The following is a 72089-nucleotide window of genomic DNA, read 5'->3' on the forward strand; positions in this document are numbered from 1 at the left end:
TGTCAACTCGAAACAGCCTACCACCATTTGGGAAAAAAAATGTCTTAATTGATGGATTGTTGGCCTGGTGATCATATTTTTGGAAAAGTGTTTTGATTTTCATTTGATGTTGGACAGTCCAAACCACTAGGGACAACGCTATTCCTAGACTTGTATAAGAAAACTAGATGATTTGTGTATAAACCATCTTGAGAGCCAGGTACCAGGCCCTAGCCTCACAATCCCTCCCCTACTTTTTAGTTGTGAAGTAAATTCTTTGATCAGAGGTTATTTTGGGTGGAATAGAGAACAGACCTGTTCCTCTTTTTAGCTTTTGTCTAGAAATTGTGCAACAACTTGATGATGGACCATAACCTGTAAGCTGTACAGAGTAAACTCTTTACTCTTCCAAGTTGCTTTTATTCATGGTATTTGTCACAACCATAGAATGAAACTTACACAATTTCTCACACTGTTTTTACAACTTGTGAAACTGAAGGATTCTAAGATGTCTGAAAGATTCTTTCAACTAAATTAGTAACTCTCATGTTTAAAAAGTGCTCTGTTGAATTAGCTCCTTCACAGGTGTATAGTTCATAAAATGTTTTATGAAATGGACAATAAACAATGAAAATATATTTACAAGAAGTGTACTAGTCTATTCATGCTGATAGGAACACTCTGTTTTACTAAAATGCTAAGGACAAAGAGAATTTTACTGTAATGAAATCAACCAGGATGACTTTATTCCCAAAGTATACATGTGACGAAATAAAGTTAACTAGGTTTATCACATCGAATGACAGCAGCTGCTGGGCAGCAGTGAGGACGCCAGGATCCTGCCAAACTACAAAAGGCCAGACGTCTAATTGGGTAAAATAACAGGGCTCCTGAGGAGGAGGACATCCTGGGGACAGGGAGTCCTGACATAAGACATGAGTTATTTCTCAAGTCCAATATGTGTTAAATTCCTTAGTAACCAAAAGCAGAAACATCATATATCACAACACAACAAGCATCTAGGGACCGGAACATCACTGTAAAGAGAGGCTTCTTAGTTCAGAGACACTGAATTCTTTTTATTACTCATTTTTCCATGAAAAAAGACATTATTAATATCATACTGAATGTTTTACTGAATGATGTTTTAAAGTTCAACTCTACTGTGAGATCAACAACCCACAGGGATAAATTCCTAGATTCTCTAAATGTAATTTATTTTCACATCTATAATTAACAGTTTGCTAAAATCTTAGCACCATTATAGCAATAAGCAGCTCAACTACATGCTCATAAAATTGTGATTACTCCTTTAACCATGCCTTTAACCATATGGTAGCTGGGTCATAGCTACCTCTAAAAATCTTGTGGGAAATTTGTTCAATTTTTAGCTTTTTGTTGTTTTGTTGTTATTCTGATAATTTGTTACACTATTCATTTTCATGTTTGTTTATAATGATCAACTAGCTTATTTGTTAATATAGGGATTACTCTAAGCAGTACATATTGTAATTTAATTTTTAAGTTAGCATACAAAGTAATGGGCATTTTCATGTATTGTTCAGATTGGTTTTTCTCCTCCATTGTCCTTTCCCAACCACTACCACTTCTTATGCATTCCACCCCTCTCCTCAAGAGCACCCCTTGAAAAGCTTGCCAGTCACATGTATGCCATTCCTTTATCCCTCTCCCTCCCCTCTCTTTTAATATCTGTCTCATACTTTTACTAGATCCACAACTTACACATGCACATACACACAGACATTTAAATCTAATTTCTGAATATAGGAGAAAGTGTATAGTCTTTGTCTTTCTAAGTCTGGCTTATTTCACTTAATATAATGATTTCTAGTTCTACCCATTTTTTTGTAGATGTCATGATTTTATTTTTCTTTATTGTTGAACACAATACTAGCAATCATTATCTAATTTCTTCATCTGTTTGTGCCTGAATCTCAGCATTGTCCCATGATGCACTGAATACATCTTTCTTCATACTCTGTAGAAGAGCTTGAAGTCTATTATTGGTCTTTGATCTCACTGTACATGCTGTCTGATATTTTCTTCAGGGAAGAAGCACCTGGGTCCTGGATGTTCATATGACATTCATGCCATCAGAAGGGAGGACCAAAGAAACTGAGAAGTAAGTCTAATTGACTTATAGGGAAAATAAGGAAGTACTATGTTCTTGAAGATCAAGAATCTGAAATGGCTCACTGACCAGTGGCCATCTGGTCTTCTCACCAGGTAAATCAGAGGCAGCCTTATTGAGTTCAATGCAATTTTTAGTAAAATTCTTACTTATCATTTTCATAGGAAAATGTTCGTTTATTCACCTAGGCTGTTAACTAAATCAGAACATAACTGGTGTATTTTTCATTCAGGATGTGCTCAAAATGCAGAGTAAAGCTGTGAAGAAAAAGCAGATTTTGTAACTGAATTTACAGCTGTTATTTTAGTTATCACATTCTTTATCAATTACACTTTATTCACTTTGTATCCACACCCCTGCCCCCGTGGTTCCCTCTCTACTCCCTTACCAATCCCTCCCTTCCTCCACCCTCTGCATGCATGCCCCTCCCCAAGTCCACTGATAGGGGAGGTCTTTTCCTTCCTTCTGATCCTAGTCAGTTAGGTCTCATCAGGAGTGGCTGCACTGTCTTCTTCTGTGGCTGGAAATGCTGTTTCCCCCTCAGGGGGATGTAATTAAGGAGCAGGTCAATCAGTTCATGTCAGAGGCAGTCCCTGTTCCTATTACAAAGGAACCCACTTGGATACTGAACTGCCATGTATTTACAATACGTAAAACAATTGTTATGGTTCTACTTTAAAAAAATAGTAGAAAAAAATTTCATAAATATTTATATGTATTTGCACACGTGACTAAAAATATGTGTTTTATATCTTGGGAATACAAAAATACAATAATCATGCTTTGTACTCAATATGTAAAAGAAATAAAAATGTCAGTAATAAATCAGTATGTATGAACAATTGTCTACAAAACAATTTATGGCATATAAATTTTTAAAAATAATAAGAGAGAAAAATGAAGCATGGTATATACATATAATTATAAAATACAAAGTTAAGAACCTGCCACAGAGGGCCTCTAAAAGGCTCCTCTGAAGACTATCAAAGCAGATGCTGAGACTTATGGCCAACTGTTGGGCAGAGTGCATGGAATCTTAGGAAAGAAGTGGGAAATAATAAGATTTGGAGAGGACAGGGACTCCTCAAGGAGAGCAACAGAACCAGAAAACTTGAACACAGGGGTCTTTCCAGAGACTCATACTCCAACCAAGTACCATGCATGGAGATAACCTAGAACCCTTGCACAGATGGCAGTTCAGTGTCCAAGTGGGTTCCATAGTAATGGGAAGAGGGACTGCCTCTGACCTAAACTGATTGGCCTGCTCTTTGATCACCTCCCCCTGAGGGGAGAGCAGCCTTACCAGGCTACAGAAGATGACAATATAGCCACTCCTGATGAGATCTGATAGACTAAGATCAGAAGGAAGGAGAGGGGGACCTCCCCTATCAGTGAACTTGGGGAGGGGCATTCGTGAAGAAGGGGGAAGGAAGGTGGGATTGGGCGAGGAGGAGAGAGGGGTTTTTAGGGGGGATACAAAGTGAATAAAGTATAATTGATAAAAGTTTAAAAAAATCAGGAAACCATTAAGAATATACAGAAAAAAATACATTCATATGGTATGTGCAAATCTTGTTAAACAGATTCTATACTTCATAAGTTTAGTGTATTTACATACATATTTAATATGTATTATAGTTTCTTTTCTTAGGATCTTGTTCAAAGTTTAAAATAAAACAAAAATGTGTATTTACTTTAGTATGTAGATGTATATAAATAAGTGTGTATTTAAACTTATATACATACATATAACTGCGAGTCATGCTCAAAACTTTAGGTACTTTTTATTTCTTTTGCAAATCTGAACTTTGTTCTGATGTAAGTTTAGTTCAGCCAAAAGTAAATGTTTGTATTACCTTTCTGCTGAAAATGAATTCTGTGAACTCATCTGTTTATGTGCAATTTAGGTTCTGAGCAGAGAATTCCAGGCTGAATGCATTTAGTTTCATTGTGATAAGTTATTACTTTACCATCTTCTGGAATTGCTTCAGGCTGTAGTTAGCAATTATTTGTGTCATAGCTTCTTTGAACATATTTCTTTCAGTCTGTTTTTAAGATTCTTTTATTTTTCTGTACCTTTCAATTTTTAAAATTTTTTATGCCTAAATGTGACTCTCATTATGTTCATCCAGTTCGACAGGTACGGATGTTTATAGATTTGTAATTTTATTTTATTTTTTTAAATTAAGTGTGTAAAACCTTTACTTGGAGGAAGCTTGTGGTAGCTCAATAACCAATTGGTTTCCCGTAGTAAGGAGAACAGAGACTATCTCTGACAGGAACTCGATGGCAGGCTCTTTGACCACCCCACCCCCCAAGGGAGGACAAGTCCTGCTAGGCCACAGAGGAGGACTTCACAGCCAGCCCTGAAGATACCTGATGAAACAGGGCCAGACGAAATGGGAGGAGGTCCTCTCCAATCCGTGGACTTGAAAAGGGGCAGGGAGAAGCTGAGGGAGGGAGGGTGGGATTGGGAGGGAATAAGGAAGCAGGATACAGCCGGGATACAGAGTTAATAAAATGTAACTAATAATAATAAACAATAAAAGAGAAAACAAAAAACAAAAAAAGAGTGTGCTCTGGCAACTCTCTCTCTCCTTCTCCATCCTACTCCTCTCTCCATCTTTCCTTCCTCCTCCCTGCTTTCCCTTCTCTCTCTCTTTATAGGCTCTAATTTACCCAGTCATCAAATAATTTAGTATTTTCTTTCTAGTTTACAGAAAAAGTTGATTCTGGCACCCTGTTTCTTTCATTTTTCATCCCCATTTGTTTGTTTAAGATAACTGATAAAATATTTATTTTCATAGTATACTTTTCCTCTTGACTCTATTTAGTAAGTTTTGTTACTCTATCATTTTTTCATTTATATATTTTCCTCATTTATGTTTTTCTTTAAATCCTTGAGCCCATCTATAATGTCACTATCTTTTACCACTAATTCTTTCATCTGTATCACATCACCACTTGTCACCAATCTTATTTTCCCAATAAGGCTTCTTTGTAACTCTAATATTGTTAATACTATAATGAACATTAAATGGGACAATTTTTATAATTAATGTTCTGTTGTCTCATTTTGATTGGTGTTTGATAATATACTGGTGAAAAGTTAATGTCTCAGTGTGACATATTTATCCTTCAATATGCTTTTTATATATGCTACAGGATTGGGCTAATGTGGCTCCACTTTAAACTTTGTCTCTGTCAGTTCCTAATTGTGTGGCTATGGATTCCTTGCCAACACCCTCTCCCCAGTGATTTGAGGTTCTCTAGCCTCTCAGTTCCTTTCTTGACTTCCTGCTAGATTGCTAAGATAGGTCTTCTGTTACTTTTCTCAGAGTTCCTACAGTTTTGTTTTCAGCCATACAGTAAGAGATCAGACCTCTACTCTTGCCTGATGCATCTAAAACAAAAAGGGGGAACTGTAGAGAGCTGCGGAATGCTATGCCTTAAAGATGGAGCTGGTTTCCGCCTTCCACCTTCCCGATGGTGAGTGCTCTCTGTCACGAACAATTCCACATTTGGCTAAGGCTGAGGATCTGGCTTGCTTCCATGTATGTGGGCCTATCTGCATATCTGCATTGCCCTTGCCCACGTGGCACGCCTGGGTTGGCTACCCAGAGGCTATTTAAGCTGTGGGCTGGCTTTCCCCAGGGTCCGAGGATTGTTCAAGGTTCCTGAATAAACTGCATTGAAAAAAAAAAAAAAAAAGAAAGGGGAAGGAGGGTGGGATCGGGAGGGGAGGGGAGCCTTTGGGGGGATACAAAATGAATAAAGTGTAATTAATAAAAAATTAAAAAAACAAAACAAAAAAAAGAAACACTTGTAAACTTTTAGAGGCTTTTTTACCCATGCTCATAACTTTTCTGTTTTTCTTTACTAAGAATTTCAACTCTTCCATCTACTAACTTTCATCTACTAACCCCTTCCCACCCCTACTTTAGTGACTCTTCTGTGCTCTAATTGGGTTTTTCTCTCTGGAGAATACAAACACCAGTGAAAATATGGACCAGTGGGGCTTACTGTGTTTCTTTCTGGTGTGGCTCCTACATTTCCTGTGTTAATCATCTGTCAGTGTCCTTTAGTGTTGTACACAATGTTTCCATTGTTGATTAAGAAAGGGTTGGAATGGTTTCAGTTTATTATGGATACAGTTTTGATTGTATGATTTCTTCCTTCTTTCTATTTCCATTAGTAAATTGGTTTTCTAAAACAAACACTGATATATTCACACATTGGGGAAACAGTTAATTCCTCTTTTGGTATGCATTTTGAGAAGATTACACACTTTGGAGTTCACATAAAAAGTCCATAGTGCCAGGCTTGAGAAATGGCTCTGAGGTTGTGAGCACACACTGCTCTTTCAGGAAGCCTAATTGATACCCAGTAGGTACATGGGAGACCATACTGGCTGTAACTCTAGTTCAAAGAGTTCTGACATCCTCTCAGACTTCTGCAGGAATCAGGCACATGCTAGCACTCACAAACACATATAAAATAAATAAACCTTTAAAACATGATCCATAATATCCAAATAACTCAAGAAGATGTTAAGATGTTTGTTATAAATAAACTTAAGGCATCTGTACAAACTGGAACAAACAGTTCACACTATTTTCAGTTGAAGTTTTGCTGCAAATGGTACCAACAGAGAACAGTGGATGCAGATTATGTACTTTAAAGTTAGTGTTAAAATGCTTAATATGATGTATTTAGTAATTACTTATTCCAAGGTCCAACACTCAGGTGCAAAAATAGAATAACTGTGAGTTCAATTTCAACCTAGGCTATACATGATATCTTGTCTCAGGGTAAGCAAACAAGAAGGTTCAACCATCACATCACTAACTACTTGGAATTGCTACGGGATATCTGTTAATTTTAGAAGACATTTAAATCATAAAAAGAGCTGTGCCAAAAGTGTTAAAGAACTCTTGTTACACACAGAGAAAATTTATTCATAAGCTCTGTTTTTCTACCTTGAATCTCAAGAGGAACAAAATTAGTAGATCTATCCCTGTGAAAAGAATAAAACGGAGAGTTTCAATGGATAGCAATTCTACTCATGGCAAAATAATGCCTTTTTTCATAGCTTAAAATATGTAATCTAGCAAGTAAGACCCAGTCCCACCTCACTGAAGCCCTATTGATTTCTGTGGCCCATGACACCACTGCCTGAAGCCATACTGATGTCTAAAGGCTATGCTGCTACCAAGGGGCCATGTTGATGTCTGTGCACTGCCACCTGAAGCCATGAGTGTGTCTCTGTCCATGCTGCTGCCAAAGGCCATAACACTGTGTGGTCTCACTGCAACCAGGACCTGGGTTTGCAGTCTGTGTTGTCATAAGAAACCATATGGAGGCCCATGATCTGAGTTCCTGCTAACTAAAAAGCAAGGGAGCTACTTTGGCTGTGATGTCAATGATGGCAAGCACACAGTCAGGACGAAGGAGAATGGAATGCCTCTGTGACAACCCAACCCCTCCAACTCCCTCACACTCCTTCAGTCCCTACTCTCCCCAGACAATAACAGCCACTGAAGATAACTCTTTAAAAGTGTGATCGGGACTCTCCACAATTGATGGCTTCTGCCAGAATTGCAGGAAGGGAGGACTCAGTTCTATTTAGGTGGCAGAACACCAGAGTTTGACCAGGCTCCAGTGAGTATATAGATAACACAAAGTGGATTTGGTTTTTTCCTATTTTAATATTAATTTTTATTTTTACTTTTGTGGGAGGTCACATATCTCGGGGGCAGACATGGAAGGACTGAAAAGCGAGTGTCATCTGGGTACATGATGTGAAACTTACAGAGAATCAATAAAAAAAAGTTATGTTGAAAAAAATATGTAATCTAGTCTTATATGATGTTTCTTTACTTTAAAAATGATAAAACCATGGTACTTTGTCTGAAAATTATATATTTTTAGAATGCTGACTGTATTACTGGAAAAAATAGATAAATCATGGTGATCAAAGACTATCATCATAGAGTGCGCTAATCCATCATTTAAAATAGATCCCCTGTTAATCATCTACTAAATTAGAATGCTCAAGTGATCATAATTTATTACAATAACTCACACTAAAAATAAACAGCAGCAACATGCAGTATGTTTTTAGGATGGTGTATAACAGGGCTGCAAACTGCTGTTCACCTTCAGCAGTAATCCTGGTGTGTTCTGCTAACCACACTCAGTGCAGAACACACATCCGAAAACAAGTTATCATAAAACAGCAGCTGTGCTGTTTCTCGAAATAAACTGGCCAAGTGCTGAGCTAAAGTCAAATCTCCATGGCAACACAGATATAGCCCTAATCACAAAATATATGTGTACGTTTCAATTCACTATTATATAATTAAATTTCATAACTTGAATATTCTACAGTAAGATGATATGAACATTTCAGGCTACCAAGATTTTACATTTTTGACAAAAATATAAAGGTTAACTTACTGACGATTTCTAACTTTGTTTTCCAGAGTTCTGGTACCATATTTCCAAAGATAATATGTTGTGGGGAACAGGTGTTTCATAAAGAAGCTTTCTAGAACCTTTAATTAATAATAGTCTACTTTAAGTAGAATATTATTATTTTCTTTTGTATGTAATGATTTCATCTGATGTATATTTTTTTGTAAATGAAATTAATTATTTGCTACAAAACAAACGACATATTTAAAATAATTTCATTATAAGACAAATAAGCAAATGTAAATTAAATACATGTGCATGGTAAAGTCAATGATTAGGCAAGAGTTGTAGATTTCTGTTCTCTAAGTAACTACTTTATGCTTTCAAGGTTCAAGAGAAACCATTAAGCAATCTAAAATAAGATTAACAGAAGAATGCTTCTTGGCTAAGGTATTTAAGGTGCTACTGTAATTAAATGATAAACCGTTGGGCATAGAAGAATCAAGCCAAAGCAAAATTAGAAAACAAAATCATGGTTTTAGCAAGTGAACACTTTATGGGCATGCATGCAGAAAGGGGTGGAAGGGTGGGATCGGGAGGGGAGGAGGGAGGGGCTTATGGGGGGATACAAAATGAATAAAGTGTAATTAATAATAATAAAAAACTGAAAAAAATTAAAAATAAGGCAACAATAGAAATAGAGAATTAAGTCCAAAAGAAAATCTCTCATCCAATATCTTAGGAACATCAAAGCTGATAGGCACTGAGAAATAATGGAATTAAAAAATATTTTAGCTTACTAAAATATGAAAAAGTGAAAAATGGCTCTTTCTTCCTTAACACAGTTCTGTCAAATATAAACATAGATCTAATGATAGATTAAAATACACCACATATCAGTACATTCATTAAAATTTGGATTACAAAGAGCAATTGTTTCTGCTTAGGAAGAAGATGTTAGGGACTTCTAAATAATTATCCTAGGAATTGTCAGGCAATTTTCTGGAAGATTGAAACATTTCATACTGCATGAAAACTCTGTAAGCCAAAAATAAACAACTCAAAATAGCTTGAGGAAGTCCCTGAAACTGTTTCAAGACCAGACCCAGCTGTCTGAAGAAACAGAATCAAACTAGCTGCCTGGAAGAAGTTTAGACCAACTGAGACACCTACAAAGGTCTTTCTCACTTGTTAAACTGCCAGCAGGTTATGCAATGTGCTGCAGGGTCCCAGCTTTTGAGAGTTGGCACCCATGCTTGGTGATGCATATCTCTTTGAGTCATTCTGATGCTGTAAGTAACCCCTTACACATATGCCTGTAAGCAACCCCAACAAAACTCATTGGTTCACCTTGGGTTCCGTCTGTGTTTTGTTGTTTCTCCTCAGGAAAAGTATTGTCACATAATAACAGGGCACATGAATAAAAAGACAAGGAAAGAGATTTTGAATCAAGGGTATTCATCTACATGTGATCTGGATGGCCAGCACTCTGAAAATAATTCCTATATTTATATATTATATATTCATATATATTAGTCAGAGTTCTCTAAAGTAACAGAACTGATAGAATGAATGAAATACAAACATGTATACAAGTTAACAACAAACATAAAGTAATCAGATTGTAAATACACAATATATGTTCATAAGAAGAACATTGGTCAAGTTATAGCTGTATTCTTTTTTTTGTTTTTGTTTTGGTTTTTTTTTTTTGAATTTTAATTTTTTCTTATCAATTACATTTTATTAACTCTGTATCCCAGCCATGTCCCGCTCCCTCATTCCCTCACAGTCTCTCCCTCCCTTCCTCATCTCCACCGTGCCCCTTTCTAAGTCCACTGATGGGGGGGGACCTCCTCCCCTTTCATCTGATCCTGTTTTATCAGGTATCTTCAGGACTGGCTGCAAAGCCCTCCTCTGTGGCCTAACAGGACTGCTCCTCCCTTGGGGGGTGGGGAGGCCAAAGAGCCAGTCATTGAGTTCCTGTTAGAAATAGTCCTTGTTCCCCTCACTTTGGGAAACCAATTGGTTACTGAGCTACCACAGGCTACATCTGAGCAGAGGTTCTAGGTTATATCCATACAAGGTCCTTGGTTGAATGTCAGTCTCAGAAAAGACCCTGTGCCCAGATATATTTGGTCCTTGTCGAGCTCATATCCTTTCCCCATCAGACTAACTGATAAGAACTTCTTTCTTATGATTCTCTGTACTCTGCCAAAGCTTTGGTCATGAGTCTTTGCTTTGAAAACACTGTTAGAGTCTTTCAGATGAGCTCAGTAGACTCCTGTCATACGTTCAATGCACATCCCATCTGTCTATCTAAATGAGGATTGATCATCTTACCCCATGTCCGCTCTCTTGATTATCTTTTTTAGGCGTATAGATTTCATTCTGTTTATCATATCTTATAGGTCTTATAGTGAGTATATACTGTGTTTGTCTTTCTCCTTCTGGGATATTTCACTCAGAATAATCTTTTCTAGATCCCACTACTTGCCTGCAAATTTCATGATTTCTTCCTTTTTGATTGCTGAGTGGTATTCCATTGTGTAAAAATACCACAATTTCTGTACCCATTCCTCCGTTGATGGACATCTGAGTTGTTTCCAGGTTCTGGCTATTACAAATAAAGCTGCTATAAACATGGTTGAGCAAGTATCCCTTTTGTGTACTTGAGCATATTTTGGGTATATACCTAGAAGTGGTATAGCTGGGTCTTGAAGAAGCACTATTCCTAATTGTCTTAGAAAGTGCCAGATAGATTTCCAGAGTGGTTGTACCACTTTACATTCCCACCAGCAGTGGAGGAGGGTTCCCCTTTCTCCACAACCTCTCCAGCATGTGTTGTCGCTTGAGTTTTTCATCTTGGCCATTCTGATGGGTGTAAGGTGATACCTCAGGGTTTTGATTTGCATTTCCCTGATGGCTAATGAGGTTGAGCATTTCTTTAAGTGTTTCTCTGCCATTCGATATTCCTCTGTTGAGAATTCTCTGTTTAGCTCTGTTCCCCATTTTTTAATTAAGATTACTTGGTTTGCTGCTTTTACCTTTTTTAGTTCTTTGTATATACTGGATGTTATTCTAACTCTGTCAGATAAAGGGTTGGTGAAGATTCTTTCCCAATCTATAGGCAGTCGTTTTGTTTTGATGACGGTGTCCTTTGCTTTACAGAATATAGCTGTATTCTTAATAACCTAGTCAAAGTGTTGAGGTCAAGTAAGATTATTTGCAGTATGTAATGAGAAATACAAACAAGTTAAGTCTGGCACTTAAAAGATTACAGAAAAAAATGGGACTATGACAACACAAACAGCAAAATTACCCTCTAAAATAGTCTTTAAATTATTAACTAAAATTATGAATAGCTATTTGTTGGTGACAATAAAGGTTTTTAAATTTCCACATTAATACATTTATAAATGTATTAAAATTATACTTAAAATATAAATTATGCTTTAAATTAAAATTTAAATTATACTTTAAATGTATTAAAATTATACTTATATTTAAAATAATGATATAGATTTTGAAGTATGCTCCATACATTGATTATTTGAGAATATCATGCATCCGAACTGTATTCACTTATTTTCACCATTCCTGTCTCCTGTTAGCTCCTATGCTCTAGCTTTTATTTAAAATTCATCACCTCTTCTATAATTATTTTTATTATAACATCCTGAGGCCATTTGGATTTCTTTTATGTATATGTGTTTCTGACTGACTTTAACCTGTCAAGGCACCTGTGCCTGGTATTCTCCCTCTCTCAACGGTATTATCGCCTGTAGTTCTGCATCTGGGGATAAGGCCCTGTCATGCTTTTTAGAGATCTTCAGCTCACAATTCATTTCTCTTTACCCCAATGTCTTGAGAGTGTACTTAGAAATGCAAACTAGAGCAGTGACTCAGTGTGACTCCTGTAGCATGGGTTCAACTCTCTTACCATTGCTGGACTCCTTATATGAGTTTTCAGGCCTTTGGTAGTGAGCACAGTTAGGATCCTATTCATTTCTAACTCTACTGTATGTGACTCCAGGTGTCACTCACCTGCAGTGACACCTGAATACCAACCCCCAGTCTTCACTCAGGTGGTATTCAGGTGTCACTGCAGATCTGTGTAATCCAGGCAGAAGACTCAAACAATGAAAATTAAGCCTCTTTTATGAGCCTTTTTTTTTCAGTGACCATAACACTTAACAGGAAATGAAAATTTATTTAATGATTAAAAACTGAAGAAACATGTTATCTTATTGTTTTCAAGTGAGTTGTTTATAATCAATTCTATCTCTTATCTCATCATGGCTACAAATGTGAGTAAAGTTTTTTCTTTTCAAGAACTATTGTAGATGATTGGAGGGATAAAATATACAACATGTAAAACCTAAATAAATAGTCAAAAGTTTACTAAACTACTAATAAACACACTTCCTATTAATGAAAAATGGGGAAAATGGGTTATTTTGCATTATTAAGTTCTTTTTTAAATTTATTTATTTATTTAGTATGTATGTGTACATATATGCACATGCCATAGCATACATGTGGAGGACAGAGGATAACTTGTGGGAGTCCAATATTTTCTTTCTGCTTACGATGCAGGTCCCAGGGATCAAACTCAGATCAGCACATTTTGTGGCCCTAAGCCCTCTCACCCACCCTTAGATGGACTCCTCTATTTTTTTTTTCAAGACAGAGTTTCTCTGTGTAGCCCTGGCTGTCTTGGAACTCTCTCTAGAGCCTTAAATTCAAAGTGATCTGCCTGCCTCTGCCTCTATAGTGCTGGGATTAAAGACATGTCCCACCACTGCCTGGCTTAGCTGGACTCTTAAAAACTGACTGAGTTTAGAATTAGAAAGGCCATTTAAGCTGGACTGTAATTGCAGTCCTTGAGAGGCTGAACCAGGAAGATGGTCCTGAGTTAGAGATCCTTCCATAGTGAGTTCTTACCTCAAAACAACAATAACATTGTTTTGTTTGCTTTAGTATTTTGTCTTTCTGGTTTTTGAGGTCTTTTTTTTTAACTTTTATTAATTACACTTTAGTCACTTTATATCCCCCCATAATCCCCTCACTCCTCCCCTCCCAATCCCACCTTCCCTTCCCGTTCATCACACATGCCCCTCCCCAAGTCCACTGATGGGGGAGGTCCCCCTCTCCTTCCTTCTGATCTTAGTCTATCAGATCTCATCAGGAGTGGCTATATTGTCATCTTCTGTGGCCTGGTAAGGCTTCTCTCCCCTCAGGGGGAGGTGATCAAAGAGCAGGCCAATCAGTTTATGACAGAGGCAGTCCCTCTTCCCATTACTATGGAACCCACTTGGACACTGAACTGCCATGGGCTACATCTGTGCAGGGGTTCTAGGTTATCTCCATGCATGGTACTTGGTTGGAGTATGAGTCTCTGGGAAGTTCCCTGTGTTCAAATTTTCTGGTTCTGTTGCTCTACTTGTGGGGTTCCTGTCCTCTCCAGATCTTACTATTTCCCACTTCTTACTTAAGATTCCATGCACTCTGCCCAACAGTTGGCCATAAGTCTCAGCATCTACTTTGATAGTCTGCAGGGCAGAGCTTTTCAGAGGTCCTCTGTGGCAGGTTCCTAACTTGTTTCCTGTTTTCTTCTTCTTCTTCTTCTTCTAGTGTTCTTAACTAAAGTTCTTTACCTGGCTTTGTCATTAATATTTAATGAGATCTTCTGAAGACCCCTTATCAATAACATGTGTTATCCTTAAAATCTGAAAATATATTTATATTCATGGGAAATATCTATATTATGGAACACCTAAACAGACACAAATAATCTATGACATAAGTTGATAGTTAGTATTAATATAAGAATATTCCAGACTCCTTGTATCTTCTTTTAATTCATATTTTTTTACAATTTATTCATTATACATATCAATTGAAGCCACCTCCCTCAGTAATTCCCAGTCCCATTCTCCCATTCTCTTTCCATCAAGACCTTCCCAAGGACTATGCATGGAGAGGACCTAGACCCCTTATCCAGACTCCTTGTATTTTAAACATTTTTTTCTATATTTTTTTACTATTAGTTACATTTTATTAAGTCTGTATCCCAGCTGTATCCCGTTCCCTCATTCTCTCCCAATCCCTCCCTCCCTCATCTCCTCCCTGCCCCTTTCCAAGTCCACTGACTGGGGAAGACCTCCCCTCTTTCATCTGACCCCATTTTATCAGGTATCTTTAGAACTGGCTGCAAAGTCCTCCTCTGTGGCCTAACAGGACTGCTCCTCCCTTGGGGGGTGGGGAGATCAAGGAGCCTGCCATTGAGTTCCTGTCAGAAATAGTCCATGTTCCCCTTACTGTGGGAAACCAATTGGTAACTGAGCTACCACAGGCTACATCCAAGTAGAGGTTCTAGGTTATATCCATACATGGTCCTTGGTGGAGTGTCAGTCTCAGAAAAGACTCTGTGCCCAGATATATTTGGTCCTTGTGGAGCTCCTATCCTTTCCACGTCATACTAACTCCCCCTTCTTTCTTATGATTCCCTGCACTCTGTGGAAGGTTTGGTTATGAGTCTTAGTATCTGCTTTGATACATGGCTAGGCAGAGTCTTTCAGAGGCCCTCTGTGGTAGGCTCCTGTCTTATTATTTGTTTTCTCCTACATCCAAACATATTTTAACCTAGAAAACACATGCCAATGTTTTTGGACCTTAAGATTATCCATATTCAATTTTACAGGATTTTAGGGGGCATTCTTATTTATTAGATTTGTACAATGAGGTAGTATGAAATTTTAAACTTTTACAATACATATTTACCAGCTAATTTTGGATGTGAGAAGATGTGACTGAATAATTTAAATATTCATTCTATTAGTTCTGTTGCTTTATAGAACCCTGTTTTATACAGCCACGTAGAGATTTTCGCCCTCATCAGTGGCTCTCTGCACTAAACTCATCACGAGCCGCCCAGCTAGGGCCTCCGGACATTCGCTACAAAACCATGCGGCGCAGGGAAACCACTTCTTTCCATGGCCAGGAAATACGATTAAATGTTTTAAAAGTAATGTATAGGCGAAAACAAAGAGGAACACTCTTATTTAAGTCTTTGCTATGCTTGATTTTATTGTGTAGAATCCATCCTAATTTTGGATAGAGAAAAAGAAAGCTTGATTTATATATTGGCTAATGGCTTTGCCTAGGAGAAATTTGGCTTCTAAATTCTATGTGCATGATTTATAATGGTGAAAATATATCATTTCCTTTTTTAAAAGCAATTTTAAATTGTGCAAATAATAGGATAGGAATAATTTATATTGCATGTTTTGCTAAAGTTTTAAAGGAACAAATATCAGATGCTTATTTAACTCTTGACATGTAGGAATATCTTTAAGGTTAACATGGTTCACACTTTTCCAAGATAATTGTCGACTCATGAAACAGTTCAAGAATTGTGTTGGAGTGTGCTATCTGTATTTGAAAAACAAATGGCCCATGATTTCATAAACTAGGTGGAGGGACACTGAACTTAGGAAATAACTAGGAAGGACCCTTGAATATGTGGTACTATTATATTATGGCAGCCATGTTGGTGCTCACAATAGCCATGAATGTGTGCCTTTATGTTTATGAGTGATTTGCTCCTACCAGTATGTGGGCCAATCTATTTTGTGCTTACTGTAGCTTTATTTGTGTGCTGTATTAATGTTCAGATAAAGTGCATTATAATGATTAAGTCAAGATATGATAAATTTGTGTAGCATCGAGATCCATTTATCACTTTGACAGCAAGAATAATGTTATGGCTGGATGCAACTGGGCAGAAGTATAAAGTTATTGAAACAGGTTTGAAATTTGTCCGTTTTGATTAGGAGGCTCATATTGTTACTGTACTGACTGTCTTAAGGTACTATTGTCAATGAGTAGTGATGTTGGGGAAAGAAAATCTTTTGGAGCATCTTTGGAATTCATGCATCTTAGCATTTCCTCTCGTCAGAGAACAATAAAACATCTCTGTATTTCTAGATCTCATTCATTTATATTTTAAATCAAGTAATGAGATTATCATGAATTCTGATGTAGTTTAAACTGCTTACAGGAAAAAAGCAAGGAAGTGAGTATTCCAAGCATCTACATCTTTTGTACTGACTTCATGACACAAATGGAGCATTTCCTAAAGTAAACTTCTATCCTGCCACTGCCTACCACAGTGGTCGGCTGACAATTCATCCCCGGAATCAAGTCTAACTCTTTATGAAGTAATCAACAATATTGATTCTTGTGCAGTCATTCCTGAATTTTGTTTGCATTTTTGACGGTTTTAGCTCATCTTTGGTGGTATTAGGATAGTCTGTGATCTACTATCTGTACTGACTTTGGTTTGTTAATTTTTGCATATAAGGATATATTGTTGTGCATCTTTACATACCTCATCTCTACCATTTTGAAGAAATTCAAGCAGTTACTCCTGAAAGCTTTCCAGTTAGGTTCTCCATCAGACAGCACTTGTTTTTCATAGTTTTCCAAATGCTTTATTAATATGTCTTTCATGAAGCATCACTTCCTAACCTTCTCCAAGAACACAAGTCATGAGTCCTTACTGTATGCTCAACAACATTGTAGTCCAAACACAGTAGGCTAAAACGTGATGGAAGTTTGGGGGGCCACTTTTTAATCACAAATTGTAACTAAGGCAAACATATCAAAGTTTTTTTCGTTATTTCATACTCTTCATTTAGGTATAGAGTTTGGTACTGGTGCTGTGTTAGTTTCTGTTTAGGTTTTATTAAATTAATTTTTAATTAATTTTTTATTTTTATATTAATTACAGTTTATTCATTTTGTATCCCAGCTATAGCCCTTCCCTCATTCCCTCCCAATTCCACCCTCCATCCCTCATCTCCTCCCATGGCCCTCTCCAAGTCCACTGATAGGGGGATCCTCTTCCCCTTCCATCTGACCCTAGTCTATCAGCTCTCATCAGGATTGGTTGCATTGTCTTCCTCTGTGGCCTGGCAAGGCTGCTCCTTCTTGGGTGAGGGGTGATCAAAGAGCCCACCATGTAAAGACAGTCCCTGTACCCCTTACAAGGGGAATTACTTGGATACTGAGCTGCTATGGAGTATATTTGAGCAGAGGTTCTAAGTTATATCCATGCATGGTCCTTGGTTGGAGTATCACTCTCAGAAAAGACTCCTGTGCCCAGATATTTTGGTTTTGTTGCTCTTCTTGTGGAGATCCTGTCCCCTCCAGGTCTTTCTATATCCCCCTTCTTTCATAAGATTCCCTGCACTCTGCCCAAATTTGGTTATGAGTCTCAGCATCTGCTTTGATACCCTGCTGGGTAGAGTCTTTCAGAGGCCCTCTGTGGTAGGCTCCTGTTCTGTTTCCTCTTTTCTCTGTCTTCTAATGTCCATCCTGTTTGTCTTTCTGAGTGAGGATTGATTATCTTACCCAGGGTGCTCCTTCTTGATTAGCTTCTTTAGGCGTACATATTTTAGTATGTTTATCCTATATTAGATGTCTAATATCCACTTATAAGTGAATATATACCATGTGTGTCTTTCTGCTTCTGGGATACCTCACTCAGGATGATCATTTCTAGATCCTACCATTTGCCTGCAAATTTCATGATTTTCTTGTTTTTAATTGCTGAGTAGTGTTCCATTGTGTAAATGTTCCACAATTTTTATATCCATTCCTCAATTGAGGGACATCTGGGCTGTTTCTAGGTTCTGGCTATTCTGAATAAAGCTGCTACAAACATGGTTGAGCGAATGTCGTTGTGTACTTGAGCATATTTTGGATATATGCCTAAGGGTGGTATAGTTGGATCTTGAGGAAGCGCTATTCCTAATTGTCTGAGAAAGGGTCAGATTGATTTCCAACCATATAAACAAACTGAAGGAGAAAAACCACATGATCATCTCCTGAGATGCTGAAAAAGCATTTGACAAAATCCAACACCCATTCATGTTTAAAGTCTTAGAGAGGTCAGGGATACAAGGCACATACCTAAACATAGTAAAGACAATATGCAGCAAGCCTTTAGCCAACATCAAACCAAATGTAGAGAAACGTAAATCAATTCCACTGAAATCAGGGACAAGGCAGGGCTGCCCACTGTCTCCATATCTCTTCAACATAGTACTTATTAAACTAATTTATCTGAAAAGTTATTATTCACAGTGTTCATTAATACCTGCAACTATAATGCCTCAATAAATTTGGACTAAAAATCTTAGACATTGTTTTAGTCAGGAATTTATTGCTGTGAATAGACACCATGACTATACAACTGTTATAAAGCATAACTTTAATAGGTCCTGGCTTACAGTTTCAGAGGTTTAGTCTATTATTGACATGGCAAGATGCATAGCAGCATCCAGGCTGAGATAGTCCTGGAGAAGGATCTGAGACTTCTCCGTCTTGAACCACAATCAGCAGAAGGTAACTGCCAAACTAGGCCTAGCTTGAGCATATGAGACCTCAAAGCCTGCCCCATAGTGGCACACTTCCTCCAACAAGGCCACAGCTACTCTAACAAGGCCACACCTCATAATAATACCACTCCTTGTGGGCCAAGCACTCAAACACATGAGTCTATGTCGGCCATTCCTATTCAAACCACCACATAAATAAATTTCAATTTATTGAGTTCTTCCCAATCCATGTAAAGTTTACTCCAAAGAAACTTTGTGAAGTCTGTTCTCTCCTTCTGTAGACCTGGTTGTTCAAACTCGGCTGTTTGATAGAAAAGATAGAAAACCAAACTGAGTTCATTTCTCTAGACCTATGTGAAGCTGAAATGAGAAAACAGACTCCACAGAGTTTTGAATTGATATTCACACTGTGGCACATAAGCTTCCCCACCCACTAATAATAAATAAAAAAAATTTGTATTACATAAATAGTAATTTCCTTTAAATGGATACATTTATATAAACTGTAAATTTATCCTTTACAAGAGTCTGTAAAAATGGCATAACCCATTTTCCATTTGTGCTAGTCATAATGAAATATGCAAATGCTACAGCAATCCTGAAATTTAGTGAAATTAACAAACTGAATTATAATATAGTGAAATATAAAAAAATATTTGACACATTAAGCATTCTGAAAAATTGTTTAGCAATTTGATAACTTAAAGAACTCTAACCTAACTTTAACTAATTAGAATTAGCTAATTAGTTAAAAATAAAAGCTATTTTAAATACTTAAAAAGTGTTATGGTTTTCTCACAAAATTATGTATGTTGCTTAATGTATGGAAGAGTTTTTCTTTACCATATTTCAGAAGTAAAGGAATTGCATTCTGCCAGTCAGTGGCAATTAGTGAGTCTCTTGTTTGAGTGATAACATATTATGGAAAACACAGTCTACACAATAACAAGGTAAAAGGAAGACAAGGGGAATGTCTGTCTCTGTATGACATCACTTCTTTTTTCACATTCACATCCTACATTATCCAATGGCAAAATATATTGCTAAAATATTCACAACAACAAGAATTTAAAAATATAAGCACAACTGATGAAATAATAATTGGAGGTTATCTGAGATGTGTCAGGCATATTATAAAGGCAGCAACACTAAAATGTAAATGAATAATAAGCATAGCAAGTAAAAGATAGAATTCTAAAAGAAGTAAGAAATATACCAGGCATGACAGTAAAGGAACATAAAAGAATATAAGAAAAAATATAAAATAACAGCAGTATTCTAAAATTAAACATAAAACATATTGGGAAGAACATTAAGTTTAAAGCATTCTTTAGATAGCCATTCTGTCAGAAAAAATCAGCTATCAGAAAATCATTTGAATACAATGGTAGATATATGCCCACACTGTGATAATATAAGTTATACCCTGCAAATAACAATTAAAAGAAAACAGTAGTAACTTACAATAGTAAATAAAATGAATTTTAAATACAAAATATTAATAGGTTAATAGGATCATTATTATTATAAAAGTCAATTAGTCAGATGACAAGACAATTTTTATATATGTGAACAAAAAATGAGAAAACTTCAAAATGTATAAACCAAAATTAAAAGGGCTTGAAGGAGAAAAATCCATAGTGAATAAATTAAACATCTACCTTTGCATAATTTGAAAACCAAACACAGATAATCAATGCTAGCAGAGGTGACCTCAAAACACTAAAAATGAAATTATCACTAACTTCCTTTTAGTTTGTGGACAGTTTGTTCCAGGACATCAGTTACTTCTCTCATGATCAAATACCCAACAAAAGCAAACTCAAAGTAGTATGAATTTGTTTTGCTTTGGAAAATACAGTTTAGTCCATCGTGGCAGAGAAAATAAGAAGGTAGGACATTGATCACTGCAATTAGGAGGCAGAGAGGACAGGAAGGAGTGCGAGGCTATCAGACCTCAAATGTTGTCCCAAGTTACTCCTTTCCTTTAGTGAGATTCTGTTTCTGAAAGCTTTAACAACCTTCCAAGTAGTACCGCTAACTGGGAGGCAAGTGTTCAGACACATCAGTCTTTATCAGATATCTATATTTAGTCTTTCAGACACAGTATAATATTTCTTAGTAAAGTTAAAAGGATCAAAATTATATGAAATGTTATCTTAGTATACAGGATTAAAACATGTCTACAAATTGGGTGTGTGTTAAGCAAATAAAAATTTATCAAGAAATTAATTATAATGGAAGTTTTGATTTCTTTGAAAACTCAATTATGTTATGTAAACATGTTTTCATTTTAATCCCAGTGTGGGATATGGGGCTGATTCAGTTTGTGCATAGCAGTAGACTGTTTGCCTCTGGGCTCTGAGAGGGTCTCGTTGCCAGCTGAAGATAATTTACTTCTGAAGACTCTGAAAAGGAATAAAGGCCAGATCCCAGAGAACGTTGGCGTGCTCCAAAGTAGATGAAGCTGCTGCTGCCCATTGCTAGTCCTGGTTGCTGTTGTTTCAGTATGAAAACCTCAAGATATCCTGACTGTGAAGATTAAACTTGCCCCAAAGAACCTTAGGACCCCCAATCAGCAGGGGGTAGTATAAAGAGACCTATGTTTATACAGAGAGACCTATGTCCCCTTTCCACTATAACATTCTTTCTCCCTACCAAGTGAAAAACAACTGGGTCCAGCAGGTCATACTAAAAGAAAGAAAGAAAAAGAATAAGACATAAAAATGTAATGGAGTGGTGTTGCAGGGTAATGAAGAGTATGGGAATGGACTGAGGTCTGATATAATCAATATATGTTAAATACTGGTACAAATTGTTTTAATTTAATTTCATTTTATTAATTACACTTTATTCACTTTGTATTCTCCCATAAGCCCCTCAGTCCTCCCCTCCTGGTCCCACTCACCCTCCCCCTTCTTCACGCATGCCCTTCCCCAAGTCCACTGATAAGGGAGGTACTCCTCTCCTTCCTTCTGATCTTAGTCTATCAGATCACATCAGGAGTGGCTTCATTGTCAACTTCTGTGTCCTGGTAAGGCTGCTCTCCCCTCAGGGTGAGGTGATCAAAGAGCAGGCCAATCAGTTTATGTCAGGGGCAGTCCCTCTTCCCATTACTATGGAACCCACTTGGACACTGAACTGCCATGGGCTACATCTGTGCAGGGGTTCTAGGTTATCTCCATGCATGGTACTTTGTTGGAGTATGAGTCTCTGGGAAGACCCCTGTGTTCAAATTTTCTGGTTCTGTTGCTCTCCTTGTGGGGTTCCTGTCCTCTCCAGATCTTACTATTTCCCATTTCTTACATAAGATTCCATGCACTCTGCCCAACAGTTGGCCATAAGTCTCAGCATCTGCTTTGATGTTCTGCAGAGCAGAGCCTTTCAGAGGCCCTCTGTGGCAGGTTCCTAGGTTGTTTCCTGTTTTCTTCTTCTTCTGATGTGCATCCTTTTTGCCTTTCGGGATGGGGATTGAGCATTTTACTCAGGGTCCTCTCTCTTGATTAGTTTCTTTAGATGTACAGATTTTAGTAGGTTTATCCTATTTTATATGTCTACATGAGTGAGTGTGTGTCTTTCTGCTTCTGGGAAAGCTCACTCAGGATGATCCTTTCCAGCTCCCACCATTTACCTGCAAATTTCAGGATTTACTTATTTTTCATTGCAGAGTAATACTCCATTGTGTAGATGTACCACAGCTTCTGCATCCATTCTTCAGTTGAGGGGCATCTGGGCTGTTTCCAGCTTCTGGCTATTAAAAATACAGCTGCTACAAACATGATTGAGCAAATGTCCTTATTGTGTACTTGAGCCTCTTTTGGATTTATGCCTAGGAGTGGTATGGCTGGATCTTGAGGAAGCACTATTCCTAGTTGTCTGAGAAAGGGCCAGATTGCTTTCCAGAGTGGTTGTACAAGTTTACCTTCCCACCAGCAGTGGAGGAGGGTTCCCTTTCTCCAAGTCTCTGAAGAAAGAATTAGAAGATATCAGAAGATAGAAATATCTCCCATGTTCATGGCTTGGCGGGATTTACATAGTAAAAATGGCCATCTTACCAAAAGCAATCTACAGATTCAATGCAATTCCCATCAAATTACCAACACAATTCTTTACAGACCTGGAAAGAAAAATTCTCAACTTCATATGGAATAACAAGAAACCTAGAATTGCTAAAATAATCCTCTACAATAAAAGATCTTCTGGAGGTATTTCCGTACCTGATCTTAAGCTGTATTATAGAACAACAGTAATAAAACCTGCATGGTACTAGCAAAGAAACAGAGTGGTGGATCAATGGAACCGAACAGAAGACCCAGAAATAAACCCACACACTTATGGACACCTGATCTTTGACAAAGATGCCAAAACCATACAATGTAAAAAAGATAGCATCTTCAACAAATGGTGCTGGTCTAACTGGATATCTACATGTAGAAAAATGCAAATAGATCCATACTTATCACTGTGTGCAAAACTAAAGTCCAAGTGGATCATAGACCTCAACATAAAACCAGACACATTAAATCGGTTAGAAGAAAAAGTGGGGAAAACTCTAGAACTCATTGGTACAGGAGACAACTTCCTGAACAGAACACCAACAGCACAGGCTCTAAGAGCAACAATCAATAAATGGGACCTCATGAAACTGAAAAGCTTCTGTAAATCAAAGGACACCGTCATCAAAACAAAACGATTGCTTACAGATTGGGAAAGAATCTTCACTAACCCTTTATCTGAGAGAGGACTAATATCCAGTATATATAAAGAACTAAAGAAGCTGAAAAGCAACAAACCAAGTAATCCATTTAAAAAATGGGGAACAGAGCTAAACAGAGAACTCTCTGCAGAGGAATATCGAATGGCAGAGAAACACTTAAAGAAATGCTCAACCTCATTAGCCATTAGGGAAATGCAAATCAAAACGACCCTGAGATTTCACTTTACACCCATCAGAATGGCCAGGAGGGGAGGACTGAGGGACTTATGGGGGGATACAAAGTGAATAAAATATAATTAATAAAATAAATTTTAAAAAAAGGAACAAAAAAGAGAGACAATTTAGATTTCATCATGTACCCGGAAAACTGCATGCTGTCTTAGCCTTTCTGTTTACCCCTTAGGCAGCCTTGTCGGCTCCCTTCACGGCTCAGAGCCACCAGAGACCCTCTTCCCACCACTGCTGCTGCTGTTGTAGCCATCTGAGTCCTCTCAGTGCCAGCTAGTGCAGGCAGCACATCCCTCAGCCTACCCAAACAGGAAGTCGAGGAGCTGCTGGACTTGTCCCAAATGTCCCTGCTGCCACTGCCACTAGCTTTGCGCCAGCAGTGAGAGCTTCTGTGAAAGTCGAAAGAACTAGCTGTTTACTCGCATGCCTTGCTGGGTGCCTGTGCACGTTGATGGCCCTCACACTGTGACTCTCTTCAGACAGAAAAGGGATCTTGGAATTACAGATGCCATTATTACTGCCATCTCATTGGCGGCTGTTGGAGCTACCACCGCGGCATTAGCCAGGAGTCATACTGTGCAGACTGCTCAGACCCTAAATAACCTTTTAGCCAATGTAGCTCATGCCTTAGATGTACAAAAAGGAATTAATGCTCAACTAAAAGGAGGCTTGATGGTGTTCAATCAGAGGATTGACCTCGTGCAGGAGCAAATTGATACCCTATGGCAAATCGCTCAACTTGGCTGTCAATGAAAGTATGCTGGACTTTGAGTCACTAGCATACAACATGAGAATTTTCCCTGTGCTGAAAATCTGTCTAAACAATTGTCTAGCTATATTTTAGGTAATTGGACTGGAGAATTCGATACTACGATGGAGCAGCTGAGAGTGGCCATTGTCATCGTAAATTCTACCAGAGTGGACGCAGGACTAGCCACAGGATTATCATCATGGATTGCTGCAGCCATGAATCATCTGAAGGAATGGGCGGGCATGGGAGCGTTAGCAGGCCTTCTGGTGTTGGTCTCCTTGGTTTGCCTGTGGTATATATGCAAGATTAGAGTCTCACAACAGCATAATGCAGCCATGACCATTCAGGCCTTTACAGCCATTGAAGCAGGACAGTCTCCCCTAGCATGGTTGGCTACCATAAAAAGCTAAAATGTTATGCTCAGGATGAGAGGCTAAGCACAGCACTCAGGGTCAGCCGCTTTGGACCCAGAGAAGAGTATGTCTGATTGCATGCAGGTTGATGCCCCAGGTCCTGCCTCTGAGAAAAAGGTATCGGACGGGTCTGATGCTCTTTGGGTGGATGACACCTAAACGAACATCGGTACAAAGTCCCAATTTATTTCTAATATCAGAGATCAGACCTCTACTCTTGCCTGATGCATCTAAAAAAAAGGGGGGGAACTGTAGAGAGCTGCGTAATGCCGCGACTTAAAGATGGAGCTGGTTTCTGCCTTCCACCTTCCCTATGCTCTCTGTCACGAACAACTCCACATTTGGCTAAGGCCGAGGATCTGGCTTGCTTCCATGTATGTGGACCTATCTGCATTGCCCACGTGGCATGCTGGGGTTGGCTACCCATAGGCTATTTAAGCTGTGTGCTGGCTTTCCCCAGGGTCAGATGATTGTTCAAGGTTCCTGAATGAACTATATTGAAAAAAAAAAAGAAAGTCAAAAGAAGAAAAAGTGGGGAAGAGCCTTGATCTCATTGGTACAGGAGACTACTTCCTGAACAGAACACCAATAACACAGGCTCTAAGATCAGCAATCAATAAATGGGACCTCATGAAACTGAAAAACTTCTGTAAAGCAAAGGACATTGTCATCAGAACAAAACAACGGCCTACAGACTGGGAAAGGATCTTCACTAACTCTACATCTGAAAATGGCCTAATAACCAAAATAAAGAATTTAAGAATTTAAGAAGTTAAACACAAACCAAGCAATCCAATTTAAAAAATGGGGTACAGTGCTATACAGAGCATTCTCAATAGAGGAGTATAGAATTTCAGAGAAACACTTAAAGAAATGCTCAGCATCCTTAGTCATCAGGGAAATGGAAACGAAAACAACTCTGAAATTTCACTTTACACTCAACAGAATGTCTAAGATCAAAACCTCAAGTGACAACACATGCAGGAGAAGTTGTGGAAAAAGGGGAACCCTCCTCCATTGCTGGTGGGAATGTAAACTTGTACAACCACTTTGGAAATCAATCTGGTGCCTTCTCAGACAATTAGTAATAGTGCTTCTTCAAGATTCAGCTATAGCACATATCCAAAATATGTTCAAGTATACAACAAGGACATTGCTCTGTCATGTTTTTAGAAGCTTTATTTGTAATATCCAGAATCCAGAAACAACCCAAATATCCCTCAACTGAGGAATGGATACAGAAATTGTGGTACATTTACACAATAGAATACTACTCAGTAATTAAAAACAGAAACTCATGAAATTTGCAGGCAAATGATGGGATCTAGAAAAGATCATTCTTTGTGAGGTATCCCAGAAGCAGAAAGACACACATGGTATATACTCACTTATAAGTGGATATTAACCATATAATATAGGGTAAACATACTAAAATCTGTATACCTAAAGACGCTAATCAAGAAGGAGGACCCTGTGTAAGATGTTCAGTCCTCACTCAGAAAGGCAAATGGGATGGACATCGGAAGAGGAAGAAAACAGGGAACAGGACAGGAGCCCACCACAGAAGGCCTCTGAAAGTCTCTGCCTTGCAGGGTAACAAAGCAGATGCTGAGACTCATAGCCTAACCATGTGCAGAGTGCAGGGAATCTTATGAAAGAAGTGGGTGTTAGAAAGACCTAGAGGGAACAGGAGCTCCACAAGAATAGCAATAGAACCAAAAATTTTGGGCACAGGGTCTTTTCTGAGACTGGTACTCTAACTGAGGACATTGCTTGGATATAACCTAGAACCCCTGCTCAGATGTAGCCCATGGCAGCTCAATGTCCAAGTTGGTTCCCTAGTATTGGGAACAGGGACTGTCTCTGACATGTACTCATTGGCTGGCTCTTTGATACATCTCCCCCTGATGAGGGAGCAGTCTTATCAGGCCACAGAGGAAGACAATGTAGCTAGTCCTGATAAGACCTGATAGGCTAGAGTCAGATCGAAAGGGAGGAGGACCTCCTCTATCAGTAGACTTGGGGAGGGGCATGGGAGGAGATGAGGGAGGAAGGGTGGGATTGGGAGGGGATGGGGATAGGAGGCTACAGCTTGGGTACAAAGTGAATAAACTGTAATTAATAAGAAAATTAATAAATTAAACTAAACAAAACAAATAAGAAAGTTGAAAGAAGATAAAGCTCTCAAGTGGATATGGACAGAAAAGTAGGTGAGCTCAAGGCCCAAGGCTCAAGGAAGAGGGTTCCAGAAAGAAAGGAGCTTGCATTCCTATCCAAAGATGACATCATAGCTGGAGCAAAAAATGGATACTTAGAAGAGGTTTTTCTATGATCAAGTTTTAGCTATTTGTGGAGGTGTCAGTGGTTTTCACGACTTTGGACTGGTAGGATATGCTTTGGAAAATAACATCATCCAGACCTGAAGTTGGTACTTCATTCAAGAGGAGCTGATCCTGGAAACTGACTGCACTACGCTCAACCCTGAATCAGTGTTAAAGACCACTGGCAGTGTAGACAAGGTTACTTACTGACTTCATGGTGAAGGATATCATGAATGGAGAGTGTTTACATGCTGACCACCTTTTGAAAGCTCATCATAGAAACTGATAACTGATAAGAACTGTTCTGCTAAGAAGAAATGAAGCATGCAAAGCATCTTGGCCCATCTTGATAAATCCATATTTATCAAGAATATGATTTATCAATAAGAACTTGGGGATTTTTTTTGTGGACCATAACGTAAAGTCTCCCACCTCTTGCACCTTTTAAGTTAATGTTTCAGACCTTCATCAGGCCTGGAGGAAATATGCCTGGATATCTGGCACCAGAAACTGCACAAGGAATTTTCTTGAATTTAAAACAGCTTTCAGAATTCAACCAAGGGAAATTGCCTTTTGCTGCTGCTCACATTGGAAATTACAAATGAGATCTCCCCTCGTTCTAGACTTAATCTGAGTCATGGAAATCACAATGGCAGAGATTGAGCACTTTGTAGATCCCATTGAGAAAGACCATCCCAAATTCCAGAGTGTGGCTGACCTCTGTATTTATTTGTACTCAGTAAAAGCCCAGGTTAGGGGACAGTCTGCTCAGAAGATGTGTCTGTTGAACAAGGTCTGATTAAAACCTCAGTATTCAGCTATTTTAGTGACCACATCTACCTATACCTCACGAAGGTCGTAATATTTACTGATAAACTCCACTTTTGACAGCATATGGAGAATGAAATGGCCCATTATGCCCGCAACTGCTGGGATACTGAATCCAAAACATCCTACGCCTGGGTTGAGAATGCTGGGTGTGCCGGTCGTTCCTGCTATGACCTTTCCTATCACACTCAAGCCACCAAAGTCCCACAAGTAGCTAAGAAATCTCAGAAAGACCCTCAAACAGTCCAAGTTGTACAATTTGAGTCCAATAAGGGAGGAGTGGGCAAGGCAAACAAAATGGATGCAAAGCTGGTAATGGAGTACCTCAGCACCTGTGATGAATGCTACATTACAGAGATGGAGCTGCTACTGAAAGAAAGCGGAATTCACTGTTGAAACAGAAGGAAAAACATTTCAAATAATGAAAGACGTGTTCAACGTGAAGAGATTCCAACATGGAAGAAGTTGTTTCGAGTATAACTCAGCCCTCCTTTGGCCTGGGCAGGATCATGTACACCGCACTGGAACATCTATTCTGTATCTGAGGGGGAGATGAACAGAGAATGTTCTTCAGTTTCGCTGCTGTGGTTACTCCATTAAAATGTTCTGTCCTTCTACTGAGCTAAAACCAAGAGTTCACGCCATTTGTCAGGAATTATCGGAGTCTCTGACCAGGAATAAATTGTCTCATAAAGTAGATTATTCCTCTGGGTCCATTGGAAGGCGCTATGCAAGGACTGATGAGATTGCTGTGGCTTTTGACATCACCGTTGACTATGATGCAGCGAAGAAGACCCGTACACGGCAACTGAGGGACTGAGACTCCACGCCACAGATAAGGGCAGAGGGTCCCTGAGCTGCCCTGTCTAGTCCGGATCCGGCCAATGGCAACGTTAGCTGGGCTGATGGGGGAGGCCAGGTAGGCTCTCTTTGAAGGCCAAGAGATTGGGGGAAAGACTTGGAGAGGGACATGAGAGGAGATGAGCAAGGGAGGGTGGGATTGGGAGTGAGGGAGGGAGGGAGCTACAGCTGGGGTACAAAGTGAATAAACTGTAATTAATATAAAAATAAATTTTAAAAAGTGATACAAAGAGAGACATTAGAGGAATGAAAACAGCTGGCAATTATTAACTACCTATGGTAATAAAAACCCCTCATGTCCACTACAGAAAAAAAATGTGATTGCTTCCAGGGACTGTATTTTTCCTCAGTGGCTGCTTGATTTTACCCCCACAAGTAAAGCTGAAGGAATTCTGAAGAACAACAAGAAAAAAAGATAAAGTTTATTTTTTTTACATGCAATTTTAAAAATACTTACATGTTTAATGAACTGTTTTCAGGTTGCTGGATCAAATATGACTGTTGGGGAGTGAATTGAAATGATTCCTAAATGACTTTTTATAAATAAAATATTACTTAATGCTTTTCTGGGTACCTCAATTCAAACAATTCTAGTCTCACACTGAAAGGAAAGCACTCATTAGTTGATTGTCCCCATGTTTTTATCTGAATCTGTGTGTTCACGTGATGCTTCTTAATGTACATTTATTTTCATGCAGATAAAAAACTTTTCTTTATACTGAAAAGAATGATCATTTTTAAGAACTGTATTGCTTTGAAATGCAATTTCATGTTCATTGAGAAGGGAAATCAACACATTTGGGGAAACATAAAACAGAGATTTAATTTTTTAATTAAAACTATCAGATGGCATCTGTTTTTGGAAAAAAAATCATTTATTAAAATGCGATAACTTTTAAAAACAAAACAAGAAAATTAAAGGTCGTTTAGAAGAGTATGCCTAAAGAAAACTCACTAAAGATAAAGTAGATAAACTCAATTGAAACTAAAACCATGGACCATGTAATTAATTCTAATTTTTGGAAGGAACTAAAAATAAATATGTGCTTAAGTACACAAATGTTAAAGTACCCTATGATATCAGAAAGTACTTAAAGTTGCAACAGATTTTGTTTTACTCGTGTTATTTATTCTGATTTTATTTATATAATAATAAATTACTTTGATATCACCATTATCACATTTTATTTAATTTAAACAGACAAGATACTCCTTAATTTTACTATATACAAATGCATATCATATTGTATTACCTAAATGTGAAATTAATTCTCTTTGAAACAACATGTACATGATTAATTTGTTGATAATGATAATGACTATGGTAATGATGCTGAATATGATAAGGAAATAGTTCTATGTAGTATTCACTCCTCATGAGATAGGACTGGTATCTCCTGGCTCTACAGGCATGCAAATTCTCCAGTTACTGTTAGGATAACCAGAATTTCAAAAAGCACACATTTCAGAAGTTACTGCTACAGGACACTTTAGATTTTCTAAAGTTTAGACATTCCATTACAGAGTTAAAGAGCAGAGAGGTAAATGGTTGGCTGCCTCAACAGTATCAGAACAGAACTTTTTCTCAGGCCTTTGTCATAGGGAATGGGATGTTACAGGTAACACTGGTGAAGTTCTCCAAGAAAGCAAACCTGACAGCACTAGAGCTTCTGGTAGAAAGAAAATAGGGTTTTCAAATAATGTGCATGTTAGACTCTATGGTAAAGATGTACAAATAAGGAAGCCACAGAGACACAAACCCAGCTTCAACATGAGCTGGGATGAATGCAGAAGTTTACCTCTGGAATTTGCAGTGAGTTGCAATGTTTTGATAGTTGTCAATAGACACAGTCTCATGCCTAAATGATATATGTGTCCAGTTAAATAATTAAACAAAGCCTTATTTTAAATCTAGTAGAAAACAAATATTTATTTTCTAAATTTAAGTTTATTATGTTATTTAAAGTTAAGCAACAGAATAATGGGGTAAATTAAAATCTAAATATATAACTATATCACTCAAATTTATGTCTTAACACCCACTTGACTGTTTATTCTTGTAATAACAACCACAAAAACTAATTGCTATTCTAATACTTTAGCTGTTTTGCAATTTGTCATTTCAAATTAACGTTTAAATTTAAACTCTACCATGGTTTAACTTTGGGGCCGAAGAGATGTTTTCCTGGTTAAGATCAGTTGCTGCTATTGCCGAGGACCTGGGTTCAGTTCCTAGCACACATGCCAGGTGGTTAGCAACTCCTGGAACTCCACTTCAGAGGACAGCAGGTCTCTGGCTTCATTGCTTCTGCGTGAACACAGCACACGTTATCCACTCAGGTGCACACAGATACATAAAGTAAGTTGTTTTTTAAGAGAAGGTTTAACCTTATTTCACAAAACTTTAGAAACCTAAAAGATATAGGTAAATGTCTCTAAGTATGTGACCTACCAAAATTAAATCAAGATTAAGCAGATAATTTAAACAGATCATAAAACATAATAAATACAAGCTGAATAAGCAAATGTTACTTGTTTCTGAATATTTACTATCTATTCAATCTAGGTTGTATATTTCTGTGATAAACTAGACTAGTATCTGACATGATCATGAGTCTGATTGATTAACCACTAACTTGGATGAATTAATTGTCCTAAACAGTTTGTAATAGCAACTTTTAAAAAGACTGGAAGTAAACCTTCCATTTATAAATAAGTCATATAAGTCCAATACCTCATTCCAGAGTAAAACGTACATACATATTGTATTAAAAAACCTAAATTTAGAACCATATATAAAATTCTATACCCATGTATCAAAATAACCTTATTTTTGTATTAATATACAGAATTCTATACCAATGAATTAAAAATTTTTGAGAATAACAATATATTTACTATTCAATATACTATAGATGATAGGTAAAAGATAGATAGATAGATAGATTATACACTATGTAAATGTAAATTTAAATAGACAGATGGTCCTCAAAAACTTCAGAGACCTATAGAATATGGTATTTAATATTTTTATTAATTTAAGGCCATTTTGGCTTGAGACATCTCAGCTCCTGGCAATGCCCCAAGCATACCTCAATGAAGATGGTGAGTATCATAAAGTCTCCATTTGGAGATAGCTTCACTTCACTAATGGCAAGCTAGTAGTGGGCAAAAAATAATGCCTAGCTCTCTCTACAGACAATATACAGTCCAAACTGTACAAGACTTGGACGCAGGCTGAGTTAACTGCCAAGCTCTGCCATGACAGAGTAAGTTCTTTATATTTTCTACTTCGCAATTTTATCTGCCAGATATACTAATCTGGAAGGCTGAAGATGATGCTCCAATATTACAGAGGCAGAATGGGTGACTGACCAGGCAGTAAACAGTTTTTGTCATCTCTTAGTGTTGGAAGCTGCTTGCCTGTACTTTCTACTTAAAGTAATAATTTTGTTACTTCTTACGCCTCTGGTGGGGTTGAAGACTAGATAGTTATAGTTTCACAGTTAAGCGTAAGTTGTTTAGAATTTTAGAAAATGTTTTAATGTCTAGAAAGATGGTTTTGAGGTTGATAAATACAAGATAGAGAATGACTTAGGTAAGAAACAAAACACACCAAAAAAAAAAAAAAAAAACCCAAAAACTGAAAAGCTACTGTAAAGCAAAGGACACTGTCATCAGAACAAAATGACAGCCTACAGACTGGGAAAGGATTTTCACTAACCCTACATCTGAAAGAGAGCTAATATCCAGAATATATAAAGAACTCAAGAAGTTAAAAAGCAACAAATTAAGCAATCAAATTAAAAATTGGAATACAGAACTAAACAGAGAATTCTCTATAGAGGAATGTAAAATGGCAGAGAAGCTCTTAAATGTTCAATGTCATTAGTCATCAGGCAGATGCAAAGCAAAAGGACCCTGACATTTCACATTATGCCCACCAGAATGGCAATGATGAAAAACTAAAGTGACAACACATGCTGGAGAGAATGTGGAGAAAGAGAAACCCTTCTCCATTGCTGGTGGGAATGTAAACTTGTACAACCACTTTGGAAATCAATCTGGCACTTACTCAGACAATTTGCAGCCACTTCTGATGAGAACTGATAGACTAAGATCAGAAAGAAGGAGAGGAGGACCTCCCCTATCAGTGGACTTGGGGAGGGGCATGCATGCATAAAAGGGGGGGGGGAGGGTGGGACCAGGAGGGGAGGAGGGAGGGGCAAAAACAAACAAACAAACAAACAAACAAAAAAAACAAAAAACAAAACCTTTAAGACTCACCTAGATAAGATCTATAGTATTTTTTTCAATGTTACCAAACACAAATGAGCTAAAACTTTTGAATGTAACTTATACACATGGCTGTTCTGGTTGTTTCATAACTGTTTTTATTGTATGTAGTTTATTATAAATACATAAAGCCCATATGCATTTGGAAAAATATAAGTACAAGCTAAAATGTAAAAGCTCTAAACATGAGAGTCTACTATAGAGGATCCTCTGAAAGGATTCACCCAACAGGGGATCAAAGCAGATGCTGAGACTGAGGGCCAAACTTTGGGCAGAGTGCAGAGAATGCAGGGAGTCTTATGGGGAACAGAGGGGTAAGTTTAGATGGACATGGAGGGGACAGGAGCCCCACAAGGAGACCAACAAAACTAAAAGATCTGTGCCCAGGGGGTCCTGCAGAGACTGATGAACCATCAGAGGATCATGCATTTAGAGGACCTAGACCTCCTGCTCATATGTGGCTGATTGGCAGCTCAGTCTCCATGTGGATCTCTGAGGGAGGGGATCAGAGGCTGCCTCTATCATGAACTCAGTTGACTGCCTCTGATGATGCAGCCTTGCCAGGCCATGGAGGAAGAGGATTCAGGCAGTCCTGATGAGACTTAACAAGCTATGGGCTGATGCAATAGTGCAGAACTCCTCCTTTCAGTGGACTTGGGGAAGGGAATTAGGAGAAGAGGGAGGGAGTGTGGGACTGGGAAAGTTGAGGGAGGGAGCCTCAATCAGGATATATAATGAATAAATTGTGAAGAAAAAAACTAAAAAAAAATTTTTTAAAAGCTCTAAACAAACAAAGTTCAGGGAGAGACAAAAACAGTGCAGAGTTCCACCAGACCTTCAAAGAAGAGCCAACACCAATACTATTCAAAATATTCTGAAAAACAGAAATTCAAGAAGCATTTGTAAAGTCATTTTATGAAGCCACCATTACCTTGATATCAAAAACAGACAAAATTCAACAAAAAATAAAAAATAAAATACAAATATCTCCTATGACCATAGGAACAAAAACAATCAACAAAATACTTGCCAACTGAATTGGAGAACATGTCCAAAATATTATCTAAAACAATAAAGTCATTTGTATTCTGGAGATTCATTGGTGGTGCAACAAATTTTATTCAATACATGTAATGTACAATGTAAATAAATTGGCAAAAACCACACAATCATGTCATTAGATACAGAAAAGGCCTTTGACAAAATCTATCAGGACCACATGATACAAGTCCTGGACAAATTAAGGATATGAGAGTCAAAACACAAGAAAATAGAGGCAATGTAAAACAAGCTCACAGCTAACATCATTCTAAATGGAGAGGAAAAGAATTTCCACTAAAATCAGGAACAAGACAAGGATGTTTACTCTCTCCATACCTAGAACACTAATGCAACTGAAGGAGATTAAGAGGGTACAACCTGAAAATGTAAAAGTCAAAGAACCTTTTATGCATAGATAATATGATGTTACACATGAAAAACACTACGAACTCTGAGCATATGAATTTTAAAAATGCTAAACTGAACCCTTCACTGTGCCTCTTCTTCTATCTAATATTCTGGAAGTCTCAGTGAACAGAAAACATTAGTCAAAGTAATTATAACATAATCATGTTTGGAAGGCAGAGGCAGGCATATCTCTGTGAGTTCAAGACCAGCCTGGTCTACAAAGCCAGTCCAGGACAACCAAGGCAACAGAGAGAAACTCTGTCTTGAAGGTTAAAAAATAAATAGGTGGATATCTGTATTAGTTCACTTCCTGTTGTTCTAACAGAACATGTTTTGCTCCTTTTTAATTCAATAACAGATAAAATTTGGGGAGAACCATTCACCCTACAGAATATATACCTTAGTAGGTAATTGTAATAAAATTATCTATTCTGTAGGGTGAACGGTTCTCCCCATATCTATGTTTTAGAAACTTAATCCCCACTACAACAGTTATTGGATATAGAGACTCTAAAGAGTTGGGGAAAGTCCTGAACACAAGACAGCTACTCTCACAAGTCTGTGAAGGAAATGACTGAGTATTTCTTGTCTTGTGTTCTACAATGTGAGGATACAAGGAAACCTTCACTGGATAATGAGAGGAGAACTTTGACTTTACATCTTCCAGAAGTGGGGGAAAAAGAACTTATCTTCCTTGTAAATTACTCAACCGAAATGAACTGACAGTATAAATGTCACTGAAATGTGCATTTGTGGACCAATCCTTTCATCATAAGTAAAATTTACCTAGATTAGTAAGAAATACTAATAGTCAGTGTTATTTTGAAATCTCTAAGTGTATTATGTGTGAATTCACTGATTAAGGATTGAACTTAAAATATTTTTCATATTCTAGTAAAATTAATGAATTATATAAGACAAGAAGTAATAGCAAAAATGATATGGTATTTCTAGAATTCAAAGGAATCAAAACAAAATATGTAATCAGCAAAAAGTTAACACTTTTAATTATTAACCCCAGCATCTAGCAAGAGATCAGTAAAGTAATATCAATATATAAAAACTATTTTAAAATATTTCAGATCTCAGTAAATTGGAAAGATAACATTCTTTATCCTGTAGAAAGCTGACATATACACATACTCAAGTCATTAAACATGAAGAAGTAACGCTTGGTTGACCTGAAAGCTTCATTTCTACTGGCTAATTTCATAGTGTTGAAATGTGCTATACATACAGGAGTGTAAAATCATCAACGTAATGGTGATTTTGGAATTTTGGTTTCTTTTTTTTGTTGTTGTTGTTCTGAAGTCATCTTTATTTTTTTATTTTATTTTTTTTCTCAATGCAGTTTATTCAGGAACCTTGAACAATCATCTGACCCTGGGGAAAGCCAGCCCACAGCTTAAATAGCCTCTGGGTGGCCAACCCCAGCGTGCCACATGGGCAATGCAGATAGGTCCACATACATGGAAGCAAGCCAGATCCTCAGCCTTAGCCAAATGTGGAGTTGTTTGTGACAGAGAGCACTCACCATCGGGAAGGTGGAGGGCAGAAACCAGCTCCATCTTTAAGGCACGGCATTACACAGATCTCTACAGTTCCCCCTTTTTGTTTTAGACACATCAGGCAAGAGTAGAGGTCTGATCTCTGATATTAGAAATAAATTGGGACTTTGTACCGATGTTCGTTTAGGTGTCATCCACCCAAAGAGCATCAGACCCATCCGATACCTTTTTCTCAGAGGCGGGACCTGGGCCATCAACCTGCATGCAATCAGACATGCTCTTCTCTGGGTCGAAAGTGGCTGACCCTGAGTGCAGTGCTTAGCCTTGCATCCTGAGCGTAACATTTTAGCTTTTTATGGTAGCCAACCATGCTTGGGGAGACTGTCCTGCTTCAATGGCTGTAAAGGCCTGAATGATCATGGCTGCATTACACTGTTGTGAGAATTTTTCCCATGCTGCAAATCTGTCTAAACAATTGTCTAGCTATATTTTAGGTAATTGGACTAGAGAATTCGATACTACGATGGAGCAGCTGAGAGTGGCCATTGTTACGGTAAATTCTACCAGAGTGGACGCAGGACTAGCCACAGGATTATCATCATGGATTGCTACAGCCATGAATCATCTGAAGGAATGGGCGGGCATGGGAGCATTAGCAGGCCTTCTGGTGTTGGTCTCCTTGGTTTGTCTGTGGTGTAATGCAAGAATTTTGGTTTCTTTAAAAACACATAAATATCAGTCTTTGCAAGCACCCTGAGTTCAGATTTGTTGGCTTTGTTCTCCTTGTGGAGCTCCTGTCTCCTCCAGGTTCTTCAGTCCCCTTACTCTTTCATAAACTCCCTGTGCTCTGCCCAAAGTTTAGTTGTAAGTCTTAATATCTGCTTCCATCCCCTGCTCAGTAGAATCTTTCAGTGGACATCTATATTAGGCTCTTGTCCTGTTCCTTCTCTTCATCTGCTTCTGCTATCTATTACATTTGGCCTTCTGAATGAGAATTAAGCATCTTCCCTAGGGTCCTCCTTGTTATTTAGCTTTTAAAGAACCATGCAAGGAAAGGACCTAGGCCATCTGCTCAAATGTAGCCCACAGGCAGCTCAGTCTACATGTGGGTTCCCTAGTAAGGGGAGCAGGGGCTGTCTCTGACATGGATTCTGTTGACTGCCCTAGATCACTTTCCCCTGGTAGGGCAGAGATGTGGTTTTGCCAACTGCAGAGAGTTCCTGTGATTGTGTGACATTTGGACTTCTAGGAACTTTTTAAAGCTTATACAGGGTCCCTAGAGGTGAGTGGGTGGTTTTCAGGTCATACGGTCTTAAAGAAAATAAAAATAAAAATAAAAACATTAGATTCAAGGATCTCTCTTTCTCTCTCTGTCTTCCCTCTATCCTGCTTTCTCTCCTATTTAGTGATAGTGGATGAAGCCAGAGATATAAAGGGTGGGAAAAAAGAATAGCCTTCAAAGTAGCAAAACCTGACTACAAGCAAAGTAGTCCCACTCTCCCCTCTATACTCTTTTCTCTCCTACCTAGTGATAGGGAGTGAAACTGGGAGAGTGGATAGAGAGTGGGAAAAGAAAGAACCCACAAAGTAGAGAAAGCCAGCTACTCATCAGCTTTATTTAGTTGTAAACCCTGAAAACTAGAATAACAATCAGACTGGCAAGGCATTTCTCCCATTCCAATATTAGCACAAACTTGTCAGAGTAACCAAACACTTTCTGATTAGAGTTAAGTCTGAGCCACAAAATGGAAGCTGTACCTGGTACCAATAGTTAGGCCAAGAAACGTGACTACAGGTCACAGGCCCTAAGTGAGAGCATACGAGTATTACTACGCTAAAGGGACCTAGTATCAAATCAACTTTGGACTTATTGTTGTACTCATAGATTTTTGACTCTCACAAACCTCATCAGAGATGATTATACTTTTCAATATATGGCAACTAATATGGAGACACATAACTGGTAAAGGTACAAAGAATAAAAGCATACAGAGTACTCATCACTAAATGGATGTCACAATCTGTGTCACAATCCCTTTTCTCAAGGCTCAGGTATCCTTGCAAAAAAGCAAGGGGTGCAGAAAGATTTTAAGAGTGGTGGTGAATGACCACAGAAAAACACTGTTTTGTGGACATTACATGTCAAATACCTAACCCTGACCCTGACTGTGACCCTGACCCAGATCCTGACCCTAACCCTGTATGAGACCTTTTGTATGGAAGCTCAATCTATAAAATAGTCCAGCATGGAGAGAGGTAGACATGAGGTCTCACCCCTCCATGAGAAACTATTGGAAATTCACAGTGGGCTGGAGAGGGAGAGTTTGTTGTCTTTAGTGTCCTGGGAGGCTGAACATGTTCCATGGTGTTGCCACACAACTAGTGGGACCTGATAAACCATAAGCAAAGAAGACATCAAGTTAGGTGTATATGGATCTTGAAAAAATAGAGAGCAGGGTCAAAATATGATACAAATAAAATGTATGAAATTCTTAAATAATATTTGTAAAGAAATAAAAAATTTAGAGAGAAGTTTCAAAATGTTTTAGATACGGTCATATACATCAATAACAAACAAGTTCTAGAAATAGTATTTATTTGTAGTATTTGTGATATGAGATCATGTAATATATTAAAATATGCCAGTTTAAATGAACAAAGACGAAGATTTAATCATTGTTCAGAGATAATTAGGTTATCTATGAAAATTATTCAGCGAGGCATATTTTCTGGGTGAAAGATTAAAATTACTACAAATATTGAGCCTTGAAATCTCTAAAGGACAGGAGCTCCACAAGGAGAGCAACAGAACCAAAAAAAAAAAAAATCTGGGCACAGGAGTCTTTTCTGAGACTGGTACTCCAACCAAGGACCATGCATGGATATAATCTGGAACCTTTGTAGCCCATGGCAGTTCAGTGTCCAAGTGGGTTCCATAGTAATGGGGACAGGGACTGTCTCTAACATGAACTCAGTGGCTGGCTCTCTGATCACCTCCCCTGAGTGGGGAGCAGCCTTACCAGACCACAGAGGAAGACAATGCAGCCAGTCCTGATGAGACCTGATAGGCTATGGTCATATGGAAGGGGAGGAGGACCTCCCCTATGGGTGGACTTGGGCAGGGGCATGGGAGAAGAAGAGAGAGAGAGAGAGAAGGCAGGATTGGGAGAGGACAAGGGAGGGGACTACAGCTGGGATACAAAGTGAATAAACAATAATTAATAAAAAGTAAATAAATTAAAAAAGATATTTAATATGTACAGTACCTCATATACTTATCTGTGTATTTTGGGAAGGGTGATGAGAACTTTAACATTTACTCTCTCAGCAATTTTCAAGAATCCAGTACATTCTCTGTCGTGTCACTACCAGATTTATTGCATCTATAATACTTGCAAGTCACATATAGACTGATGTTTTACAGAACTGGGTACTGGTTACTAAGCTGAGCTGACAGGGAAAAAGAACAATCATAGCCACATAATAAATAAATGTGACCTTTAAGTACTTGCCCACTGCTAATTGGGCTACTCTTTATTCCATTTATTTGTAAAACTGAGGATATCAATGTCTCAAAGTTTTTGTCTATTAGCCTCTGCACTCTGAGGGTAGGTTCCTACCCTATTTCCATTTCCAATGAAAATGCTTGGGAAATTAATTTTCTGCTCTTAATACACAGAAACAAAGGAAAGCTTATATGAGTGTGATTCAAAGAAGGGTCAGGCTTCAAAGCAGGCATTTAAACTTGGCACAATTGTCCACATGGTACTGGCTTTAGAGTCATGAAGGATACAGAAATGAAAGGGTCATGGTAACCTCCTCTGAGGATACACATATGGCTGGGGAGTCTCTGCATAGAGGTCCTGAGAGGGCTTTGAATGAAGACATGAAAATGAGTTCTGTGTTGTCTTCAAGACCACAAGATGAGGAAAATGTCAGAGTCATGAGACATATACTAAGGAGAGCTACAGATAGTAAATGAAACCAGCTCAACAGAGAAAAGTATGTGGCAGTCATCAAAGCTGGAAATATAGAACCATGCAAGCCTTCTGACATCACACTTGGCACTGAGGTTTGCTCTGATGGGTTTTAGTCTTATTTTATCACAGTGTTTCTACACTATACCAAAATTCCTATTTTTTGAAATGGTAATATATATTATCTGTCATCAGAAGTATACAATTTGATTTTTTATTTTACAGGGGTGAAAGATTAAGATATTTCTTTGAATCTAAGATTTTGAACTTTAGACTTTTAAACTGTGTGGAGCCTGAAAGACTGTGCTGGATTTTGAGGTTGGACTGCATATATTTTTCATGGCCATTCTCCTAATAGGACCAAGGAGTGAAATATGGTGGTTTGAATGTAAATGGCTCACATATTTGAATCCTTGAGACCCAGTTGGTGGAATTGTTTGAGAAAGATAAGGAGATATGTGTGGCCTTGCTGAAGAAAGTGTGTCACTGGGGGAGGGGAGCATAGTTTGAGTGGGTTTAAAAAAAAGACTTCTGCCATTATTAGTGTGCTCTCTCTGCTTCTTATTTGTGGTTTGAGATGTGAGCTTTCAGATGTTCTTGCTGCCTTGAGTCCACTCTGCTAACCATGGAATCTATGGTCCTTTAAAACCTTAAACTATGTAACCCAATTGGACTCTGAACTGCCCTGGGCTACATCTGTGCAGGGGTTCTAGGTTATCTCCATGAATAGTCCTTGGTTGGAGTATGAGTCACTGGGAAGTTCCCTATGTTCAAATTTTCTTGTTCTGTTGCTCTCCTTGTGGAGACCCTGTCCTCTCCAGCTCTTACTATTTCCCAGTTCTTACCTAAAATTCCGTTCACTCTGCCCAACAGTTGCCCATCAGGCTCAGCATCTGCTTTGATAGTCTGAAGGGCAGAGGCTTTCAGAGGCCCTCTGTGGTAGGTTCCTAGGTTGTTTCCTGTTTTCTTCTTCTTCTGATGTCCATCCTCTTTGCCTTTCTGGATGGGGATTGGACGTTTTAGTTAGGGTCCTCTCTCTTGCTTAGTTTCTTTAGATGCACAGGTTTTAGTGGGTTTGTCCTATGTTGTATGTCTATATGAGTGAGTATATGATGCATCCATGATCATTCAGGCCTTTACAGCCATTGAAGCAAGGCATTCTCCCCAAGCATGGTTGGATACCATAAAAAGCTAAAATGATACGCTCAGGATGCGAGGCTAAGCACTGCACTCAGGGTCAGCCGCTTTGGACCCAGAGAAGAGCATGTCTGATTGCATGCGGGTTGATGCCCCAGGTCCCGCCTCTGAGAAAAAGGTATCGGACGGGTCCGATGCTCTTTGGGTGGATGACACCTAAATGAACATCTGTACAAAGTCCCAATTTATTTCTAATATCAGAGATCAGACCTCTACTCTTGCCTGATGCGTCTAAAACAAAAAGGGGGAACTGTAGAGAGCGGCAGAATGCTATGCCTTAAAGATGGAGCTGGTTTCCGCCCTCCACCTTCCCGATGGTGAGTGCTCTCTGTCAGGAACAACTCCACATTTGGCTAAGGCCGAGGATCTGGCTTGCTTCCATGTATGTGGACCTATCTGCATTGCCCCCGTGGCACACCTGGGTTGGCTACCCAGAGGCTATTTAAGCTGTGGGCTGGCTTTCCCCGGGGTCCGAGGATTGTTCAATGTTCCTGAATAAACTGCATTGAAAAAAAAAAAAAAAAACAAAACAAAACAAACAAACAAAAAAAAACCTTAAACTAATAAACCAAAGTCTTTCTTATATAAGTTGCATTGGTCAGGGTGTCTTATCATAACAGTAGAAAAGTAATCAAGTTAAAAATTAATTTTTCACTTAGCCAGTATAATGGTCAATTCACTTTAAATTTGACTTGATTTGGATTTATCTAGTAGACACAACTCTATGCTCTTCTGAAAGAGTAATTTCAGATAGGTTTAAGTGAAAGAGGTAGACCCACCCTGAATATAGACTAAATAAAATGGAGATGGAACTGGATTTCAATGATATGAGTAAATAAAATCAAGAAATATTGTATGAATTTCTTAAAGAATTAATAAAAACATTATTTTTATAAAAGATTACAGAACACATTGCCAGATTAATAGTGCTGAACAACTTAACATTTTTTCATTATTATTATTGTTGTTGTTGTTATTTACAATTTATTAACTTTATATCCCTGTTATAGTCCCCTCATCTCCTCCTGGTCCCACTTTCCCTCCCTCTTTCTCCCCTATCCCTCTCACCTAGTCCACTGATAAGGGAGGTCCTCCTCCTCCACTGTCTGACCCTAGCCCGTTAGGTGCCATCAGGAATGCTTGATCCTCTTTCTCTGTGGGCTAGATAGGTCACTCCACCAGAGAGAAGTGATTAAAAACCAGACAAACAAGTACATGTCAGAAATTGTCTCTTCACCCTTTACTAAGGAACCCACATAGAGACTGAGCTGTCTATGGGGTACATCTGTGCAGAAGGTCTAAGTCTTCTCTATGTAAAGTCTTTGGTTGATGCAGTCCACCAGGGCCCTGCGTTTTTGGGGGAGGGGCATTGTTGGTCTTCTTGTGTGGCTCCTGTCCCCTCCAGGTCCTTCTATATCCTTCTTCTTCTATAAAAATCCTTGAACTTTGTCCAAAGTTTGGTTGTGAGTCTCTGCATCTGCTTCAATTTCCTACTGCTTGGAGTCTTTTAGAAGACATTTGTGGTAGGCTCCAGTCCTGTACTGCTTGCAGTGTCTATCCTGTTTTACTTTCTGAATGAGAGTTAAGCATCTTCCCTAGGGTCCTCCTTCCTGTTTAGGAGTATATCTTTAGAAGTATAGATTTTAGTATGTTTATTCTATGTTATATGTCTAATATCCACTTATTAATGAGTATATACAGTGTGTGTCTTTCTGCTTCTGGGATACCTCACTCAGGATGATCTTTTCTAGTTACCACCATTTGCCTGAAAATTTAATGATTTCCTTGTTTTTTATTGCTGAGTAGTATTCTCTTGTGTAAATGGATCACAATTTTTGTATCCATTCTTCAGTTGAGGAACATCTAGGTTGTTTCCAGATTCTGGTTATTATGAATAAAGGTCCTATGAACATAACTGAGCAAATATTCTTGTGGTTGTACAAATTTACATTCCCATCAGCTACGGAGGAAGGTTCCCCTTTCTACACATTCTCTCCAGCATGTGTTGTCACTTGAGCTTTTGATCTTAGCCATTCTGATGGGTATAGATGTGCTGATCTAACTGGATGTCCACATGCAACAAAAAATGAAAATAGATCCATAATTATCACCCTGCACAAAAATAAACTTCACGTGTGTCAAAGATCTCAACATAAAACTAGACACACTAGATCTATTAGAAGAAAAAGTAGGGATGAGCCTTGAATGCATTGGCACAAAAGTTAACTTCCTACAGAACACCAAGAGCTCATCAGAAACGAATGAAGAAACAGTACTGGGCAAGAGATGGATTGGGTAGGAAAACAAGTAATCCAATTAAAAAATGGAGTACATAGATACCCCAACCAAGGACCATTCATGGGAAAGGACCTAAAACATCTGCTTAGATGTAGCCCATAGATTCAGTCTCCAAGTGGGTTCCATAGTAAGGGGTGCAGAGACTTTCTCTGTCATGAACTCAGTGACAGGCTCTCTGATCACCTCCTTCTGGGGGTGTAGCCTTGCCAGTCCACAGAGGAAGACAGTTGCAACCAGCCCTGTTGAGACCTGATTGGTTAGGGTCAAATAGAAAAGGAGGAGGACCTCCATTATCAGTGGACTAAGGGAGGGTCATAAGGGAAGAAGAGGGAGGAAGGGTGGAATTGGGAGGAGTTGAGGGAAGGGGCCATTGCCAGGATACAAATGAATTAATTGTAATAAATAATAATAATTAAGTAAAAAGAGTCCAAAAATAATGAAAATATGAAACAGAAGCAGGTAAGAGATAAGAAGTAACTAAACTCATGATATGAACAGAGCCTGAAGAATGAAAAATATTTGCCATATCTAGGACAAACAATGAAGAGACTGATATGCTGATGAGACATTTCTTGTTTCTCCATAACAGAAAGAGTTACAAACAAATAAATTATTATTATATCCATATACCCATATGATAACAGTAGAAAATAATAAAATAATAGGAATAAATACAATTATGTTAATAATAAGGGTTAAATAAAAAGTAAGGAAGATTATGATGTTTGTAGCTATTTACTCTGAATTGAAACATCACTATAGGAGGATGGGAGGCTTTTAAAATGTAGACATCTAGGAAAACTTATAAGGCTCAGTAACCTGAAGAAAATGACAAGGGTGTTCACTGAAGACATGCCAGATTTCCTCTAAGTGTTTCTATCTCTTTATTTGTACCATGTATATAAGTCTATCTCCATATATAATGTCTCTCATATGTATGCATTAGGATGATGCTGATTCCTGAGAGTCACTGTGCTTCTGTAATAACTTCCTGTGAGTAACTTCTCAAGTATACTTCCAGTAAACTTGTTAGTTAATCAGTCATGACTTTGCTGCTGTTATTTTTGTTTCTTTGTGGGGGTTTTGTCACTGTTTTTTTTTTTTTTTTGGTCTTTCTGTGCACTATTTGAGTGAATCAATAAAATTCAAGTCACCTGAGAAAACTTATACAAAAATAATGATAGTTTGCTGCATAGTAGTATATTTATTGGCCTTTCTAACTGACACATGAGTGTAAGGAAAATACCACAAGGAACATTTGATAGACATCAAGTTAAAGTACTACTAATAGTACAGTAGAATAAATTTAAAAATTACTGTGGCACAGTCATTGCATTAGTATGCATATATTGAATTCTCTAACAAAGGACACCAAATTAGAAAACTATACAATTCTATTCAGTTTGCAACAAAACAATTAAGGTTGTGAATAACTATTGATAATAAAAAATACATAAAGCAAATGTAAATTTAAAACAGATGTAAAATTACATAACAGATGTAATATTATTACAAAGGTGAGGTCAGCAAGGTGGTTCAGTGTTTAAAGACGCAGGTCATCAACATGTGTCAACCTGAGTTGCATCCCTGTGACTTACATGATGAAAAGGAGAGAACTGAATGCAAGCTCCCACTGACCTTCACATCCAGGTTGTGAGAGCACACACACACACATACCTACACACAGAGAGACCTTTTACCATCATAGACCAGTAGGCCTGCTAATAACAGAGTCTACCAAATGGTTAAAGATCAACGCAAGAACACCAGCAACAAAAACCAAGGCCATATGACACCAGCAATACCCAGCTATCCTACCACAGCTAGTCCTAAGGATACTATCACGCCAGAAGCACAAAAAATTATCTTAAATATGAGGTTATGAAAATGAAAGAGACCTTAAATGAAGAAAATAAATCCCTCAAATAATTGCAGGAAAAAAAAAACAGGTGAAGGAACTGAGTAAATCTCTTTTTTCTTTTTATTATTATTATTAATTACACTTTATTCGTTTTGTATCCCCCCATAAGCCCCTCACTCCTCCCTTCCTGATTCAAACCAACTAAGCAAAAGAGAGGACCCTAACTAAAATGCTCAATCCCCATCCTGAAAGGCAAAGAGGATGGACATCAGAAGAAGAAAACAGGAAACAACCTAGGAACCTGCCACAGAGGGCCTCTGAAAGCCAGAAGAAAACAGGAAACAACTAGGAACCTACCACAGAGGGCCTCTGAAAGCCAGAAGAAGAAAACAGGAAACAACCTAGGAACCTACCACAGAGGGCCTCTGAAAGCCTCTGCCCTGCAGACTGTCAAAGCAGATGCTGAGCCTGATGGGCAACTGTCTGGCAGAGTGAATGGAATTTTATGAGTAAATCTCTTAAAGAAATACAGGACAATACAACCAAATGGGAAAGGGAAGTGAAAAGACTTTCCAGGACCACAAATAGAAATAGAAGAAAAAGAAAACATAATCCATGGCATTCCTGAAGATGAAATTACTGAGGGAAAAGAACAGGAACGACAGGCACAAACATCAATAGCAGAGTACAAGAGATGGAAAAGAGTCTCTGCTGTAGAAGATACGACTGAAGAAATCGATACATCAGTCAGAGAAAATGTTAAATCTAAAAAGTTCCTGACATAAAACATCCAAGAAATTTGGGACAATATGAAAAGACCAAACCTAAGAATAGAAGAAGAAGAAGAAGAAGAAGAAGAAGAAGAAGAAGAAGAAGAAGAAGAAGAAGAAGAAGAAGAAGAAGAAAAAGAAGAAGAAGAAGACTCCAAACTCCAAGGCCCAGAAAATATTTTTAACAAAATCATAGAAGAAAACTTCCCTAACTTAAAGAAATGACTGTGAACGTACAAGAAACCTACAGAACACCAAACAAATTGGGCCAGAAAAGAAAATTCTCTTGTCACATAATAATCAAAAGAATAAATGTACAGAACAAAGAAAGAATAGTAAAAGCTGCACTGGAAAAAGGCCAAATCACATATAAAGTCAAACCTATCAGAATTATACCTGATTTCTCAACAGAGGCAATAAAAACCAGAAGTGTCTGGATAGATGTCATACAGACACTAAGAGAGCACAAATGTCAACCAAGACTACTGTACCCAGCAATCAGCATAGATGGAGAAAACAAGATATTCCATGATAAAACCAAATGTAAACAGCATCTAGACACAAACCAAGCTTTACAGAAGATACTCAAAGGAAAACTCCAACCCAAGAGGGCTAACTACACCCAGGATAACACAGGAAACAACCCCACAAAACCAAAAGAAAGGGAGCACACACACACACACACACACACACACCCTACCACCACCAGTATCAAAATAACAGGAATTAGCAACAACTGGTCATTAATATCGCTCAACATCAATGGACTCAACTCCGCAATAAAAAGACATTGGCTAAAAGAATGCATGTGTAAGCAGAACCTGTCGTTCTGTTTCATAAGAGAAAGACATATCAGCAATAATAATAGACTTTACCTCACAATACAGGGCATGAAAAAGGTTTTCCAAGCAAACGGACACAAGAAGCAAGCTGAAAAAGCCTTTTGCAAAATCCTTCCTGTTTAAAGTCTTAGAGAGATCAGGGATACAAAACAAATACCTAAACACAATAAAGGCAATATACAGTTTGCCAATAGCCAACATCAAGTTAAATGAAGAGACACTTAAAGGGATCCCACTAAAATCAGGAATAAGACAAAACTGCCCAGTCTCACCACATCTCTTCAATATAGAACTAGAAGTTCTATCTAGAACAATAAGACAAGCAAAGGAGATCAAGGGGTATAAATTGGAAAGGAAGAAGTCAAAGTATTGTTATTTGCAGATGCTATAATAGTATACATAAGTGACCCCCAAGATTCTACTAGGGAACTCTTACAATGGATAAAGTCCTTCAGCAAAGCATCTGGATACGAAATTAACTCAAAAAAGTCAGTATTCCTCCTTTATACAAGTGAAAAAAATGACTGAGAAAGAAATTAGGGAGATAACACCCTTCACAATGGCAACAAATAATATAAAATACCTTGGTGTAATTATAAACCAAGCAAGTTAAAGACTTGTATGACAAAAAATACAAGTCTAGAGGAACCCAAGATGGCGGTGACCACTGTGCACGGTATTCAGAGGAGCTGAAACTCCGAATTGGTGAGTTGAGGGGCTGTGGAATCCAAAACAACGGTACAAGGAGTCCGGGGAGAAGGGGAACAAACCCTTATCTGAGTCCAATAGGACACAGGCCAACTGCGGACATCTCTGTGAACTTCTCCTGGGGAATCGATTCCCAGGCACTTCCCCATAATGGGCAGGCAGAAGCAGCGGCTGAGGTGGCCAAGCTGGCAGCAGAGGGGACAGAGGTACAGCAGCCAACAGGGAAACTACAACGGAGCCACAGGCACGGAGCAACTAGCAGCTGAAGCAGAGGAGACACCCGGCAGTGCACACAGCACACCTGCACACAGTGCTGCCTGCTCCAAGCACAGGTCTCCCGCCTTGATATTTGAAGCTGAGAACACTCAAACTCCCCGCATTTCCCCCCAACTTCCTATCTCCAGCCTTGCTGGAGGGGGAAGCAGCAGAGGAAGCACATAGCGCTTCCCAAATCAGAGAGCAGAGCCCAGCCTGCTGTGCTCACAGCTTCTAGCACTGAGCACAAGGCTGAACACACAGAGCCCATAACAGTGTAATTGTCCCACCTGCAGCGTCAGCCACAGACCCCAGAGTCCAGCCTGCAGAGCCCTCCACAGACTGGAGACCACGGGGTATTCAGGAAACCTGTGCAGGCTCTTTGTGCCCGCAATCTGTGTTTGCTAACAGTGCTAGCCTCCACATCCCCTCCTGTGCTTGCCCCCAACCCTCATATCCCAAGCATCTACACTCTCTAGCACTCCCCTTCAAGATGCGCGCACTCAGGAGCGAGCACACACACACACACACACACGCACACACGCACACACGCACACATGCACACACGCACATGCACGCGCGCGCGATTGAGAGAGAGAGAGAGAGAGAGAGAGAGAGAGAGAGAGAGAGAGAGAGAGAGCACGCTCATGGTTACTCCCCCACAATAACGAATCTGCACCAGCGGTTTTCCTTCCTTAGGTACAACCTTAGCAGCAGCACACACTCTCAAACCATTGGACCTCCCTGATCTTCCTGAAGAATACTCCAGAGACCAGAGAAAGACAGCTCCAGTCTGAAGTTCAGACTCAAGGATAAAACAGTGAAGATCACATATAAGCAAATGGCCAAAAGTAGGCCTAAGAACTCACCCAACAAAAACCAGGACCCACCAGCAACTCCCAAAATCAATGGATATTTTAACTCAGCAGAAACACAGGAAAATGACTTTAAAGCTATGTTTATGCAGTTGTTAGAGAAACAAAAAGAGGAAATGAACAGAGCTCTCAAAGAAATACAGAATACTATAACTGCCCACGTACAGGAACAATTAGAGACATATAGAGAAGAAACAAACAAAAAAATAGGAGCCACATTCACTCAGATGCAGGAAATGATCCAAAGCATGAAAACAGAACTAGAAACTATAAAGAAAACACAAACAGAGAAAACCCTGGAACTGGAGAGCTTAGAGAACAGATAAGGAACCACAAAGGTAAGCATCACCAATAGCATCACCAAGAGATGGAAGAGAGAATATCAAGTGCTGAAGATACACTGGCTGAAATTGATTCCTCCCTCAAAGAAAAGGTAAAATCAGAAAAGTTTCAAACACAAAACATACAAGAAATTAAGGACGCCATGAAAAGACGAAACCTAAGAATAATAGGAATAGCTAAAAGAGAAGACTCCAGGCTCCAAGGACCAGAAAATATGTTTAAGAAAATCATAGAAGAAAAATTTCCCAACTTAAAGAAAGAGATGTCCATAAATATACAAGAAGCCTACAGAATACCAAATAGACTAGACCAGAAAAGGAATACTTCACGTCACATCATAGTCAAAACTCTAAACCTACAAAACAAAGAAAATATACTAAAGGCAGCAAGGGAAAAAGGTCAAGTAACATATGAAGGTAGACCAATCAGAATCACACCAGACTTTTCATCAGAAACTATGAAAGCCAGAAGGGCCTGGGCAGAGGTCATGCAGTCTTTAAGGGAACACAGATGCCAACCCAGACTACTATACCCAGCAAAGCTTTCAATCAACATAGATGGAGAAAACAAAATATTCCATGATAAAGCTAAATTTAAGCAATATCTACACAGCAACTCAGCCCTACAGAAGATACTAAAAGGAAAACTCCAATCTGATGAAAAAAACTACACCAAAGAAAATATAGGATACAGATAATTTCCCAACATAAATTAAAAGAAAAAAAAAGCAATGAATCATAGTAAGACAATCAACTCCACAATAAAAGGAACTAACAGTCATTGGTCACTATTATCTATCAACATAAATGGTCTCAACTCTCCAATAAAAAGACACAGAGTAACAGAATGGTTGGGGAAACAGGATCCAACATTCTGTTGCATCCAAGAAACACACCTATGCAAAAAAGATAAACACTACCTCAGAGTAAAGGGCTGGAAAAACGTTTTTCAGGCAAATGGACCTAGAAAACAAGCGGGGTAGCGATCTAATGAAATATCTAATAAAATAGATATAATATCTAATAAAATAGACTTTCAACCAAAATTAATCAAAAAAGATAAGGAAAGGCACTTCCTACTCATCAAAGGAAAATTCCAGCAGGAGGACATCACAATTTTGAACATCTATGCCCCAAATACAAGACCACTTACATTTGTAAAAGAAATGGCTACCCAGAGGCTATTTAAGCTGTGGGCTGGCTTTCCCCAGGGTCAGATGATTATTCAAGGTTCCTGAATAAACTGCATTGAAAAAAAATATTAAAACAAAAAAAAAATAGAATCAGACTATAAATATTTGATAAGACTGATCTATTTATAAACCACTGGCTTATACTACACATCATTTTACCACTCAGACCCTATGTGAAAGACAAAAAAAATTACTATTTGAAACAAAAGACAAAGATGGATTGAAAAAAAAAAAGAAACATTATTAAAGCTGAAATCACACATTGATCCCAAAACCGTAATAGTGGGAGACTTCAACACTCCACTCTCACCAAGGGACAGGTCATCTGGTAAGAAGCAAAACAGGGAAACAAGGGCACTTACAGAGGCCCTAAATCAAATGGACCTAAAAGATGTATACAAAACTTTCCACCCCAAATCAAAAGAGTATACCTTCTTTTCACCACCTAATGGAACCTTCTCCAAAATAGACTATATAGTTGGTCACAAAGCAAACCTCAGCAGATAGAAGGAGATTGAAATGATCCATTATATCCTATCTGATCATCATGGTCTAAAGCAGGACCTCAACCACAACAGAAACAGCAAAAAGCCTGCACATACATGGAAACTGAACAACTCGCTATTCAATGACAGCTTGGTTAGGGAAGAAATAAAGAAAGAAATTGAAGACTTCCTAGAATTCAATGAAAACATACCCAAACTTATGGGACACAAGGAAAGCAGTGCTAAGAGGAAAGCTCATAGCACGAAGTGCCTTCGAGAAGAAATTTGAAACATCACATACAAACAACTTAATGGCCCAACCTAAAGCCCTAGGAAAAAAAGAAGCAGATACACCCAAGAGGAACAGACGGCTAGAAATAATCAAACTCAGGGCTGAAATCAATCAATTAGAAATAAATAAAACTATTCAAAGAATCAATGAAACCAGGAGTTGGTTCTTTGAGAAAATCAACAAGATAGACAAGCCCTTAGTCAAACTGACAAAAAGACAAAGAGAAACTATCCAAATCAGCAAAATCAGAAATGAAAATGGGGACATAACTACAGACACTGAGGAAATCCAAACAATCATTAGGGCTTACTACAAAAGCCTATATGCCACAAAATTTAAAAATCTAAACGAAATGGACAATTTTCTTGATAGATTCCATTTTCCAAAATTAAGTCAAGATCAGGTAGAAAGACTGAATAGTCCCATATCCCCCAAAGAAATACAAGCAGTCATCAAAAGTCTCCCTTCCAAAAAGAGCCCAGGGCCAGATAGTTTCAGTGCAGAATTCTACCAGACTTTCAGAGAAGAGCTGAGTCCAATTCTCTTCAAACTATTCCACAAAATAGAAACAGAAAGAACACTACCAAACTCATTCTATGAAGCCACAGTCACCTTGATACCTAAACCACACAAAGACCCAACAAAAAAAGAGAACTTCAGACCTATCTCTCTTATGAACATTGACACAAAAATACTCAATAAAATACTTGCAAACTGAATCCAAGAACACATAAAAGATATCATCCTCCATGACCAAGTAGGCTTCATCCCAGGCATGCAAGAGTGTTTCAATATATGGAAATCCATTAATGTCATCCATCATATAAAAAAAATGAAGGAGAAAAACCACATGATCATCTCCTTAGATGCTGAAAAAGCATTTGACAAAGTCCAACACCCATTCATGTTTTAAGCCTTAGAGAGATCTGGGATACAAGGCACATACCTAAACATAGTAAAGGCAATATACAGCAAGCCTATAGCCAACAGCAAACTCAATGGAGAGAAACTGAAAACAATCCCACTGAAATCAGGGACAAGACAAGGCTGCCCATTGTCTCCATACCTCTTCAGCATAGTACTTGAAGTCCTAGCCAGAGCAGGAAGACAACTAAAGGAGATCAAGGGGATACAAATTGGAAAGGAAGAAGTCAAAATATCACTGTTTGCAGTTGATATAATAGTATACATAAGCGACCCCAAAAATTCAACCAGAGAACTCCTTCAACTAATAAACACCTTCAGCAAAGTGGCTGGATACAAAATCAACTCAAAAAATCAGAAGCCCTCCTGCATACCAAAGACAAAAGGGCCAAGAAAGAAATCAGGGAAACAACACCCATCACAATAGCCACTAATAACATAAAATACCTTGGGGTGACACTAACCAAGCAAGTGAAAGACCTGTTTGAGAAAAACTTCAAGTCTCTGAAGAAAGAAATTGAAGAAGATATCAGAAGATGGAAAGATTTCCCATGCTCATGGATTGGTAGGATTAACACTGTGAAAATGGCCCTTCTGCAAAAAGCAATCTACAGATTCAATGCAATTCCCATCAAAATAGCAACACAATTCTTTACAGACCTTGAAAAAAAGATTCTCAGGTTCATATGGAGAAACAGAAAACCCAGAATTTCCAAAATGGTCCTGTACAACAACAGATCATCTGGATGTATCTCCATCCTTGATCTCAAGCTGTACTACAGAGCAATAGTAATAAAAACTGTATGGTATTGGCATAGAAACAGAAAGGAGGATCAATGGAACCAAACAGAAGATACAGAAACAAACCCACACATCTATGAATACTTGATTTTTGACAAAGAAGCCAAAACCATTCAATGGAAAAAAGACAGCATCTTCAACAAATGGTGCTGGTCCAACTGGATGTCTATGTGCAGAAAAATGAAAATAGATCCATATTTATCACCCTGCACAAAACTAAAGTCCAAGTGGATCAAAGACCTCAACATAAAACTAGATACTCTAAATCGGTTAGAAGAAAAAGTAGGGAAGACCCTAGAACTCATTGGCACAGGAGACTACTTCCTGAACAGAACACTAACAGCACAGGCTCTAAAGTCAACAATAAATAAATGGGACCTCATGAAACTGAAAAGCTTCTGTAAAGCAAAAGACACTGTCATCAAAACAAAATGACAGCCTACAGAGTGGTAAATGATCTTCACTAACCCTTTATCTGACAGAGGGCTAATATCCAGTATATATAAAGAACTCAAGAAGTTAAAAAGCAACAAATCAAGTAATCCAATTAAAAAATGGGGCATGGAGTTAAACAGACAACTCTCTATAGAGGACTGTAGAATAGCAGAAAAACACTTAAAGAAATGCTCAAGTCCTTAGCCATCAGACATACAAATCAAAACAACCCTGATATTTCACCGTACACCCATCAGAATGACTAAAAACTCAACTGACAACACATGCTGGAGAGGATGCAGAGAAAAGGGAACCCTCCTCCACTGCTGGTGGGAATGCAAACTTGTACAACCACTTTGGAAATCAATCTGGCGCTTTCTCAGACAAATAAGAATAGTGATTCCTCAAGATCCAGCTATACCACTCCTAGGCATATATCCAAAAGATGCTCAACAAAGACATTTGCTCAACAATGTTTCTAGCAGATTTATTCGTAATAGCCAGAAGCTGGAAACAACCCAGATACCCCTCAGTTAAGGAATGGATACAGACATTGTGGTACTTTTACACAATGGAATACTACTCAACAATTAAAAACAAGAAAATCATGAAATTTGCAGACAAATGGTGGGCCTAGAAACGATTATCCTGAGTGAGGTACCCCAAAAGCAGAAAGACACACATGGTATATACTCACTTATATAGACCTATAAGATAGGATAAATATACTGAAATCTATACACCTAAAGAAGGTAATCAAGAAAGAGAACTTGGGGTGAGATGACCAATCCTCACTTAGAAAGACAAATGAGATGGACATTGGATGTAGGAGAAAACAAGTAACAGGACAGGAGCCTACCACAGACAGCTCTGAAAGATTCTACCTAGCAGTGTATCTAAGCAGATATTAAGACTCATAACCAAACCATCCGTAGAGTGCAGGGAATCATATGAAAGAAGGGGGTGTTAGTAAGACCTGGAGAGTACAGGAGCGCCACAAGGACCAAATATACCAGGGAACAGGGGACTTTCATGAGACTGTTTTTCCAACCAAGGACCATGTATGGATATAACCTAGAATCCCTGCTCGTATATAGCCCATGGTAGCTCAGTGTCCAAATGGGTTCTCTAATAAGGGGAACAGGGACTATTTCTGACATCAACTCAACCGTGAGCTCTTCCACTCCCTTCCCACAAGGGAAGAGCATCCTGGCTAGGCCACAGAAGAGGACATTGCAGCCAGTCCTGAGGAGACCTGATAAGCTAGGGTCAGATAGAGGGGGTGGAGCCCCCCCCATCATTAGTGGACTTGGAAAGGGGCAGGAGAAGACAAGAGAGGGAGGGTGGGATTGGGAGGGAATGAGGGAGGGGCTATGGCTGGGATACAAAGTAAGTAACCTGTGATTAATATAAAAATAAAAAAATGTAACTAATAAAAAAAAAGAAATCAAGTCTTTGAAGAAAGAAACTGAAGAAGATTTTAGAAGATGGAAAAATATCCCTTCCTCATGAGTGGGTAGGATTAACATAGTTAAAATGGTCCTCCTGTACTGTGGACACTTACTAGAAAAATTAAGACTCAAATACATAGTGTAGTCCCAGCAAGTTGGAACGGCTTTTTTTAAAAATTATTTTTAATTTATTTATTTGTATTTTTACAATTTATTCACTTTGTGTCCAGGCTGTAGCCCCTACCTGATCTCCTCCCAGTCCCACCCTTCCTCTCTCTTCTCCCCTAGTCCACTGATAGGGAATGACCTCCTCCCCTTCCCTCTGACCCTAGCCTGTCAGGTCTCATCAGGGCTGGCTGCATCATCTTTCTCCGTGGCCTGGCAAGCCTGTACCCTCCACGGCGAGGTGATCAAAGAGCCAACCACTGAGTTTGTGTTATATACATCATCTCCTCCCTTTACTAGGGAGCCCACATGGAAACTGAGATGCCATGGGCTTCCTCTGAGCAGGAGGTCTAGGTACTCTCCATGCACGGTCCTTAGTTGGATTGATCTAGGCAGGGCCTCCTGTACCCAGGTTTTTTGGCTCTGATGGTCTTGTGGAGTTCCTCTCCCCTTCAGGTCTTTCTGTCTCCCTCTTCCATAAGGTTTCATGGACTCTGCTCAAAGTTTGCCTATGAATCTCAGTATCTTCTTTGATGCTGAGACTCCCTGATGCATAGAGTCCATGGCAGAAATCATGTCCTAGCATCTCATTCAGTAGCTGCAGGCAAGTAGGGAAGTGATTCTCATGAGCAAGTGATTTAACAAGCTAAGATAAGTTATTTAGGGAATCTTGACTTTGAGTGTGTAGAATATAGAATAGGGTAATTTTCCATGGGATTCTTCATCAGGAAGATCAAATTCCAGTCAAGCCTGAAATGGCTTCACCAAGAATCCAAGATGGAAGAACTTTTGCACTGTTTTCCCTGTCACATTTGAAACTCCATAAATATTTAATGAGTAAAAAATTAGTCAGTGTTGAATTAAAATCATTGTTATTCTTTTGTAAAGTATGAAAATAAATGAGTATTGTTTAATTATTGATTGCAGGTCAAATATCTGGTTTATTAGTTTGTTCAACATTTATAGACTGTTTTTGTTGGCCCATAAAAATAATTATACAGTCCCTCCTCTTGGTGAATGGATACTTGGATAATTTTTTAATATAGAAATAAATAATGCCTGATCTCTCCAAGACTTTAAACATGAAGGAGTATTAGTTTTTGTTGAACACTTTTTCAGCATCTAAGGAGATGATCATGTGCCTTTTCTCCTTCAGTTTGTTTATATGTTACATTGATGGATTTCCATATATTGAATCACCCTTGTATGTCTAGGATGAAGTCTACTTGGTCATGGTGGATGATATCTTTGATATGTTCTTGGATTCAGTTTGTAAGTATTTTATTGAGTATTTTTCCATCAATATTCATGAGACAGATAGGTTAGAAGTTCTCTTTTTTTGTTGGGCCTTTGTGTGATTTAGGTATCAAGGTGATTGTAGCTTCATAAAATGAGTTTGGTAATGTTCCTTCTGTTTGTATTTTGTGGAATAGTTTGAAGCAATACTCCTGATTCTTGAAATAAATAAAATTAAAAAAAATGGTCATCTTGCCAAAAGCCATCTACAGATTCAATGAAATTCCATCACAATTCTTTACAGAGGTGGAAAGAGCATCTATTAACTACACATGGAAAAATAAAAGAGCCAGGATAGCCACAACAATTATATACAATAAAAGAACTTCTGGCAGTATCAACATCCCTCATTTCAATCTATACTACAGGGGCATAGTAATAGAAACTGCATAGTATTGGCATAGAAACAAACAGATTGATCAATGGAACTGAATTGAAGACTTGGAAATAAACCCAAAGTCCCATGGACACTTGATTTTCAACAAAGAAGCCCAAAACTGTACAATGAAAAAAAGAAAGCATTTCCAGCAAATGTTACTGGTCTAACTGGATGTTTCTATGTAGAACAACACAAACATACCCATATTTATCACCCTGCACAAAACTCAAGCCCAAGTGGGTCAAAGACCTTGAGATAAAAACAGAGACTCTAAACCTATTAAAAGACAAATTGGGGAAAAGTTTGGAACTCATTGGCATAGAAGATATCTTTCTGAACAGAACTCCAACAGCTCAGGCACTAAGATCAACAATTAATAAATGGGATCTCATGAAACTGAGAAATTTCTGTAAGGCAAAGAACTCTCTAAATAGAAGAAAATGGCAGCCTACATATAGGGAAAAGATCTTCACCAATCCTACATCAGACAGAGGGCTAATATCCAAAGAACTTAAAATTTTAATAACAATAAAACAAATTAATTAAAATGGAATACAGAGCTAAACCAAGAATTCACAACAAAGGAATCTTGGATGACTGAAAAGCACTTAAAGAAATATTCAATATCCTTAGCCATCAGAGAAATGCAAATCAAAATGACCCTAAGATTCCATCATACCCCAGTCAGAAAGGCTAAGATCAAAAACTCAAGTAACAACACATGCAGGAGAGGATGTGGAGAAAAGAGAACACTCCTCTATTGCTGGTGGGAGTGCAAACTTGTACAACATCTCTGGAAATCAATCTCACCCTTTATTGGAAAACTGGGAACAGTTCTACCTCAAGATTCAGCTACATTCTCCTGGGCATATACTCAAAAGATGTTTCACCATACAACAAAGACATTTGCTTAACTATGTTCATAGTGGCTTTATTAAAAATAGCCAGAAACTGGAAACAACTTAGATGTCCCTCAACCTCAGAATAAATACAGAAATTGTATCACAATTCTGTATTGTGATACAGAAATGTAGTATTCCATTGTGTAATGGAATATTACTCCGCTATTAAAAACAAGGAAAGCATGAAAATTTCAGGTAAATGGATGGAACTAGAAAAGATCATCCTGAGTGATGTAATCAGACCCAGAAAGATGCACATGGTATGTACTCACTTAGAAGCAGATACTAGACCTATCGTACAGGATAACCAGAGTACAATTCAGAGACCCAAAGAAGCTGAGTAACAAAGAGGGCCCAAGGGAGAGTGTTAGAATGTCACTCAGAGGGTGAAATAGAATAGACAGCAGAAGTGGAGGAAGAGAGGACAAGATATGGAATGGAGAGGGAAATAAGGTTGGGGATCACACATGGGGAGAACTGGGTTGAAAGGTGAGAGGGCTGGGAACAAAAAGAGAAATTAAGGGGCAGTGGATCTCTTTGTCAAACTGGATGACTGCTATAGGATAGGCTCCTGGGAGGCTACATATTTGACTCTAGTTGAGACTCTTAACAGGGAGGGGGAGCATGGAGACTGAAGTGACCACCTCTTATCCAGGCAGGACTAGCAGAAGGAGAAGAACAACAACTCACTCACAAAACCTATGATCCAAAAATTATCCCGCCTTCTGATAGGGGATGTCTTCCTCTCCTTCCTTCTGATCCTAGTCTATCAGATCTCCTCAGGAGTGGCTGCATTGTCTTCCTCTGTGGCCTGGTAAGGCTGCATCCCCATTAGGGTGAGGTGATCAAAGAGCAGGCCAATCAGTTCATGTCAGAGGCAGTCCCTGTTCCCATTACTATGGAATCCACTTGGACACTGAACTGCCATGGGTTACATCTGTGCATGGGTTCTAGGTTATCTCCATGCATGGTACTTGGTTGGAGTATGAGTCTCAGGAAAGACCCCTGTGCTCACATTTTTTTGGTTCTGTTGCTCTCCTCAATGCAGCCACTCCTGATGAGATCTGATAGACTAGGATCAGAAAGAAGGAGAAGACCTCCCCTATCAGTGGCAAGGGAAGGTGGGAGGGAAGGAGAGAGGGGTTTATGGGGGGATACAAAATGGATAAAGTGTAATTAATAAAAATTAAAATAAAAAATATTAAAAAAATTATCCCACCTTCAAGAAGTTCAAGGATAAAGAGGAAACAAAGATTGAGGGAATGTTCAACCAATTACTGTTCCAACATGAGACCCACCCCATGGTAGAGAGTCAGCCAGTGACGCTATTAATGATGTTTTCCTATGCCTGTAGACAGGATCCTAACTTGAAGGTGTGTATCCAGCCAACAGCAGATACACACAGATGCTGGGAATTGCAGCCAACCTTGGGGCAAAGTTCCTGAGGTCCTGTTGCAGTGTTGGGGGAAAGATGGAAGGACCTGGAGGGGACAGAAACCTCCCAAGAAGACCAACAGAAACAACTAACATAGACCCATGGGGGCTTACAAAGACTGAGACATCAGCTATGGAACATGTATGGTCTGGACCTAGGCCCCTTGCACATATGTGGCCAATAGGTGGCATTGTCTTCATATGTATGGGCTTCCTGGTGAGTGGATGGGGCACTGTTTCTAACTTCAACTTTATTGCCTGCTTTTGGATCACTTCCTCCTAAGAAGGCTGCCTGGTTTCAGGGGATGAGGATATGCTCAGTCCTGATGTGACATGATGTGCTGGGGAGGTTTGATATGGGGGAGGCTTTTGGATATTTTTCTTTGGATTCAGACTTAAGGTATTTTGTTGAGTATTTTTTCTTCTTTGTTCAAAAGGTAAGTTGATTTGTAAAGCTCTTTATTTACTTGGTCTTTATGTGGTTTGGGTGTCAGTGTAACTGTGGCCTCATAAAATGAATTGGACAATGTTTCTCTTGTTTCTACTTTGTGAAATAATTTGAGGAGCATTGGCAGAGATGGAACTCATATCTGATACTACTTGTGTGACCAAGAACCAGAGACTAGATAGATAGTTGAGGCATAGGGTAAAACTAATACCACTGGTTTAAAAAAAATTGCCATATTCTGCTATACTCACAAATCAGTACCTATTACCTTATTCAGCCATCTTCAAGTAAGTTTTCTCAAAGTGGTTGTACAAGTTTACATTCCCACCAGCAGTGGAGTTGGGTTTCCCTTTCTCCACAAACGCTCCAGCATGTTTTGTCAGTTGAGTTTTTGATCTTAGCCATTCTAATGGGTGTAAGGTGAAATCTCAGGGTCATTTTGGTTTCCATTTCTCTGGTGACTAAGGGCATTGAATATTTCTTTAAGTGTTTCTCTGCCATTCGATATTCCTCTATAGAGAATTCTCTGTTTAGCTCCGTACTTCATTTTTTTAATTGGATTAATTAATTTGTTGCTGTTTAACTTCCTGAGTTCTTTATATATTCTGGATATTAGTCCTCTGTTAGATGTAGGATTGGTGAAAATCCTTTCCCAATCTTCAGGCTGTCATTTTGTTCTGAAATCAAGCCAGCACTTCCTCAGACAATTAGGAATAGTGCTTCCTCAAGATACAGCCATACACTCCTAGGCATAGATCCAAATAGGCTCAAGTACACAATAAGGACATTTGCTCAACCATGGTTGTAGCAGCTTTATTTGTAGTAGCCAGAATCTGGAAAGAACCCAGATGTCCCTCAGTTGAGGAACGGATACAGAAATTGTGGCACATCTACACAATGGAATAAAAAACAGGAAATGCTGAAATTTGCAGGCAAATGGTAGGAAATGGAAAAGATCACCTTGAGTGAGGTATCCCAGAAGCAGAAAGACACACAAGGTATACACTGACTCATAAGTGGACATTATATATATAAAATAGCATAAACATACTAAAATATGTACACCTAAAGAAACTAATCAAGAAGGAGGACTCTGAATAAGATACTCAATCCCCATTCAGAAAGGCAAAGAGAATGGACATAAGAAGAAAGAGAAAATAGGGAACAGTACAGTAGCCTACCACAGAGGGCCTCTGAAAGTCTCTACCCTGCAGGATATCAAAGCAGATGCTGAGACTTATAGCCAAACTTTGGGCAGAGTTCAGGGAATCTTGTGAAAGAGGGAGGAGATAATAAGACCTGGAGAGGATAGGAGCTCCACAATGAGAGCAACAGAACCAAAAACTCTGGGCACAGGGGTCTTTTCTGAGACTCATACTCCAACCAAGGATCATTCATGGAGATAACCTAGAACCCCTGCTCAGATGTAGCCCATGGCAGTTCAGTGTCCCTGTGGGTTCCACGGTAATGGAAACTGGCACTGTCTCTGACATGAACTGATTGGCCTGCTCTTTGATCACCCACCCCTTGAGGAGGGAGTAGCCTTACCAGGCCACAGAGGAAAACAATGCAGCTACTCCTGATGAGATCTGATAGACTAGGATCAGAAGGAAGGAGAGGAAGTCCTCCCCTATCAGTGGACTTGAGGAGGGACATGGGTGGAGAAAGGGGAGAAAGGGAAGGATAGGGAGGGCTTCCCTCCCTTCATTCCAGGTCTGGTGCAAGGACCCTGACTACCCAGAGTGGGAAGAAGACATGGGACAGCAGAATATAACTTAAAAGATGGAGGGAAGTCAGCTCAATCAGAAATATAAAATAGAGGGGTTGTGTGTGTGTTGGGGGGGGGGAGGTTTCTCAGTAGCTGAAACCCTTGCCTCTTTAGCCAAAGGACTTGAGTTTGAAATCCCAGCATCAAGGTAAACGTTGTTATATTAGAATTTGTCCATAGACAAAGGCAAAATGGGAGGCAAAGGCAGGATTTTACATGTTGGCTATCCAGGCATTCATGGTGAAGAAGGGATCCTGTCTCAAACACATTGGAAGGTGAGATCAATACAGATGTGGTCTTTTGAAAAGAACTTTCTCTTTTTTGCATTTTTTTATTTTTATTAATTACAGTTTATTCACTTGTATCCCACCTGTAGCTCCCTCCCATCTCTCCTCCCAATCTCACCTCTCCACATTCATGGTGTGGCACACAGGCACTATTACTCACAAGCAGGACACACACACACACACACACTTCTATGAATATCTGAATTTCTATAAATATTTGAATTCTTCAAATAAAAGAAAACATTTTTTAAGTTTACATGCAACTTTGATAATAACCTGTGATATGAGCGGTATGTAAGTCCCTGTGATTAACAACTCAATAAGATGTAATTTATCCGAAGCAATAAAGGTTTTACTTGGCAGCATAAATTTTCTTGTTAAAGCATTGTCTCCCACATTGTAATTTAACTCCATTTAAATTCCTTTCATGGATGTATACATTAAGTATATATTAAGTAATTTCCACAATAATATTTTTCTATATGACTTTTCAGAAGGCCTTTAATGTTAGTTCTCCAATTACTTACCTTCCCATCTTCATTCTATCATTCTAACCTAGTTTACCCTTTATCTCTTTGTTTTGAATGAAATATTAAAATTTATTGGACAGAAAAATATCTGTAGATTAATGAGAATGACAGTAAATTTCTTCATTACTAGCCATAGATGCCAAAGGATGATTAGTTTCTTCAAAGGGTTAGTGTTAATAACTTTCTTTTTTATTGTGAGCCAGATTTTTATTTTAATTATAGCATTCATTAAATTTCCATTTAAATTATCTTGTATACTTAACATTTTACATTGTATCAATTTCTCCCCTTTATTGTAAATAGATTCTTTCTCACACAATATATTTTGATTACAGTTTCCCCTCATTCCCAGTTCCTCTCCACCTCTCCTCCCATCCAGGTCTACTCCCTTTCTGTTTCTCATTAGAAAAGTACAGGCTTCTAAGAGATAACAATAAAACATAATAAAACAAAATATAAGCTAAAACCAAAACCCATCACATTGAAGTCTGACAAAGCAAACCAACAAAATAAAGAGCCTCAAGAGAGTGCACAAGAATCGGAGAACCACTCATTCCTACACACAGGCGTCTCATAAATATATCAAGTAAAAGCTACAATATATATGCACAGCACCTGGTACAGACCCACGTTGGCCCTGCGCATGCAGCTCCAGCCACTCTTTCTGCCTCCTGTATTGGGGAGTTTCCATGAGTTCTGAGATTGAAGGAAATCTCCCAATTTAGAGCTTTGTGTTTTAAGGTTTCTCTTTCTGCACAGTGCCTGGCTGTCAGTTTCTATATTTGTTTGCAAAAAATAGGAGGAAACTTTCTCTTTTTTGTATTTTTTTTTTATTTTTATTAATTACAGTTTGTTCACTTGTATCCCCCCTGTAGCTCCCTCCCATCTCCCCTCCCAATCTCACCCTCCCTCCCCTTTCTCCACCCATGTCCCTCCTCAAGTCCACTGATAGGGGAGGTCCTCCTCTCCTTCCTTCTGATCCTAGTCTATCAGGTCTCATCAGGAGTAGCTGCATTGTCTTCCTCTGTGGCCTGGTAAGGCTACTCCCTCCTCAAGGGGTGGGTGATCAAAGAGCAGGCCAATCAGTTCATGTCAGAGACAGTGCCAGTTTCCATTACCGTGGAACCCACAGGGACACTGAACTGCCATGGGCTACATCTGAGCAGGGGTTCTAGGTTATCTCCATGAATGATCCTTGGTTGGAGTATGAGTCTCAGAAAAGACCCCTGTGCCCAGAGTTTTTGGTTCTGTTGCTCTCATTGTGGAGCTCCTATCCTCTCCAGGTCTTGATGGAGGGTGGAGCAGGCTTTATGGCACCAGGTTGGGAGTGGAGAGGTAGCCAGTTCCTCCTGTCCTCATGTTTGAGGTATCTGGAGTTTAAACTTCCTCCACCCTTCCTCTGAAGCCTGGCCCATTGTAGTCCCACAGAGTAGCCCTTTCTTTTTTTGTCTTTAATTTTTCTTTTCATTATAATTTCATATACATTAGCATAGATATTTCAAAGCAACTTACAAATTGTTTTAGTCCTTTTACCTGTAGTTTTGTCTTCCATCATTTTGCAGATTTACTTATGCTTTTGTAGATCCTTCTAGATTACCTAATAAAGGGTATGATTATGTTATCTTTTGAATTTCTAACTTGTGTTAATTCCTCCCTATTCCCTTTCTGTAAATCCTTTTATCATTATTTTCCTAATTTAACAATGTCATTTAAAATTTTTTTCTTCAACCTTTTTTGTTCTATAATTGTGATACGTAGGTTGTCGTTTTATTTTAGGTAACAGGCATGCATTTATTAAATAAAACATAGTTTAGTATTTCAAATATTTAGAGGCTTTTATAATCTATTTATCAATTTTGGGGCTAAGCTGTATTATCATTTTATAGTAAATTTTATCCTGATTTAATGAGTAAGACTGGCATGGGTCTACATATTTCTACTTAATTTTCATAAATGTTATTTTTATTTTTGAAACAGGTCTTCATGTATTTCATGCCTGCACCTAACACTCTTTGTAGCTAATGATGACTTTGAAGTTCTGATCTTCCTGCCTCTACATCCCCAGAGTACATGTTTGTATCAATATTTTGCAGTGGTGGGGATCAAACCCACACTTTTGTGTAAACTAAGAAATGATTTTTCCTGTGTTCTAATAAATTGTCATTAACTTTAAATGTTTGTGGACATGTTGTTTATAATTTCCACTTTTCATATTAAATTGAGAATTGCTTTAAGTTTAATCGTATGTTTTCTCTTTCGTTTATCTTACTGGAATATATGAATTGTACACTGTGGTTGGCTTTTTTACCATATTTTCATAGATTTCAAAACTCCTTGACTGCATTCCTCACCTTACTATCTTCCCTTAGTCTTCTAATACCTCCATTTGTGGGAACCAGGATCCAAGAGAGAGGCAGAGTCGTGAACCTGGAAAACCCTGGAGACCATCATTGAGGTACAGATCTATTTTATTGTGCAGCCACAAGAATTTTTACACAGCCTTTGGACCAATGAGGAGTTGACATGAGCTCTGGGATAGTCAAACATCCCTCCATCACTATGGGGAGGTGCCAGGCCTGCCAGCACCTGAGGGATTTCCATGAAGATGGAGGAGAGGAAAGCAGTTTGCTAGGATCTTCTATTTTGTATCAGGTGGAATGCCAAAAGACATGGGCATTTATACTACAGGGTAGTACAGAAGCATCCCTCACTCTCCACCTGGCCCTACCTGGGGGCTGTAGCACCCACGTTCCATATATTCAGAATAGCCCCGTTTACTTCATGTCCCTCAGTTTTACCTGAAATTCCATATGTGAGATAAAATGTGTGATACTTGCCTTTGTGAATCTGGCATATTTTGCCTCAAATTATGCTTTCCAGTCTCATCCATTTTACTGAAAACAACATAGTCCCTTCTCTTTTCTGTTAAATAAAACTCTTGTTGGGTATACACAGCAGTTATCTACTGAGTAACCACTGATAGCCACCAAGCTCATCCCTGCTTTTGTGAGTCATGCAATGCTAGTCAGAAATGTGTGGGATTCTGTAGTCTAAACTAATTTTGGATTGATTTCTGGAAGATGGATGGAATTAAAATATGTTAGGATCATAAAGTAATTTTACTCTTTTAATTAATTTTTATTTTTATATTAATTACAGTTTATTCACTTTGCATCCCAGCTATAGCCCCCTCTCTCATTCCCTCCCAACCCCTCCGTCCCTCTTCTCCTCCCATGTCCCCTCTCCAAATCCACTGATGGGGAGGTCGTACTCACCTTTCATCTGAACCTAGGTTATCATTCTCAACAGGAATGGCTGTACTGTCCTCCTCTGTAGCCTGACAAGGCTGCTCCCTCTCCCCACAGGGAGAGGGGTCAAAGAGCCCGCCATTGAGTTCATGTCAGAGACAGTCCCTGTTCCCCTTAATAGGGAACCACTTAGAGACTGACCTGCCATGGGCTACATCTGTGCAGGGGTTCTAGGTTATTATCCATGAATGGTCCTTGGTTGGAGTATCAGTCTCAGAAAAGACCCCTGTGCCCAGATATTTTTGTTCTGTTGCTCTCCTTGTGGAGCTCCTGTCCTTTCCAGGTCTTATCTCTCCCTTCTTTCATAACAGTCCCTGCACTTTGCCCAAAGTTTGGTTATGAGTCTCGGCATCTTCTTTTATATACTGCTGGGTAGAGTCTTTCAGAGGACCTCTGTGGTAGGCTCCTGTCCTGTTCCTGTGTTCTCCTTCTTCCAATGTCCATCCCATTTGTCTTTCTGAGTGAGAACTGATCATCTTACCCAGGATACTCCTTCTTGCTTAGCTTCTTTATGTGTACAGGTTTTAGTATATTTATCCTCTATTATATGTCTAGTATATACTTATAAGTAAGTATATAACCATGTGTGTCTTTCTGCTTCTGGGATACCTCACTCAGGATGATTCTTTCTATATCCCACTGTTTGCTTGCAAATTACATGATTTCCTTGTTTTTAATTGCTCAATAGAAGTTAGATAGAACCTGGAAACAATCCAGATGTCTCTCAATGGAGGAATGGATACAGAACTTGTGGTATATTTACACAACGTAATTTTACTTTTTTTAAATTTTATTTTATTCTTATCAGTTACATTTTATTAACTCTGTATCCCAGCCGTGTCCCATTTCCTCATTCCTTCCCAGTCCCTCCCTCCCTCCCTCATCTCCACCGTGCCCCTTTCCAAGTCCACTGATGGGGGGGGACCTCCTCCCCATTCATCTGATCCTGTTTTATCAGGTATCTTCAGGACTGGCTGCAAAGCCCTCCTCTGTGGCCTAACAGGACTGCTCCTCCCTTGGGGGGTAGGGAGGCCAAAGAGCCAGTCATTGAGTTCCTGTTAGAAATAGTCCTTGTTCCCTTCACTTTGGGAAACCAATTGAGCTACCACAGGCTACATCTGAGCAGAGGTTCTAGGTTATATCCATACATGGTCCTTGGTTAAATGTCAGTCTCAGAAAAGACCCTGTGCCCAGATATATTTGGTCCTTGTGGAGCCCCTATCCTTTCCCCATCAGACTAACTAAAGCTCCTATCCTTTCCCCTTCTTTCTTTTAATTCCCTGTACTCTGCCAAAACTTTGGTCATGAGTGTTTGCTTTGAAAACACTGCTAGTTAGAGTCTTTCAGATGCGCTCAGTAGACTCTTGTCATATGTTCAATGCACATCCCATCTGTCTTTTTAAATGAGGATTGATCATCTTACCCTAATTTTACTTTTAATATCTTGAAACGCCACAGATTTCTGCAGTGGCTGGACTGATCAATACTTACTTTCTTTCCTATCTTCACCACCACATATAGCCCTCGCTGATCAAGAATATCCTACATAAACCATGCTAACCTCAAGTACATAGAGATTCTCCTGGCATTAAAGTGCTGGGATTAAAGACATGCAAAGTTGTGCTAGGCTTAAATTTATGCCTTGTTTGTTTGTTTGTTCGTTCAGTTGAAGGGCGTTTGTGTGTGTGTGTGTATATATATATACACATATACCATATATATATATATATATATATATATATATATATATATATATATATGGGTAAGTTCATCTGTGTGTGTGTGCACATGTGTAGAGGCCACACAACTTCAAGAATCATCCACAAGAGTGTTGTCTGCCTCCTTTAAAACAACGTCTCTCATTGACTTGGATCTTACCAACAAGACAGACTGCCTGAGTAGCAAGCTCCAGAAATCTGCCTGTCTCTTTCTTTCAATGCTGAGACTGCAAATGTGTGCTAAAAGTCAACATTTTCACTGTGTCTCTCGGTATTGAAACCAAGACTCCATGCTTATGAGGCAAGTAAGTAATTTATTGACTGAGCTCTCTCCTAGCCATTTTGTTTGTTTGTGTGTTTGTTTGTTTCTCAAAGATAGATATTTCGACTGGGGTGAGATGGAATCTTATAGTTTTTCAATATCTTTCAGCTTCTGTTTATTAGGATTAATTTGGAATTTGATTGGAAATCATTCTCTGTTGCATTTTTCTAGAATTCATGCATAACTGTTTCTTAGATTTATATATATAAATAAGTCCTTTCTCTCCACTAACACAAGCTTATTTAAATAGTTCTAGAATGCAACTCCTGTTTTTTAATCTCATAAATACATATTTTTATATTCTTTAAGAATTACATATTTATAACAATATAAATGATGCAGCTAATTCTTACTCCAAGATAGGAATGTCTATGTTCTTTCTGGAGGTGGCTTTCTTTCATTCACATCACACAGATGTATTGACAGATGATGATGTTACATAGATAGATAGATAGATAGATAGATAAATAGATAGATAAATAGATAGATATGTTATAGTAAATAAAAAAGCATTGGGTATATAATATTTATTTTTAGCCCTAAGATTATCATGGTGGTATTATATAATGTGCTATCACAAATAATAAGACACAGACACCTGTTAGATTTTATAATTGCCTTGTTTACCTTGGGCCAGGCAGATATTTTACCTATGCTGGCTTAATATCTTCATCATCCATTTCCCAGCCCCCATCCAATGCCATTCACCTTAATCCTCATTTGGTCTACTTCCCATATGTAATCCCATGGTACTTGCTTGTATTCTTCATTACAACCTTTTCACACCGTCATTGGAGACCTTCCTCCCAGCTCATATGTTTTTTCTCCATGCTATTCCATCATGGTGTCCTCTTTTCTCCTTTCTTTCTGTATATCTCTGTCTCTTGTGAATCTCTTGGGCCCCCAAGGCCTGAAACCTTAGCTATTCTTACCACATTTTACCTTGCTCAGGTATAGGCTGTTTAGTCAATGAATCAGATATGTCTTAGGCAGGTTTACAAAACAAGGATAGGTGTAACCAGATCTTGAGGCCCAGTAACACTCATCAGACCAACCTCCAACAATTCCCCCTTTCTTTCTAAATAGAAAGGCCATTATTTTTGCAGTAAGAATAATTATGAAACAATTCTAAAAACAAATAGGTAAGAATATGTACATACACACACACACACACATATACACGTATATATGTATATACGTGTGTGTGTATGTATATATTATCTAGTCCAAATGTATTTGGTAATCTTGAAGAAATATCTGTTTTATCTATGAGGGTCTAAGATTTTGCGTCTAAGTTATTTTTATAGTTTGTATCTATCAATCTAAAAATATCTATCTAAATCTAAAATAACTTTTTAATTCTTAAGCAGCTAAGCTAAGTGTAATATTATGACTATTTGGTCTTCAAACATATCAGAGACTTGAGAAGGAATAAAATTAATTACTTGAGTAAATAGGAACCATATGCTACAACTTCTAAAATGTAGAAAATTGACAGGGACAGTTTGCTGCCTGAACAGCCACTCAAAACTCTTTGTTTAGTATATTTGACAGACATATATGTGAGGTAGGAACTATTTAGGACTTGCTTACCTTGTCCTGGTAGAGATTGGCATTTGAGATTGCCTATTTACACAGAATTCTCTCTGCCATGAAGCAAGGGCATTTTTCCCTCTCAGGTGGCTGGTTTGCCGTATTTGAAGCCATCCCTATATGGAAGTTCTTTGATGTTCATAATCTTCTTTGAGGTAGGCTGGGTGCTGCCAGAAGAGGACATGTTTCTATGTCAAAGAATCTTTAAAACAATACAAAAATTTAAATGCCTTTTTGGTAGGCCTCTGAGTTTTTTGGAGACTTATCTAGCTGTTAAACCTAGGATATATTTCTGTGGTAGTTTAGACTAATGTCAACATGACTATGAGTTGATTAACAATTTCCTTGTATTACCTAATATCATAAACAGTTTGTAATAGCAGTTTAAAAACATTGGGAGTAACTTTGAATTTGTATAAATATATTAGAATTTATATCAGTGTATCAAAAAATGACTTATTTTGCATAAATATGTAAAATTCTTTACCAATGAGTTAAAAATAATAATCTTATTTGAGAATAACAAATAAATCCTTCGGTTAAGTAGATTTAATAATCTACCTTTTGTCTTATTCCTGTAAAATATCACTGTATTCCTCCTTTCTTTTTTAACCCCCATCTCCATACCTGAGAAAGAGAAAGGAAGAGAGAGAAATCCCTCAGTCTAACTTTGTTTACTCTCTGAATAAGAACATTAATAGCTTATAACTATCTCCCAATGACAATAAACATTCATAGCCCCAGAAAACAACCAAAAACCTACCCAACTCCCTTAAGGGAAATTGAACTTCATTATAATGGATTTCTTCTAACTAATTTTTGGACATTAAGAAATCCTGTTTGTGGGCCCAAAGAAAATTGGGAAAATGGTTAACTAAGGAAACATTTATATTTGTGTTCTAGTCTTTGAATTTTGAGAAATTTCAGGCTTAATAAAAGTCCTGTTTGGAACAGTCTGAGATGCCGGACCAGTTGATATTAGTAGCTTTTTTAAAGTTCTTTTGGGAGTAGGGTTTGATGAGGAACAGCAGTTGAAGCAGTTGTGGCTCGAACAAGCAAAATGCTGGACCATGCAGTGTGCTGGAATAGATGTGTCAGCATCTCAGCATGCTGAGAGGATGAGTCCTGTCAGGTTTGATCCAGCATCATTGGTGTCTTGTTCTTTTGTTCTGAAAATATGTAATTTTTCACAAGCATTATAAAGTTCTAAAATTGTAAATGTATGAGATGTGCAGGATGCACAGATCAGTTAAGGATGGCTCTCTGCTCTTTGTATAAGTAGAAAAAAGACATCTGTAAATCTTTATGTCATATGAAAAGATGGCATGAACATGTTATGGGGATTCTGTAGCCAACAAGAAGTATTGGCTATGCTTAGACATCCATGTCTCAGTCAGTTTCAGAGCTAGTTCCATGTAGCTGGATCAGCAATATAAGTTACCACTATTATTGCACATTTTATTATTATGTTGAAATCAAAACAAGGTTGTATAGATCTAAATATCCTCTCTGGGCACTTGGCTATCTGTTATTTTAGGTCAAGCTATTACCTATCTCCCAAGAGAAGGCCTCTTATTCAGAGGCAAGCCAGTTGCCTTGAGCAATAGAAAAGGCATATGTTTTAAATAAACTTTATATAAACTCCTTTTAATTTAGACTTTAAGCATACCCTAGGCATCTTGTACCTGTTTAGAGGTTTAAGCCTGAGTTTTTATATATGTTGTGGCTTTTTTTGTCCTATCCACTTTTCCATATGGAATGGGAAGTTATTCCTTTATAGCCAAAATTTATATAAACTCCCTTTTACCTTTAGAGTTTAAGCATACATTAGGCATCTTGTACTGGATTTTAACATTGGTGTGGCTATCTTTGATTTGTCCCTTTTTTGATATGGGATGATAGATAGATTGGTAAATGATAGGTAGTAGATAAATGATAGGTAAATAGATAAGTGATAGACTGATAGATGATAGATAGATATGTAACAGATATATAATAGATAGATAATAAATACTAATAGATATGTGATATATAATAAATAGGTGATATATAGATTATAAATAAATGATAGATAGATCAAAAAGATTATATATATATGAGATAGATGATAGGTAAATAGATGATAGACAATTGATAGATAGATGATACAGACTGATATGCACATAGATATAAAGAAACAGATGTGAATTTGTTTCTTTTCTCTTTCTTTCACCTCAGTTCCTTTAGACACTTAAGATGGATGTTAGGAATGCTGAGTCTCTTCTTTCAAAAGTTACCTTTTTAAAAGTGAATATTGAAAGCTTGCCTTATTTTATTAATTGCTTCATTGTGGTGATAGTTTTATGATGTTGATATTTTTTAATTTTTTCCAATTGTTTTCCAACATAAAAAACAGAATGTATTCTTTTGCATTGTGCAGTTGAGAGGTTTCTGAAGTGTATTCACTCGTTGTCTTTTTTTTTTCATTTATTTTCTGCACATTATTCTGCCTACATGTAGTCCTGCCCATCAGAAGAGGGCATCAGATCTCATTATAGATGGTTGTGAGCCACCATGTGGTTGCTGGGAATTGAACTCAGGACCTTTGGAAGACCAGCCAGTGTTCCTAACCTCTGAGCCATTGCTCCAGCCTTCACTCGTTGTCTTAAAGTGATTTGTTTCACGAATCATCATTCATCTTGTAATTTTCAAGAATGTTAATTTTTTTGTATTACATGTATTTTCTCTAAGGTCAGGTTCCAGCTCTTTACTTTGACAATTATTTATAACACTGTAAAACATTTTTTTCCTGAAAATTAACTCTGTTTCACATAGGTTACTTCTGGTGAGAAGTACATGTTTCTTTGTCAATTTGAATTTCTCAAAATTCTTAAGATTCCTGTATTTCACTAAATTAGCCAAGTCT

At 38.3% G+C, this 72089-nt stretch overlaps 1 pseudogene; it reads left to right on the forward strand.

Annotated features, from left to right (window-relative positions):
* The first annotated feature begins 18885 nt into the window (after window positions 1–18885).
* Window positions 18886–29189, forward strand: LOC110541397 (glycine--tRNA ligase-like; annotated as a pseudogene).
* The last annotated feature ends 42900 nt before the right edge of the window (window positions 29190–72089 follow it).

This window comes from Meriones unguiculatus, chromosome 2, assembly GCF_030254825.1.
Source record: "Meriones unguiculatus strain TT.TT164.6M chromosome 2, Bangor_MerUng_6.1, whole genome shotgun sequence".
NCBI lineage: Eukaryota > Metazoa > Chordata > Mammalia > Rodentia > Muridae > Meriones > Meriones unguiculatus.